Source organism: Mustela erminea, chromosome 10 (assembly GCF_009829155.1).
Source record: "Mustela erminea isolate mMusErm1 chromosome 10, mMusErm1.Pri, whole genome shotgun sequence".
Lineage (NCBI taxonomy): Eukaryota > Metazoa > Chordata > Mammalia > Carnivora > Mustelidae > Mustela > Mustela erminea.
Window position 1 is genome coordinate 32,363,725 of NC_045623.1, and position 72,089 is coordinate 32,435,813.

Here is a 72,089-nt window from a genome sequence, read left to right on the forward strand (position 1 = left end):
CAGCCACCCCATATTTTCACTTTCTTGAAATCAGCTTCTCAGAAAAAAATTTGAAATTCTATGTGTAGATCATATTACAGTTCTGTCAGTCAACACTGTTCTAGAGCAGTCTGCTCAAAGCGGTGTGGTGAGCAAAGGAACACAGCTGTGCCACATTCACGAGCCCCCCACTGCCGGATTCTGCTCCCCATGCCTCACATACTGGTCAGGCAGCCGGTCCCAGGCTCCACAGCTGTAATGGCCGACCTGGGCTTTGAATCCAAACAGCCATGCCCAGAGCCTGCTTTTGAGCTTCAGAAATGTGAGCTGTTGGTGACTTTGAATGCAAGGGGGCGGGGTGGGATTGTTACCGTGTGAGTGTGACTCTCTTGGGGGAGCAGGTACATGCATGTTTCTAGAAGGCCTCTGAGGATCGGGAGGAATGCTGGGAATTTCTGGCACCAGCCACAAGGTCTCCAGGAAATAGCTTCAGGTCTCTAGGAAACAGGCCTGACCCAGGCTTCTGGAAGAGCTGGACACCTGGTAAGACCTGGGTCTTACCTGGAGGGCAACCAGGCTTTGGCCAGTACTTGTGAGCCTCCGCCTGAGCTGAACAAGGATCCCAGCTCCACACCCAGGACCCTCACATCTCCATAGCCGTGGCCCTGCTCGGCCATCTCCCCACCTGGCAATGGCAGCATCCTACTTGTCCTGTCCGCCCCCCGCCCCCTCCCAGGGTCAAGGCAGTGTTGCACACATGCTCAGTGCCTTCTTGGAATGGAACAGAATCAAATCACGTTCAGCCAACAGAAGGAGACCGGTGACGACCTCCTCACAGTCCAACTCTCCTCTGCAGGTCCCCAGGGAGGCTGGTGGCTGCTGCTCTTGGCCTGTCTGTTAAAAGGCAGGACTACAAGAGGAAACAGGCAGCAGTTAACTGTTTAAACTCTGAAGTGATTGTTAAAGAAGCAAATCATGCAAGGAAAAAAAACAACAAAAACCTCAACAGCATGATTCAGTGACGGGGCACATTCCAAGGGACACACACACACACACACACACACACACATGGGTTTTACTCACAGGCTCTTAATCCCTGAAACTCAATCCCTCTCCCTCACAGGTGTCACAGGCTCTGATGTCCTGGGGTCAGAGGCCCCATTAGGGGACCGTTTCTGTGACACTGGGAGGCTTCTCTGCTTGATTTCTCCACCTGATTCATGTGTTTCTTACAGTAGCCTCCTAGAGTGAAGCAAGCGTGGGGATATTTTCACTGGTCCTCAAGTCTTGTCTCATGAACTAACCATGTGTGACAACTTTTCCCACTTCCGCGTGGTTTGATGTTTCCCTTCAGACCAACTACTGATGGTCAGTACTTTGGATTAGACCTTGTAGTCAGTTCTTGGGCCTCCCCTATGGCTGCCAGAAGCTGACAGCAATGACCCAGTTCCAGGGGACACTTTAAGATGCAGTAGGGCCTGCCCCGGCCCTGAAAAGGAGCCCTGAGTCAGGCCTGAGAGCCGGGTGTGCTGCTGCATCTGTGGAATTGTCCACCGCAATTGTTCTTGCAAGAGCCAAGTAGTATTGACCCTTATTCCAAAAAGGAAAAATTTGACCCTCAGGACCCCAAGCATCCTGTCCACCCCAGGAGCCTATCCCATCCATCACCTGAAAGATTGTTTTGCATTAGAATTTCAGTTCTTTTACTACAATGTCTGGCCAAGATTCAGCACCTTGAAGCCAGATAACTCAATGGGGTGAATCTCTCCATTTTCTTCCTGATTGTAAAGTTGTGCACTAAATTCTGGAGTATGTGCCATTTCAAGAAGGGAGTCTGTCTTCTGCTCAAGAAAAGCAGGGGATCTGCCCCTGCCGTCAGTGTGGAAGAGCTGTGTAGTGGAATGACTTGCTTCTCTGGTAGTGTTCTCTTTCCTCTCCTTCCTCCCCTCCTCTGGAGAAAACGTATCATAAGGTCTGGGAGGGTTCAGTGTCCTGCGGAGCTGCTGTGGGCTCCTTCCTTCTGAGGGCAATAAGGCCCCCTGGAGACCCTCACCATGACCAATCTAAGAGATGTTGGGTAGCCCTGGATGCTGGACATGAGGAATGCCGAGGACCTTTTGTGTTGCAAACGTGGGCAAGGAAAATTTGCTGGACCTACAGTGGCGTGGTCTCTGGGGATGGAACATTGACTGAAGTTTGGGGTCCGCAGGACTGGACAGACTGATACAATCTAACACAGCCCTTTATGTGACTGGATCTTTGAGGAAAGTTCCATAAAGGACTGAAGGTTGGCAGTAAGAGCTGCGATTCTGGGAACTTATGCTGAGTTGAGCACGAGACAGAGAATCATCTTCTCCACTCTCTTCAGTGGCCCTTGTAAAGCCCTAGCCCAGCTTCACCTGAAGGCTCTGAGTGGGCATCTCACACAGGCAGGTGGCAGTGACCAGGAACCATCCCCCACTGGGCTGGAGAAGTCCGGCGGACCCTTCTGTTGGGATTCTGTGAGCCTTTGTGATTTTGGACAAGTTATGGGGTGGGAGACAGCCCCAAGACAGAGATGCTAGACTTTCTGCTCATTTCACAGTCTGTTAAACCACGGGAATTTAAGTGTCTTGCTTTGTATGAAAAACTAACCATGACAGTATTTGCCCCCAGGTTTGTAAGCAGTCCTCTGGTCGTCGCACAGAGGATATGTGTACTCATGAACAGTGTGGAAGCAAAGAGGCTTTCAGCCCCAGCTCCAGATTGAAAGGTGGTGAACAGGCTGACCCCAAGCTTCTGTCTTGATGGTTCAGAGACTCACTGGGTCAAATGCAAAAGGCAGAAGCCACTTAATATATAGTTTGTGTTTATAATGAGAAGGGAAAATGATCAGTCTGGGGAAGATGGTGCTAAAACAAAACAAAATGAGAGCCCAAGTGCTGAGACAGGTTTGCCCATAGTCATTCTGCTTTTAGTAAAGATTGCCATAGTATCTATTCTTTGCCATGTCCTGTGCTAGGTACTAGAAAACAAAGTGATAAAGCAGCCATTGTCCTTGCCTTCTGGTGCAGAGGTGGAGAAATACAGTAATCCAATAATCAACTTAAATAAGTAGCAATAGTTAGCACTGGGGATGAATTATTGTCTATTTCCAGGCTGATTTATTTTCAGCTAAGAGATGGGATAGATGAGATTCCATATACACAACTGGAGACTGGAAAGAGTTAAGCCCTACATGGGGCCTTGCTGAAGCTCTCCCAGGAGAAAAGAGGGGCCCATTTATCAGTCCTTGGGCAATGGGTTGGTTCTTCCTCCACTGTCATTTAAGAGAATGTGTGTTCCCTCCAGCATCCTGGCTGGCCTGGAAGGTCACTGCAGCCTCAGGGTGCCACAAATGCAGGATTGTTCACTTTCTTTGGCTGGGGAACTGGGCTGGGGACCAAACTGGCCTGCAAACTCAGGTTTTCCCATTTCATTTCAAGAGTGGCCAACTTCAGGGCCTTAAAAACAGGTTTATGGTAATACTAGGAGTGATGGTGAAGGGAGCCAAAGTCAAAGCCATCACCAGGCCATGATGCCTTCAGAATAATTTCCCAATTTTGAAACAACTAGAGTGATTGCCAGAGTAATTCAGACGGGAGGAGAGATGGAATGATTTTGGCTTGCGAGGTTGTATGTTGAAATAATATGAAATAGTAAAAAGAATTTTCTAAGGTCCCCTAAAACTACTCTATTTTTGAATAGTGTGGTTTTGGTTTCTTGTTATAATTCTTGAGCATACTGTGAATTAATTTTCTATTAATTAGGTAATCGATTCAACAAATATTCATTGTAGTTCATTCTTTCACTAGCTATAAGACCTTAGGTTACAATCTATCCATCCCTTCTTTCATCCAACCAACAAATACTTATTTAGTGCCTGTTGCAAGTCAGACTTCATGCTACCCTCAAAGAGGGGAACCTAACCTAACCTACCTCTTGGGAGAGGAGCTGGGTACAGTAGGGGAGACTTCGCTATAGCAAAGGTAATGCTCACGGTTCACAAATCTCATGCCATTCACCTCTCCCCAAGCACACAGGAAAACTACATTTCCCAGACATCCTTAAGTAGTCCTTATTAGGTTAGGACCATGTGACTAGATTCTACCTATTAAGAAAGAGTAGAAATGATGTATGCTGCTCTTGGCACAGTTCCTTGTACAACTGTCTAGGGTCTCACATTCCCTTCTGTGGTAAATCTAGATGGCATCAGTGTAAGATGCAAGGGATGTGGAACCCTGAGTCACCACCTGGAGGAGAGCCACAAAGAACTGTAGTGTGGAATTTATTTGTTATAACCCAGCCTCACCCTCCTTTTTCCTTTTTTTTTTTTTTTAAGATTTTATTTTTATTTATGACCAAGATAGAGAGAGAGGGAGCACAAGCATGGGAGAGCTGGAGAGGAAGAAGCAGGCAGGGAGCTGGATATGGGGCTTGATCTCAGGACGCCGATATCATGACCTGAGCCAAGGCAGACGCTGAACCAACTGAGCCACCCAGGAGCCCCCAGCCTCACTTTTCTTAACTTATGCCTACTCTCTAAATGTAAGGATGTCAAGTTCAACACTGAAAGAAAAGGAGAAAATATCTTGGCTATGTCAGGTAACATGACCACTTTTAATCATCTTTTTCTAGCTAGAAAAAAAGAACATTTAAAAAAGCCAACTTACCACACAAAATATCTTGATCTTCATAGCAAAGTCTTGAATGAAGCCCAGGTTTCCTTTTTTTTTTTTAAATTTTTTTTTAATAAACATATTATATATTTTTATCCCCAGGGGTACAGGTCTGTGAATCGCCAGGTTTACACACTTCTCAGCACTCACCAAAGTACATACCCTCCCCAATGTCCATACCCCACCCCCCTTTTCCCAACGAAGCCCAGGTTTCTAATAATTGAAAAACTGGGTATAGTAGTTGCATTCATTAAGATTATAGAAATTTCCTGAAAAATTCTAATTCACTCTTAAAAGAGTTTTAATACAACTGAACAAGGTAGCATGTTAGCTTAAAGAATCACTTCCTCATCATAAAAATGGATCATCGAGGTCTTGGCCATTTGGAGTTTACAATTTAATGAGGTAGAATGGAGGAGAGCAGAGAGAGAATACCAAGTTCATTTAAGTGCTAGAGGCTGAACCTGGATTTCTTTCCCCGTCCAGAAAGCCTGTTCTTGTCACTTGCTTCCTCCTGACAGCTTGATAGAAAGCAGTCACCCAGCTGTTCTCTACTGAATCCCCCATTCTAATTCTCTCTGTAGAGCTCCTTACCATCTGACAGTTTTCTTGTTTATGAATTTTGTCTATTATCGGCTGTCTCGGCTCATTAGAATGGGGAAAAAATACGTTGTTCAATCTTATCTCCAGCATGGTAAACAATGGTTAGCACATAGTAGGAGCTCCATACACATTTAATGAATAAGTGAATGACATGTGGCCAAACAGGAATAAACAAGCAAATGTTTTGTTTTAAAACAGATTTGCAAATGGACTCGATGGCCAAGTTTGGAACATGTCCCCAGTGAGAACCGTGAGGTGGCCTAATTTATCATTTTGTAGCAAAGAAAAGCCAATGTCAAGTGACATCAATATCTTATCTCTTTTGAAATTAAATCTTCTTAGAAGATGCTCAGGAACAACTCCATTCCTGAGAATTCCTTATTGACAAAGTCTCAGAGATGTAAATAGCTTTGAATTTAATGTTATTTCTATACATTAAACCTCTTTTTTGCAACATGTCTTAGATAATTCAGTGCCTAAGACGCAATCTTCTTTGCCGTAGATGCTGAAAGAAGTAAGAACTCGCTTTCAAAAGAGGCATGCATTCTTGAATGTGGGTCTCCTCTATCTGACCTAACTGCTTGGGACCCTGAGGCATGGGCATTTCAGATTTGAGTTATCAGGAAATCATAAGAACACGTAACAGATCTGTTCTATGACCTAATATTGTCTTCTGACAATCAACTAAAATCTGTTTTGAAAGTCATGTCCAATGAGTGTAAAGACTAAAAGGATGTGGTTGCAATCTTGAAGCTAGAAGCTATAGTCAGAAAATGGGTCAAGAAAAACAATTGCCCAACCAAACCTGCATGGAACTGGGCCTCCAAGGACTAGCTTCGCTGGTTCACCAAACAAGGTAGACTCCTCAGGAAGCCGCATAGGTGGGCTCTCTCAAACCAAGCTAACCAACCAAGCAGTAAAGAGGAGTTTGCATAGTAACAGCTTTAGTAACAGTAAGAACAACTAACTTTTACTGAGTGCTTACTGTGTGGCAGGCACTCCACAAGTGCTTCACCTTCAGTATTCCATTTAATTCCTCATGATGTATGCCAGTGAGGGAGGGGTTAGTAATGTCTATTTATAGGCCCAGAAACAGATTAATTAACTTGTCCAAGTACAGACAGATTTTCCTGACTCTCAGATTCAAGGATTTACCAATAACCTCTCCAAATCTCCAACTTCAGCATTCATCGTAATTGTCATAAAAGATGGAACACTTCTATAGTGGAAGAAAACAAAAATGAAAACAAAAAGTAAGCAAGCAAACATGGGCTCTGAAAACATCTAGATATTTTCATTTCAGTCTTCTTGTAACAAAGTGGATCAAAATGTGCAACTCAGGAGACAGTTTGTGGTGTGGTAGAAAGAGAAAAGTAGGTCAAAGCCTCTGTGTCCTGCCTCATTCCCATGTGAGCCATTGGTATGACTCCAGATCCCCACTATTCTGCTCTCTGTCTCTGTTTCCTAGTCTGTAAAACAGGACTAATCTGTACCCTGCATTTCCCAGTCCTGAGAAGCTTTCTGAGAGGCCTAACAAAGGGAAGGATTCTCATTTAGGTTGTCTAAACAGTTTCGATCTATTTTAGTCTCCAGAATTTTTTTTTTTTTTTTCACTATCCACTAACTAGATGGGAAAAAGAAATGTCACAGTAGAATCACAATATGATCAAATCTCATCTTCACTACAGGGAACTTAATTCATTCTTTGTGGCCTATCCTATGCCTTTTCCCTTTAGAGGAATAGAAAAGGGAAGGTCTTTTGCTCTCCTCAGTAGGCAGCAGGAGATAGCTTGGAAGAGGAGGTGGACACTGGCTACTCACTTCAGAGCCATCTTGGGGAGGAAGCCAGCAGAGTGTGGCAGCCTGTGAAACACCAGCGGAGTGGGGATTGTGCCATATCCATTTACTTACATTCTTTCAACATTTTTATTATCTGCTGTGTAAATTAGGAAGCTTCAGGCAGATATTTCTTTGGCCTTTTCTCAGGCAGAAGTCTTGAACCAACTCCATATACACGATACTCAGACAAGATGGAAAGGACCTTGGTCTGGCTGTCCATCCTTAAGAGGCTGAGGTAAGGCCCGCTGAGGGGCTGGGGATGGGGAGAAGGATGTGTGAATGAGGGAGACTGCAATGCCCAGAGGTGCTGAGGGACCTCAGAGCTGAACCTGAGGGAGCTCTGTGGTTGAAGGGTAGAGCCCAACAGATGCTCAGAACAAGATTTTCCTTCCCTCCCTGAATGTTGACTGTGTGATCCATGCCCAAGCACTGTTCTGAGCCTGGGAGAAACAGGGATGAGAGGACAGTCTTTTTTAGTCCAGGTTAAGCAACCGGACCTCTGAAGCAATCAGACTTGGGCTTGAATCTTGCCTGTGCCACTGATTAGCCGAGACTGTGCGGGTTCCTTGACTCTGAGCTCAGCTTCTTCAGCTAGAAACTGGGGACAACCTCAAAGTTATGACTGTGAGAATTGTTAGATTATTGCAGTGAAGCATTTAGCCCAGTTCCTGACACACAGTAAGGGCATCCATGCAAGGCTGTGAGCCCCATGAGACAGGGATTGTGTCTGGGATTCACGCTGAATCCTCAGCACTTACCAAGGTTTTACAGAAGGTACTGAAAGAATTACCTGTTGAAGGTTTAAAGGTTAATGAGGGAGTCAGATTGGAGGCCAGGAAGCAAACTAAGGTTCTAGAACAGGATTAAAAAGTCAAGAACTAGAAAAAACAGAAACACGATGTAGGAAGTGAATATTCATAGTAACTGGTTCCTGGGGGAGGCCTCTGCAGGAGGTAGTGGGTACATGGGTCGGCATGGAATAAAGGCTTGTGGGAGATCCTGGGGTCCCCTCTCAGACCAGCCCCATAGGCTGTTAACAGTCTTCCTTGTTCCCTCAAACACACTCTGACTCTCTTCTAACAACCATAGACGTGCTTTGAAGTAATTAGCTCCCCTTCAGGAGTTCACACTTGCCTTTTCCACCAGACCCTTTCTTTGGGTTAAGGGGGTACAAAAAGAAAACCAACTGTCAACCTAACGAACATACCTTCGTCTCCATGCAGGGGGAAGCATGGGGAGACCTGACAGTTCTGAGATTTGGGTGGGGGAGGGCTTGGGAGGCCAGTAGCTCTACCATGTCTGAGGAATCACTGGAGTTTTCCTTCAGGTGTCCTGGGTTTGGTCGTGAAGACTATGTGAGGCCTTGGGGGGGTTGGTCAGCATTCTCTGGGCAGGAAGGGAATGGGACACTATGCAGGATGGAGAAAAACAATCTCTGACTCTGGATGAAGAGGTAAGATTTCAGATCCTTTTTAAAGCCCTGACACGCGAAAGAAATCAAACGTAGGGAAACTGCACTGGATGGCGTGAGAAGAGAGAGACTCGCAGGTAGAAGTGAAGTCCACACTGAGGTTTGCAGGAGTTAATCCAGAGGGATTCGTGGAAATGGATGAGGGAGGCTGCTGAGTTGACGGACTCAGAGGTGGGGGTACAGAGCAGGGAGGAACAAGCTCTAGGAATAATCCCTCCAAAAAGCCATCAAGTTGGAAAGAAATATGTCAATCTGTCAAGGACCCACAGGGCACTCTTCTCTGTTAGTTCCGAGGGCGAGCCCTGCGGCAGCAACAAGCCCACATCCTGCCTTCCGTAGTATGACGGTCCAAAGGCACACGGTGCCTGGGCTTTTGGAGACCTTCCCACGGGTGTCATTTTGATCACTCGTGCCCAGCAGTAAAATAACACCCGATTAATGAGCTGCCAACTGCAAACTGTTTCCACCAACTTCCTCCCTCCCTGTCCCAATTCCCACCTATCCCGGAGTGGCTCAGTGCCTTGATTTTCCACAAACTTCAGAGAGGGTCAAGTGAAAGGCACATCCAGGGCTTCTGGGGAGATAGGAAGGGCTGGGAAAGTGTTGCCTTGCAGCAAGACAAAGCTGGATGAACAACTGAGTCTTTGCCTCGTTGACAAAGGAGAATGAGGGACTAGTGCCAGACTAGCTTGAACTGACTGAAGAAAAGTAACTTTTGTAATTCACGGCCCTCTGCGTGCTATGAAAACGCTGGCAAGCCAGTGAGACAGGCATGTAGTTTGCAGGCAGAAAGAGCATGAACCATGAGACAATTCTGCATTCCAGGGTCAAGGCTGGGGTTGCCCAAGGGCATCAGGAGAGCCTCTGGGAGGCAGGGACTGCAGGGGGATGGGCTTGGCTACCCCTGCTGGCCTCAGGGTCAGTAGCTCCCAGCACCAACTGCTGGGCTGTAAAGGCGGCACAACCCACTGCTATGTTCATAGCATAGTGATCCAGGATGGCCATTGAAAGGTTCTGGGGGGAGTCAAGGAGAGCTGGAAGGTTGCTCTGGAGGGAGGGAAGGCACAAAGAACAAGTCAGGGGTAGTAGGAGGGGGAATCCTGTTAGTCTCTATTAGTCTCTCTATTGTTGGTCAATAAGGCATTACTGGACTTAGCATGACAATAGGATTTTGCTCCCCTGCTTAACTAACTGATGAGCTTTAAGGTATAGATGGTGAATAACTTAGCAGTGACGAAGTATATACTGAATACTTGCCCCCACAGCCACTCCAAGAACCTCAAAGAGGAAGTTGGTGGCCAAAATTGAATTTCTCATCAGTTTTGGTGGTTGGATCTAAGCTAGAGATCATGGTTTAGAACAAACAAATGTAAAGTTCCTTACATCAAAGTGGTCTGGGGAAAATCCATACTGATTACACAGCACAAACTTGCTGTGAATTGGGTGGGCAGTTGAGTACACCTGTGGAGAGGTTAAGAGCTCCCCAGGGGCCAGTGCCACCAGGACAACTTTTGTGGAAGAGGGAGAAAGAACTGGAGTTAAGTGCTGATGGAGAGGCAGGCTGTGGACAGACAGAGGAAAGTGGGAAGGCATTCCAGGAGGGAGGGGAGCAAAACCGAAGACCAGGAGATAAACATGGTGAGTTTATGGTGCTTTAGAGGGATTAGGCTGTTTGGATTTAGCAGGTGTTCTCAAGAGCATGAGAGAGAATAAAGTGCAGGCAGTTGGAGTTTAGAGAGCTCATTGCAGGACCTCACAGTGACTAGAATGGTCTCAGCTGTCAGGGCCTTCTCCTGAGGCTCATCCTTAGCTCCTTTTAGGGTTTTGGGGATCTTTCATCAGAATTCCAAGCACTTCAGTTGATTTTTAATTCCCTTTTGCTGAACCCCATGGAAGGGGGCCAAGAAAGCAGGTGCTACACAGAGGTACTAAAACTGGTGCTGAGAGGAAACTTTGAGAGAGAAATAGGAGTGTTTTGTGAGTTTCAAAAGTCTTTTAGGCATGGAGCCAATAAGGCAGGAGGAGATGCTGAGGGGACACCCTAAGAAAGCAGAAAAGCTTTGGGCACAGGACTGGTTGTGAGGCAGGAATCTGGACTTTAAGATAGGAGGGGCAGGGGTTGAGGAGAAGAGAAATGACAAGAGTCTCAGGCAACTACTAGAAAGTTGCTGTACTGAGATGCTGGGTATCTGCAGTACCTCCTCATTTTCTGGAAGAGCCATCGGGGAGTCCCTTCAAAAAGAAATCATCCAGGATCTGTAAAAAGGGCAGGACAGAAAAAGGCAAGAATGATTGTGGTCACTACTTCAAGTCAACTTTAAGCAGGAGATCCTAGTCAGTACAACCGAGCAAGAAAAAGACATTAAGAACTGTACATACAGATTGGAGAAGAAGAAGTAAAACTGTTCTTACTTGCAGGTGACATGCTTTTGTATGTAGAAAGGCTTAAAGAATCTACAAAGTCTACTAGAACTAATAAGCAAGTTTAATAGAATTGCAGGATACACTATTGACAAATGACCAAATGATGAAAATTTAAAAATTCCATTCACAATAGCATAAAGAGAAAAAAATATCTAGCAACAACTTTAATAAAAGCATAAGACCTATACACTAAGAACCTCAAAATATTGCAGAAAGTAAAGAAGACTGAGGCAAATGTAGAGATATACTATGTTCATGAATTGAAAGATTCAATGTTGTTCAGATATTGTCCCCAAAACTGTTCCAGACATGATGTATAGTTTCAACACAATCCCATATCAAAATCTTAGCAGCTTTTTTTCCCTGTAGATTTTGACAAGCTGATCCTAAAATTTATATGAAAATGCAGAGGATTTAGAGAAATCACAATAATGTTGAAAAAGAAGAGCAAAGTTGGAGGTTTATTTTAAAGTTATAGTAATCAAGACAGTGTAGTATTGACCTAAAGATAGGCGTATAGATCAATGGGACAGAATAGAGTCCAGAAGTAAACCCTTACATTTATGGTCAGGTGATTTTGATCTAAAGAAGTCAAGGCAATTCAACAGTCTTTTCAATAAGTGATGCTGAAACAATTAGATATCCATAACAAGAACTTAAATCTTTGCCCCACACCATATACAAAAATTAACTCAAAATAAATCATAAAGCTGAATGTAAAACTCTAAAATTTGTAGCAGAAAACGTAAGAGAAAGCCTTTGTGAACATGGATTAGGGGTTAGATGATCCTTAAAGGAAAAATATGGATGAATTAGACTTCATCAAAATTAAAAACTTCAGCTTTTCAGGAGATACCATTGAAAAAAATGAAAAGACAAGCCAGACAATAGGAGAAAACATTTGCAAAACATGTATCTGATAAAGGACTTTTGTGCAAAATACAGAAATAATGCTTACAATAAGAAGATAAATTGATTTTTTTTTAATGTGCAAAAGATTTGAACAGGCACTTCACCAAAGCAGATTTACAAATGGTCAATAAACATATGAAAACATGCTCAATGAAATAAGTCCATCAGAGAAAGACAATTATCATATGATTTCCCTGATATAAGGAAGTTGAGAGGCAAAGTGGGATGTGTGGGGGTTTGGGAAGGAAAAAATGAAGCAAGATGGGATCGGAGGGAGACAAACCATAAGAGACTCTTAATCTCTCAAAAAAGCAGGGTTTGGGGGGGGGTGACTAGGGAGAGGGTAGTTGGGTTATGGACATTGGGGAGGGTATGTGCTATGGTGAATGCTGTGAAGTGTGTAAACCTGGCAATTCACAGACCTGCACCCCTGGGGCTCATAATACATTATATGTTAATAAAAATTAAAAAAAAAAAACACCCATGCTCAACATCAGTCACAAAGAAATGCAAATTGAAAGTGCAATGAGGCTCCTACCTGCACTAGAATGGCTAAGGTATCAGATAGACAGTATCAGTTAAATTGACAAGGATGTGGAGAAACTGGAACTCTCATACATGGCTTTTGGAAGCATAAAAGAGTACAGCTAATTTGGATAACAGTTTCTAAAATGTTTCTATGTTTCTAAACATTTCTAAAATGTTTCTAAAATGTTAAATTTTCTAAATTGTTTCTAAGCTGTTTCTAAAACGTTAAATATGTTTCCCAGATGACCCAGCCATTCCACTCCTAAGTATCTACCCAAGAGAAATGAAGACATATATCCACACAAACACATGAAAAAATATCATAGCTACATCATAACAACCCCTGAAGGGTAGCAGAATATGCCACCCCAACATATACTTCTTTAGCATAAGGATTATTTTAAGAAACATCAGACACAGAAGAAGCTCTAAAAGCAGAAAATTTATCCTTTTGTAAGGGAAATTTACATTTTTGAAAGAAATCTCCATTTGTAAGGATGTCTCCTCTTCTTTACCAGGAAGGGAAGGATGATCATAAATCATAAGAGAACCTTATCAAAAGAGAAGGCACTGACCTAAAAATGCATAATAAACCTTACCCTGTTCCATCATGCTGTTTCTAATAACCTCCCCTAACTGGCCTCCACCCTCACACTCTTTCCCCACACACAATTTTCCTCTTACTTTAACCAAAAAAATGGTATTCCAGCTGGAGGTTTAGCCCACCTCAAGGAATTACCCATTATTCCCTGGGTGTCTCCCATGTATACTTGAGGTATACATGTTAATAAATTTCTGTTTGTTTTTTTCATTTTTAAAAAGATTTTATTTATTTATTTGACAGAGAGAGAGAGAGCATGAGTATGTAGAGCAGCAGGCAGAGGGAGAGGGAGAAGCAGACTCCCCCCTGAGCAGAGAGCCCCGAGGTGGACTCAATCCCAGGACCCTGGGGTCATGACCTGAGCCGAAGGCAGATGCTCAGCCAACTGAGCCAACCAGGTGCCCTCTTTGGCTTTTTTCTTGTTAATCTGTTTTTTATTACAGGGGTCTTGGCCAAGTAGTCAGAAAAGCAGAGGGGAAATGGTTTTTCCTTTCTTACAATCCAAACTGGAAATAATCAAATGTCCATCGACTAGTATGTGAATAAACAAAACCTGGTTTATCTGTATGAGGGGATAAATAAAAAAGAATGAACTATTGATGCATGTAAAACCTGGATGAACTATAAAGACATGCATAGTAGAAAAAGTCACTCAGAAGCCTACATTTTTGTATGATTTTGTTTAGGTGGAATTTTTAGGGAAAATGTGAGTCGAGTTAGAGATGACAGTGAACTGGTGGGATGGAAGCATTCTAAAACTGGATTATTATGGTAATTGTGATCACACAACTGTTTAAATTTACTTAAATAATCAAGCTGTACGCATGTGATGGGTGATTTTTAGAGTATGTAAATTATGCTTCATTAAAGCTGTTAAAACAGGGGCACGTGGGTGGCTCAGTTGATTAAGCCACTGACTCTTGATTTTGGCTTAGGTTGTGATTTCAGGGTCGTGAGATTGGGGGTCGTGGGCCCCACATTGGGCTCCACACTCAGTAGGGAGTCTGCTTGAGTTACTCTCTCCCTATGTGTGTGTGTGCATGCACGCACACACACACACACACACACATTTTCTCTCTCTCTCTCACACACACACTCAAAATAAATAAATCTTTTTTTAAAAATCCCACACTTAGGCAAGTTCTTCTGCACCTTGTTTTTGTACCTATTAAATTGAGTGGGGGGGAGGGAAAGTTGTTAAACCAAAGGACAGGGAGGCTCCTAGAGAGGTCTTTGGGAAGGGTGTGTGTGTGTGTGTGTGTGTGTGTGTGTGTGTGTGTTACAGGAAGAAAGCAAACACCTATGGGAGGTAGTTATGCAGTGAAGTGCAGTGGAAAACACAGGCTCTGGAACCTGACTGCTGGGTCTGAATCTGGCATCTACCACTCACTATCTGGACGGACTTGAGCCAAATTTCGTAACCTGTGAGCTTCCGTGAAGAGGCGCTAATAGTAAATACTAAGGTAGTTGTGAGCATTGAAGGCAATGGTTGTAAAGTGCTTAGGCCAGAGTCTGATAACATAGTAGGTACTCACTGAGAGAAATTTCTTTCTTTCTTTCTTTGTTTTTTTTCTGAGAGAAATTTCAAAACCAATTAGTTCTACAGAAAATTCAGGGCTTTGTTGGAACTGTGAAATTATGGGCTCTCCGGGCACATTATAGCAGAATTACAAGCCTCTCACTGACCTGATTTAGCAGCCTTATTAATGGAGAAGCCTGGGACCTGGGCCCAAAAGCCTTGGTTTCCAGTACTGTTTCAACCACAATCACACCATATAACTATAAGGGGGTTTCTTAAACTCTCTAAGTTCCCAAGACATGTTCACTTACCAAAGAGGGTTGCTAGGATGCTCCGAAGTCAGAGCTTACTGCCAGCATTGAAGGTGTTCTGTGTAAAGTAATGATAGCACAGAGCACAGAGTTGGGGCGGGGGCTGGAGATCGGTGCGAAAGGAACAGTCTGGCCAAGGTCGCTGTGCCTGTGCACTGGGATATGTGAACATCAGCCTAGCAGGAGGCCATGGAAATTTTCACAAACCAAAATTGGCATTTGGATCTGAACTGAAAAGCTGTGAACACAGGATGTTGCTGAAAATGGTGCTGGGCAGGGCCGCTACCTGAGGTTTTGGCAGGCTTCACCCCTGCCAGTTGATTGCAGAAGGATGTTGGACCATCAGGAAATAGGGCTTTGAAATGATCCCACAGGAAGTGTGAATAACAACAGAAGCAACAAACAAAGTCAGCTAGGCCAGGTCTGAGGGGGTGGGGGGTATTGGGTTGGGAGACAAGTGAGGTCTCACTTTCTTCAATACCGAGGAACTTTTAAGGAGGAGCCCATCTGGGATTCAAAGATGGCTTTGTGACCGATTCCTCCACTCCCTGTCCCCTCCTTCATTCACTCTAAGTGAATGTGACCCATTCCTCCACTCCCTCTCCCTTGCTCCATTCACTCTGCTGTGGAGGAGCAGAGGGAAATGTAGCCGCTTGAGGGGACAACTCATTTCTGGCTCAGGATCCTGGAGGTCCTCCATGTAACAGTTTGTAAAGGACACCTGCTGTATTTTTGGATGCCCAGCACTCACTCCTATTCTTTTTTGGTAAGATCATGTGGGTTCTTTTTTTGGGGAATTTCCTCTCCCCGTGATGTACAATCTTGGCGGAACTGTCAATACAGGTATGCTGCCCTCCTCTGGCCATTTAAAGTCTCCCTCGTGGATTCTAAATTAAGCTGAGTTAGGGTAGGAAGGGAATCAAGTCTGTTGGAGAGGATCTGACTTCGGGCTCTTACTCAACTTTTATTTATACCTTCCTCTGCCCCGGTTTGTTAACTTTTCTCCTATTTTGTGAGCCCCTGAGATCATCCCAATAAATTCTGTTTTGCTTAGCTGTGGTCTATTTCCATTTCCGAGAATAGATATAGAGCATTGTGGTGGCTCTTGCTTAGGGCATTCTTCATGGAGGACATGCCCAAGAGAAGAAAGAGCCCAGTCCTGGTCATCTGTTATCAGCCATCCCAATCCAACTCTAACCATGTGGCCACAGGCAAGCTACTAAATCCATCTGAACCTTAGCTTCTTCTGTAGAATGGAAGTACTATTACTTTGTAGAACTATTAGGATTAAATGTATTTATTCACTCATTCACTTAATATTTACTTATAGCCACCATTTTCCTTACTCTCTGTGAGTATCCAGAATAGAGAAGTGAACAAGACAGGCATAATACAGTCCTCGTCTTCAGGGAACACACACTTCTAATGGGAAGAGAGACAGTGAACTTGGGTTTACAAGTCTGATGATATTATATATGGTACAAGGCACTACTGGAGTGGTTGATAAGGGGATTCAAAGAATCCAGTAGAGGCCACATATGGAAGGGCCTTAGTAAATGTGACTTCCTTTCCCCTTTCTCTCTCCCGTTTTCTTCTTCATCACCATAACTTCACCACTGAGTGATCTTCACCATGTTCTCACAGTGGAATTAGGACACTCCAGAGAAGTCATGATTGGATTCTGCCTGTAGACACTTCCGTGTCTGTAGCAGAAGCTGGAAGCCACTCAACCCAAAAGATGGGCTTACCCAGGCAAAAAGGGAGGCTGAGGTTAGAAAAATGGGGGAGGTGGGCACCTGGGTGGCTCAGTGGGTTAAACCTCTGCCTTCAGCTCAGGTCATGATCTCAGGGTCCTGGGATGGAGTCCCGCATCAGGCTCTCTGCTCAGCAGTGAGCCTGCTTCCCTCTCTCTCTCTCTCTCTCTCTATGCCTGCCTCTCTGCCTACTTGTGATCTCTCTCTGTCAGAAAAATAAATTTAAAAATCCAAAAAAAAAAAAAAAGAAAAGAAAAGAAAAATGGGGGAGAGAATCGGAAGGCACTTACTTACACCATTAGGATTGACTGTTTCTGAGGCCAACAAGATCTGGTAGGAGTCAAGGTGGAAGAAACCTGTGCCTAATGGTGACACAGACAAGACAAGAGCAGGCAACTGCCCTGTTGTACTAGGTACCTACTTTCCAGAATCACAAAGTCTAAAATTCATACATTTGTTAGAAATGATTCATAAAATATTAACATGAGGAAAGACCTTAAGGAATATCTAGAAAACCCCTTCTTTGTCAAATGAGGAAGCCGGTGCTCACAGATATTTAATCTGTTATCTCTGTCCTGAGTGTGTAACCTTGTGACACCTTTGCTAAGCAGGGAAACATACTGGCTCCGTGTTCATGCAGACAAGTCTGGTGGATGTGACTTCTGACAAATAGTCTAGGTTAACCTCCCAAAGGGCAGGAGCCAAGGGAACGAGGTCCTGGGCTATGGGTTGGGGAAGCACAAAGACAATTAAGACACAAGTCCATGAAGGTTCTTCTGACAAAGCTGGGGAGTTGAGATACCCACAGTGTCAAATAATCACACAAAGCAACAATACATGGGAACTGCCTGCTGGCTATAGTCACACAGATGTTCTGGACCCATTCTCCTCTTGACGTCTGTGAAACCCTTCTCAACATTTCTCCCCACTTTTCTCCCACGTCTCCTTCTGAGAGTGCCTTCTCCTCGGACACCCGTATCTATTAATAGTGATACTATCCTCCAATCACAAAGGCTTGAAATACTGGAGTTAGCTTTTCCTCCTTCTTTCTCCTCCTCCCAACATCCGGTAAGTCACCAGGTTCGGTTGATCTGATCCTTAAATTCTACCTCGTCCTGCCCAAAGACATCAAAATAGTATTTCTAATAACTATGCCCCAACTCAAAGTCCTTTAGAGTGCTGCAGAAGAATTTGTAGAATGAAACCCAACCTCCTTCGCTTATAATGTCTGTGGTGCCTCATGATCGAGTCCTACCTCCCATTTTCTCTCTCAAATCTCCTATAGGGATGCCCCAGCCATGGCTTTTTGCTTTTGGGGTGTTTTTTGTATTGTGATTCTTTGACTTCTGGGCCTTGCTGACCCTGGAGGGACTGCCCCTCCCAGGGCTAGCCAATTCCTAGAGATAGGAAGCAACTAGCCCCAGAGGGCACCTTTCAAAGTCCAGTGAGGGACACCTGGCTGGCTCACTTGGTGGAGCGTGAGACTCTTGATGTTCGAATCCCAAGTGTGTTCTCCCCAGCGGTGGCCTGATCACTGGGGAGATAAAGCTGAAGGTGTGACTTGTTCTATAACACACAGCAAGTAGAAGACAGTGGCAGGCCTCAGAGCCCAGCAGGCTTTCTCTGTGCCCTTTTCCATCACTGCATTGGCTCAGGTCCTTTGAGTATGTGTCGCAGGAACTAACCGCAGCCTACATGTGCACAAAAGGGACTTCCTGGAAGGATGCTGGGGCAGCTTGTATAACAGAAGGAGCTGAAGGACCGGACTCCAGATGAAGTGTGGACACGAGTGGTCCTGGGGATGGAAGTCTGAATCTTCTCGCAAGATTCCAGTCCTCAGTAGGACTTAGCTCAATCCCTTACAGTTTCAAATATTTGGAAGTAAAAACTTGAGGGACCCTACATGGTCAGGTATAATCCCTGGATTAAATGTGGGGTGTGTTTGGGAGGGGGTGGGGTAACAACACTGATATGATCACTGGGGAACCACTCCTACATATTGGAGAGTTCTCCAAAGGAAAAGGGAGCTGTTGAGATCTGAGCATATACCCCAACCTGAGTCTCCTACAGCCATCTTTCTAGTATTTTAAACACGAAGTCTCTCAAATCAGAGTGGGTAATGGAAAACTTGGATGAAAACAGCTCCAAATCCAGTTCACAGTCCTCACCTGCTCAGTGTAAAGCACTATGTGAGACCCTGCTAGGCAGGGAAGGATGAGGTTGGCTGTGAAAATCAGTAAGATGTGGCTCAAGGATAAGATAGGCATATAAATCCGGACAATGCCAAGCAGGATAAAGCCGTGACAATACAAGGCTCTAAAAGAGGGAGAAAGTCCTGGAAGATTTTGCAATATGGAGAGATTCCCTAAAATTTATATCCAGAGGAAAGCCAGAAAACTCAAGTTCAGATTTTCCTTCCTATTGCAACTTTATCACCTGCTGGAGAAACTGTACATGACTCTACGTGGAAAGAAACAGTGTTCTTATTTCCCCCTACTTCAGTCCAGCCGCCAATCCAAACATCTGCCACCCCTGAGACGGGCACTTGGGGAAGGGTCAGGTTCAGGGGGCTCGTGTGCCCCTGCCAAGCCTCGCTCTGATGGCCTGGATAAACATGGTGTCTGGGAAGGAGAAGGGATTGCCAGAGGAGTCCTGCCTAGACTCCTAGGAGGATTTCAGATGTTTGTTCCATCAGGGAGACACCTCAGAAAACCTGTGGGCCCAGATAGGGAGAAAGCCCTCTAGCATTCTTACTGCTAAGGTTCAGGACAGAGTCCTCTGCTGGTAACATCTCTGTACAAGGAGACTTTGCCACAACACTTCATAACTCAAGACCCATGGGCCCAAGGCCACGCTGTTGCAACATATTTGGATCCCTCGCACATTGTGGTGGTGAGAGAGTGAGAAGAATGTAAACATCTTGGTCCCATCGGGTTCATCCAAACAACCTGGCTTTACTGAGAGCACCAGGTTCCCCTCATGACTCCCCGGGGTCAGGGGAAATCAGTTGAGGACCTGCTGCGGGGCGGGGAGCGCCCTGGCTTCCTGGCTCACTCCCAGGCCGTTGGCTTGTCTTCAGTCGGTGGCTGTAGGAGGAGGCCGGGCCGTGGGGACGCCCAGGAAGGGAAGGCCCGAGAAGCAGGTGAGTGGGGAGCCTGAGGCGGAAGAGGGGTGCTTCTTTGGGGGCAGGGGGCATTGTTTAGCGCACCTATCATGCTGATGCTGATGTGGGGGAGAGGAGGCGAAACAGAATGGGTAAGGTGAGCTGGAGAGTGTCTTGGGGTGTCTGCAGGCACCACTGCATTTTCTTCCACTTGGGGACTGACTTAGGGACAGAGAAGCCTCCAGCACTGGTCCTTGGGAGACTTACAGAAATATATCTGACATCTCCTCACCCTTAATCCACACATAAGCTTCATCTCTCCAACATGGCTTTCTTTCAGCCAGGTGTTCGGTCTCCCCCACCTCCCGAGGGGTCAGAGGGCTTAGAACACCCCTTTGTTCAGAGGCTGACAATAAACATACAGAGGCCCTCCTTGGGGGGTAAAAAAGTCTCATATAAATAGTAGCCCAGCTACCGTGTCTCCTCCGCTTCACGAAGTTCCTCAGAAAACAATTTGCTTCACTGTAGCATACTGGGTACATATGTATATATTGAAGTTATGTATGCTCATTTTCCAAAAAACACTGATTGAGGCCTCACTATATGTAGGCACTGAAGATACAGTGGTGCATAAAAACGGCAGTTCTTGTCATGAAGTTTATAATCTAGTAGATAATACAAGAGATTGATGATCTATGCTGTAAGTGCCACAAAGAAATGACCAGAGGCTACAGGGTGCTGTGGGAGAAGTCATTCCTTACCATAGGTGGGTTTTTTGTTTTTGTTTTTAGCGCTTTTGAAAACTTAATATATAGTATATTTTATATACTATACATAAATATACATAAAATATATATATATGTGTGTGTGTGTGTATATATATATATACACACACATATATATATATTTCGGAGGTAAAGGTCAGTGACTCATCAGTTGCATATAACACCCAGTGCTCGTAGCCATCACGCAGTTACCCCATCCCCCCACCACCCTCACCTCCAGCAACCCTGTTCGTTTCCTATAATTCAGAGTCTCTTAAGGTTTGTCTTCTGCTCTGGTTTCATCTTTTAGTTTTTCCTCTCTTCACCGATGACCCTCTGTTTTGTTTCTTAAATTCCACACGTGAGTGAGTACCATACCGTTGTGACAGTCTCCTTGTCCAAAGCACTGTTGTAGAGGAAGAAATGATAAGTAAATTGGGAGGCCTGTTCGAGGAGGCAATATTGGAACAGGATACAAACGATGAGGAGGGTCAGAGGATCAAGGAGGAAGGGTTGGAGGCACTGAACTCAAAAAGAAAGAGGTCAGGGCTTCCTAAAGGTAGTGATGTCTGAGCCGAGCCCTGAAGGATGAACAGGAGATACTCAGGTGACCAAGGCCAGGGTTTAGTGAAGTAGTCCAGAAAAAGGAAGGAGGATATGAAAAAGCCCAGGAGAGAAAGAGTACAACATATGAGAAATTTGTGCCTGGAAAAGGTGAGGGTATGGTAGGTGATCACGAGCCAACCATCCCCCATCCCCCCAACCTCATTCCCCTTTGCCTGGCAGAATTTTTTTTTTTTTTTTTTATATAAGGGCCATTATTTTTGTGTATGTTCTTTTCTGTTTTAATAGCCTTACTGATACACTAGTCCAAACATGTCTGGACAGCTGTTAGAACATGCCAAACAAACTCCTGCCATCTGGTGGATAGAAGAACATCAGTACATACAGAAAATAGGTTTTACTGGTGTCAGGCTTACAGCATTCCAGATTATGACAATTTTCCACTCAGTGGTTTAAAAGTCCTAACAGGAGCTTTAAAAAAAAATGGTTGAGGAAGAAATACTTAGGCCAGAGCCCCATGTGTTGTGGCAAATGTAAGAGGAAGGAGGAAAGGGAAACCACTGCGTCAACATTACACTTAGAGAGCATGCTCTCACTTACTCCATCAAATGATGAGGTAGGTATATAAACCCCATTTTATAGCTAAGCAAACCAAGGCTCAAAGTACAGGGAAGAGCCAGCCTTGGCTGACTCCTTTGTTATGCTGTCTCTAGACATGGTATTTTTTATTTTTTTTAATTTTTAACTGGTAACAGGTGAGTAAAGGGGCTTTGGTTCCCAGTTGTTACATCTATGCTTCTAACCTCAATGAAAATAGTTAAGGCCCTATTTGGTGTTTAAAAGACGTTGGAAGACTGTCCATTTTACTCAGTAATATATTCATCAGTTGGTTCACAAAGCAGAAGAGAGGCTCAAATGCCATGTTAATGCAGACATGTTTTTAAAGCTAAAAAACCAGAATGCATGTCTAACATTTTCACATTATTCTAGTTGAGAGACATTCTTAAAAATGCAATTTAGATGCAGAAATTTTGGAATTCACAGAACACATTCAAGGACTGATGTTTTTGGACCGGAAGTGGTCTTGGGAAAATCTGAGATGAACAGGGTCCTACAAGTATGAAAACGAATCACTTTAGCAAAGTATAATCAAGTGCATATATAATGCTTTTCCATAGTACTTGATGCATACTTACAAGTCCTTAAAACAAATTGATTTGATTGTTACGGCGCCTGGTACATTGTAGGAGTAAAAACACAACTGTAATAATTATGAAATTTTTGCTCACTTTCCTCTTATATAAGGATGTGAAAGGTTATTACAGACAGAATGTCCACCAGCTGTTCTGTCTCCACTGAGGTCAAAGCAATGGGAATGGAACATCAGCAAAGTGGAGTGGAGGGAAATTAGAATTGATACAGCTAGGACGGGGTGGGAAGTTAGGAAATCAGTACAATCTTGTAGATGTTTAAAAATAAAAGGGCTGGGGCACCTGGGTGGCTCATTGGGTTAAGTCTCTGCCTTCGGCTCAGGTCATGATCTCAGGGTCTTGGGATCAAGCCCCACATCCGGCGCTCTGCTCAGCAGGGAGCCTGCTTCTCCCTCTCCCACTACCTGCCTCTTGGCCTACTTGTGATCTGTCAAATAAATAAGGTCTTAAAAAAATAAAAAAATAATAAAGATAAAAAAAATAAATAAGAATAAAAATAAAAGGGCTGGGTGCCCATGTGGCTCAGTCAGTTAAGCATCTGACTCTTGATTTTGGCTCAGGTCATGATCTCGGGGTCCTGGGATTCCAGCCCTGTATGAGGCTCAGCGGGGTATCTCTTTCTCCCCTTTCTTCCCCTGCTAATGCTCTCTCTGTGTCTCCCTCAAATAAATAAGTAAAATCTTTTTTTTTTTTTTTTTAAGATTTTATTATTTATTTGACAGAGACACAGAGAGAGGGAACACAAGCAGGGGGAGTGGGAGAGGGAGAAGGAGGCTTCCCACTGAGCAGGGAGCCTGATGTGGGGCCCAATCCCAGGACCCAGGGATCATGACCTGAGCCAAAGGCAGACCCTTAATGGCTAAGCCACCCAGGTGCCCCTAAATAAGTAAAATCTTTTAAAAAGAACAAAAGGGGCTGTCCTTAGGCTGGGACTGGTGGGTTTGGAAATACCTCCTGGTGTCAGGTTCCTAGTCGACTCAAAGTTTTGACAGTGTACTTGATTCCTTAATGTGTTAAGAAATGTGGGAGAGGACATAAAGCAGTCTACCTTCCAGAAATTTGTCATCTGGGTATAGGAAGTCAAGGAAGTGATCATTTGGATTGCTCAGGAGAGGAATGTAACTTCAGACAGCCTACTAAGAATGCATTTGGGATACACAGAGAGGAGGGAGAGGCATTGCAGATTATGGCAACTAAAAGTTCAAAGACCCCTTTAGGGCCCTTTGGAACTTAAAACCTGATATCAAAATATTGCTTTCATTCAAATTACATATTTGTTGGGGGTGGGCACAGTCTACTGATAAGAGATTATGTAAAAAGGAATGAGGCATTTCATTTTTATATAATTCCCTATCAAATAAATTGTACCAAATTTAGGAAAATAGGCACCTGAGGTTTTTGGCTTCCTATCTTGCCAGAAAAGCAAATTAAATATAACTTGAATATATTCAATTAACAAATATTTATTGAACACTTGCTCAATAAATGCCAGGCCTGGTTGTCACACTGGATGGGGACAAGTAAGAAATACTTCCTGAAAACACACAACTTAGAGATGTAAGATGTTGGTGGTTACACATGAAAGTGATGAGTTTTGATTTCATATTGATTCAACATCACCTTATAAAAGCTATGTACACACATTTCATATGGCCATTTATCTGTGGAGTTTCAAAATAAGAAATTAAAATAAGAGGACACTCACAGAACACCATTCATTTCACAATTTTACCTTGGGGCAAAAGTGTAAAGGAGCATTGCTAATACTTGTCCAAAGATACTCGTGTGTACAGACACACACACACACACGCGCGCGCGCGCGCGCACAGGTTGGTTTTGTTTTTAATCAGAATAGGATGTAGGAAGACCAGCAACATGCCAGAAGAAATAAACTTCTACTGGGTAAAAAAGTAATAAAGCATCCAGAAAAACTTGGAGGTGGCTAGATTCCTCACCCCCCCTGCTCCTTTTGCTTATGGACAGAGCTAAAATAACAAAGTGAGGCTACACAGCCATACATCTGCTTCTGATTTACTGTCTTAATCTTGTCCGAGTTGGAGTCATTTCTAATCTTCAGAGATGTTACAAAAGGAATTTATACAAACGAAGAATACATAATAAGCACCTATAAAAACACATCATCAGTAGAATGTAGGTAAGGAATATATGCAAAAATTCTGATTAGAAAGAAATTACCAGGTGCTGGGTTGCCTGGGTGGCTCAGCCAGTTGAGCGACCAACTTCAATTTTGACTTAGGTCATGATCTAAGGGTAGTGAGATGGAGCCCCTCCTCCCCCCAATCTAGCTCTATGCTCAGCATGGAGTCCGCTTGGGTTTCTTGGTCTCTGCCCACCACCCCCCAGTCCCCGCTCATGCATGGTCTCTAAATCTTAAGTCAAGTAGCTCTTCCATTTTTTAATGTTTGCCACTTACTCCCAGCCAATAGGTTATTACTGATTTCAGGATCTCAAAAGCCCATCATCCCTTGGTTCATCTTGGTTTCCTAATAGAGGGAGTGACACTTGCCTTCTCTAAATCTAGAATTAGAGATGAATCTAGAAGTTATTCTCTATTTTCCTTCATAAGATAGTATTAAATTTCCTAGTGCCTAACCATTACTTCCCTTGAATTGCTTTGGTAAGGTCCAAGATGTAAGCCACTTAAGAGCTGGGATGGTGTGTTGAATTTAAAAGGGCATTTTGAACATGGTGCATGCTTTAATCAGAATTATAAACCATTTACAACTGTTTTCTAGTCATCTTCCTTGCCTTGTAAAAGCTATGTACACACACCAATAAGATTTTCACTTAGCCTTTTGAATTCTTTATCAAAACTTTTTTTTTTTAAGTTTTGTCAGACATTATTTTAACTTTTTAAAAGCCACTCAAAATTATGGTCAAGGGCAATTTATTCTTTTAATTCATTTTCTTCTATTGGGGAAAAAATTTAGCGGGTTGTATTAAGCTTGAACTATTTTGCCATCACTTTTCTGACTTCATTTTTATAATTTTCTCTCCCAATCTGCAATTGCTTTCCTAAGATCAGAGCTTTTTCATTTCAGGTATCTAAAATGCCATTATCTAGCACTGAACTTTGTGGTTACTTTGTTGAAAATCTTGCTGTAATTTGACACAGCATTAACTACTTCTGATTACTTATCTACTATATGGGTGATAATATCCACCTTTCAAGAAAGGAAGACAGCTCAAACAAAATGTGACAAGACTAGGAAATGGCAACCTCAGTTCTAAGAACAGAGGAAAAAATCTGAATGCGGAGTTGACATTTCTGCTTAGTGTTAGGTAGTGTTCTTTAAAGGCCACAGACAGCATGCACAACACAGGGCAGAAACAATACATCTGCAGACCCTGGCAGACAGCATTACCCGCCAAATTTGGCCAGTTTCTCAAGATAAATAACTTTTCAGTGACGTGCAGGGCTGAAATTACATAAACAGCAGAAATAACTAAGACCTAAGCCTACATGTCTTGTGGGTTTCAAGATTTTACGCAATCAATATTCTGACATCTGTAACACTATTTTATTCCTAAAATGCTGATGCCAGAAACATGAGATTAACATCACTTGATGACTTTTGTTCAGATTTTGAAACAAACTAAGTTTAATTCTTTGGAATAATCATTCTTGAACCACGTTTTTATTTAGGTCATTAAGACAACCATAATCATTTCCATATAAGGAAAAGTTTCATTAAAAACGCTACAGAGCTGCAGCCTGTTTCGAAAACCAATACTTGCAGCTTGTTATATTAATAGTCCTAAACGTCTAAGGCTTATTAAATGAAAACACCCTTAACAGTTTTATCTCAAGAGTCTGAGCAGTAAGAATTTTAAAAAGCTGACAATAAAAAGTAGCTGAATATTCTGGGAACTTCCATCATAATCGGAAATGGCATTAACTGGCTACCTTCTTAATTGTTCCCTAAAAATGACTATTTTGACTAATTAAAATCTTTTAGGCTGATATATGCCATTTTTAAATGCTGTTCAGAAGGCTGAAAAACTTGAAGAATATGCGTATGGAAACTCCTTTCTATCTATATAGCTCCCAACATTCTCTAGTGGGATTGAAATTGCCTGAGAACTAATTGACAACACTGGATGGCTTTTAAAACACTGGCTCCCTTTACCTCCCACTTGCCTTTGCATATCAGCCAAGTTCTCTTCTAACAGAATATTGGTATTAATAAAAAGTTGAAAGAACCACCCTGAATATTAAACTTTCTTAGAAAACAGCTCCTGCCCTGCACTTTTAACACTTAATTTTTCTTCCTGTTAATTTTCTTAGAATATATGTTAACTTGTTTGTGAAATCACACAAAGAAAAAAAACCTTTTTTTTTGGTTAAGACTTCATTATGATTACTCAGATGACTCACTGCTTTACAATGTTACAAATTTCCTACAAATGAATGAACACCTTTTCTGTAACAAAAATCTACTCCCATCTTTCACGTATTAGTTGAGCCAGGTCAATTTTTGTTAATCTACTACTGCCTATTTGCTGGAGAGAGCATTCATCAATCTCAGAAGGAAAATATTTCCTTTCCTAATTTTTTTTTTTAAAGGGTAGTCCTCGGGGCACCTGGGTGGCTCAGTGGGTTAAGCCGCTGCCTTCGGCTCAGGTCATGATCTCAGGGTCCTGGGATCGAGTCCCGCATCGGGCTCCCTGCTCGGCGGGGAGCCTGCTTCCCTCTCTCTCTCTGTCTGCTGTGATCTCTCTCTGTCAAATAAATAAATAAAATCTTTAAAATAAATGAATAAATAAAGGGTAGTCCTCCTTTTTTTTTTTAAAGAGGATTTTTCAAATGAGTCGTTAGACATAAAAAATATAAAATAATAACTTTATTAAACATACAAATTCAAGAATATTCAAATTTTGTTTTTAAAGATACAGTATGAGAAGACCGAGCACATCAGCAGTAATGGTTTATGTATATACTATACTTACCAAATAGGGTAGGTAGACATTACTGACTTGAATGCATAAAATAACAAAATGTTCTAGAACATTTCTATACTCTGTATCTCTACTAAATGGGAAACTTCTCAGCAGATCCATACCCCCAGACTTACTTCCCACAGAAAGAATTTGATATATTGTCAATGATATCTATCATTTTGGAATGTAGTAATACATAAGCCTCCATCTCTAGCCCTCTTCTATTACGCCCACTTAATTCTCTTCCCAACACACTCAAGATTCTAGTAACCAATGTTCTCTGAGCAGAACCAATTTAGTTGTATAGGATGCAGAGGAAAAAATCTCCAATGATATTCTCAAGGCTGTATTTACTTTTCCTTTTAACAGTTACCTAGTTACACCTAAGACGGTGAGAAAAAGAAAAGCATTTTGGACTATCAGTATTCACTTTGGCTCTGCAGCTTCCCTTTAAACAACCACTGTGCGCAGTGAGTTCCCAACTGTAAACATGTGCAATATTTAACAGAGCACCCAGAAACTTTGTGGAAAGCACCATGTTATTTCCAAGGAGAACGTGTTAGGTAAGAAAGAGAAGGTGGAAAAATCAAGAGAAACCATTAAGAAAAAACATGTCAATTCGCACACAAAAAAATGCTTTAACAAAGTACTTTGAAAAATGGATAAATTAAATTCAGTTTTAACTGATATTACCCCCAACATCTTTTCATTGTTTTAGTGTTCGTAAGTGTAACATATGCCTTTAGAAGAGGGAATGATCTCCTTTACCTACAGAATGGTTAGAGCACCAGCACCAGGTTGAGTTTTCTAAAAGTACACAAAGCTCACAGTTTAAAGAAACCAATAGTCTTTTGACTCCTTTAGTCCTGATCACATCCTTTAATTTTAAGACTTACACCTCAAACTACTATATACTAGGATAAAACAGCTTCTTTTTCTGTATATGGCAGTGACAGGTAATTAGGGAAGCTAAAGATCTGATTCTACTTGGGTAGATCTATGTCAAAGATCATATAGTTAGCCTGAAGAACTACCCCATGCATTTTAGGTAATCTTAATCCATATTTTAGAGTCTGCCAAAGAGCAAATACTAAGATTTTAAAATACTCATCCTGCCCTGGTCTCTAATCAAGAAGTTATAGCTGTTACAAAGAACTCTTTTTCACCCTGTCTCATAATACACAACAGCAAACATTATAAGAAGAATGAGAATCACAAACTCATATCTTTAAAAAAAGGGTGCAACAAAGCCTCTTCTGCTGTTATTCTTGAAGCTGGATTTAGATCGAGTAGTTTATCAAGCAGGTCATAAGCTTCATCAGGTACCTCATTCCAGCCTTGTAAATTGGTATCTGTATTCAGACTACCCCCACAGCCATTACTGTCCCCTTTATACAACAAATTTTCTGAGTGTTGTGCTTGAGGTGTTTGTGTAAGTTGAGAAGCTTTATGGTCAGTTGTCTCTGAAAAAGCTGGGTCACGAGACACAGGCTCTTGTATATCACTTGTTAATCTGGGAGTGTTAGAATCGATACCTCTGAGCTTCTCACAGAGTTTTCTCAAGTCTTGTGCTGGGACTTCCTTGCTACACAGTATTAATTTACCTAAAAAAGAAAAAAAAATAAGTATTTTATATTAGTTGAACATACCAGAAGTCTCTCTCATAAGAATCATGCAAGCTCCATAATGCACTTTGTGGATATATTCAAACTGTGTGTCAGAGCACCACATGCTAATATTTAAGCTGTGTTTTGTACAGCATAGTTGATGGTCAAATCATAAAGTGGGACATAGCAAGTAGAAAGCAGTGACTTACTAAGCTACGGAAGGACTCACCTGACTGCCTATCTCTTGAGCTTTACCACATCCTCCTCTCATTTGTCATCAGCTGTAGCTCCCATTCCCTCTCCTCCTTCCAAACTTCTAAATGCCTCTGGCTACATGGTTCCTATCTTTGCCTGGGATTCCCTGCACTCCCCCATGTGCCTAGGATACTCCAACTTTTTTTAATCATCATTCAGCTTAAGAATTACCTCTGTGAGGCCTGATACTCAGAGTTGAACATTCTAAACTTGTTATACCTGTGAAAATTTCTACTTTTACTTTCACCGGCCTGTATTATAACTGTAGGTGTGTTTCACCTACTAAACTATAAGTTCTCTGAAGATAGGGATTATTTAATTTACCTTTGAATCCCCAAAGCCTAGACAGTGTCTGGTACATAGGAAGATCTCAATTAATGTCTGCTGGACTAGACAAAAAAGCATTACTCAGCCTCTCATGTCATTGTTCAGATATCACAACCTTACAGATGCTGTCCTTGACCAATCTCTGAAATAGCTGAGCCCTCTTCTCTTCCTTTTTTATTTTTCTCAATACTGCTCATTTGACAGATTCGTCTCTCCCACTAGAATTTAAGCTCTAGATTCAATGACAGTACTTGGGCCACATAAAGTCCTGATCATGTTTTTGAAATAAGCAAACCAGATCTCAGTTTTTAAAAATGTGAATATTTTTCAAACAATTTCCTGACAGATTTATCAGACATGGGCAAAAACAAGCACACAAATAGGCAGTAGTGTATTATCTTGGCCTTCTATTTCCTTAGTAATGTGAGGGCGCCTGGTGGCTCAGTGGGTTAAGATCTGACTTCAGCTCAGGTCATGATCTTAGGGTCCTGGGATTAAGCCCTGTGTGGGGCTCCCTGTTCAACTGGAAGTCTGTTTGAAATTCTCTCCCTCTGCCCCCCCCCCCCACTCTCTCAAATCTTTAAGAAATATATTTTGTTATAGACTATGTGTCAGGCATTTATTTTAGCTCAAGGTTTTTCTTCTGAATTTCTTTCACAGAACTCAACAAGTCCTTGATGACAATCCACAATGGGGCCACCTCTTGGAGCTGAAGACAGTGAGGTAGTTTATGCATAATAGAAGCAAAAGTACTCCCACTGCTAATCCCAAGCAAGTCATTTCTTTGGGTGCTAAAGGCTAATTGTGACTACTGAAGTTTTGAGTCCTTCTGTATTCAGCCTAAAGCTATGGTAAGTTATGACTGAAAAGCTGCAGCAGTTCTACCAATAAAACTGAGACAAGTACTACATGGCATTATTATTTTTCTAACATGAGGACAAGCATTACAATGATAAATCTTTAAAAGCCCTTGCCTGCTATCCTGACACTTACCCTGGAATGTTTTTGTATCACACGTTGTGCTTCCGTTATTGATCCTCATTATAATCTTGACTACAGAGAGGGGAGATTTAAGCTCTTCAACAAAATGTTTTGGTGTTCACTCTGATAAACTTCATGTTTATAAAGTTCTCATGAATTTATTCAACAGTAGATGAAAATTTTTCTCAATAAGTTGACAATAAACATGTGTAAGAATGTGTAAGAATATAATTCCCATGGTCTCAATTTTGCCTTCCATTTATGGTCACTCTTCCTTTATATGTGTGTAGTATTTCACACTGTTACCTCAGATAAAATTTTCTTATAGTAGGTGCAAGAAAGCTACAGGTTGTAGATTGACTTTGCTGCAGAAACACTTTTTCATAAGCCTCTACCACGAAGCTTTCTTCACAACCACCACCAAGTTTTTCTGATGGGATCAGACCATAGCAATGGTGTCTAAGTAAGAGGCAATCATCTTAGAAGTTGTTCTTGGTCAAAATCGCTTGTTTTTTCAGACAAGCCTGGACCTTCCTATGTATCATATTTTCTGAATCTTATTTTCCAGGAAGGAGTGGGGTGAGATAGGCATATATTTTGTTTTAAGTTTCTCAGATAATTCTGATCTGGACCTTTGATGGAAGACCTGCTGATCCTGGGGCTGGGCACAAAGCAGCCCAGCTACTTTTGAAGTGAGCTGCCTAAAATTTTGTATATATAGAAGATATATCTTGTGGTAGCATGTTGACTCAATCACAGCCACCCACTTTGGAAAACATTAACTGTCCTTGTACATGGAGAATAAATATAAGGTGAGCATTTGAGTTCAAGTCACAGAACAAGGCTGAGATAATTCTCAGGTGCCCTATGAAGTACACTGCATATCCCTGTCTTTGGAAGTGTAAGAACTTGGATAGCTAAGGAGATGACTTCCCATTATCCAGTATAGGCTTACAATAATAACTCCATAATAACTGCTCATTTTTGTTCATTGTTACCCTAACCCTAATGAACCTAACAACTAACACATTTTATTATCTTCTCTACTATGGTTCTTATTAAATTTCCTTGTTAGTATAGACTAAGATCACTTAAGTCAGGCCCAAGAACACCCGATGCTTAATAAATATATAATAAACAAATTAAAACATACTACTAAAAATATGTATATAATAAAGTCAAACCATAACCACAGGGAGTTATTCCATACTGTTTTAAGATCATAAAGTTGAATTTTAAATATTTAAGTAGCACTTTGTGCTTGTAAGATTAAATGATTATATAGAAGAAAAGTGATGAATTATTTTTTTACACAACGCAATTAATTTTAAAGCAACATAAATTTTGTGCAAACACAGAATATGTTTATTTGTAAAGAGAATTTCATAATAATTTGATTTATAGGAGATAATAAAGGCATCTGTTTTGTTCTAGAATATAAAACTGCTTACCAAAAGTTTTAGCAGCTTGGATAGTTTCCCTGGATCCACGAATTGTCATAATTTGAGCCAAAGCAGTTAAATCATCACTTGCTTTATAAAATGGATATCGCCCACTAAGCAAAGAAAGGAATATGACACCTGCAGACCACATGTCAATTGCTGTAACAGAAAACAAACTTTAAAAAAAAATCCCAAATCTGTAATTTTATCACCAGTAGTCAGTTTATATCAATGTTACATCCTTAGTTCTCAACTTTTGCTGTGCAAATTATCTTGAGCCTTACAAAAATTCTGATTCCCTGGCCCACTCAGAAACTCTGATTTAATTGTTCTGGAGTAGGGCTCAGGCATCAGTATTTTTTAAGTGCTTCAGATGCTATAGTGTGCTACCAGGACTGAGAAACCCTGGTCCAATTTCCTTAATACAAAATATAACGTATTCTCTCTTGAGCAACATGTTAATAAGTTTAAAGGATATTTCATCATTAGAAAACAATAAGTAGATATGCATTTTATAAGATCAAAAGAAACCCAAAATAGCTATGTAGGAAAAATCTGTATGCTCCTCAAGAATTACATACTTTAATCTTTAGAATTCTGGCAGTTAATATTAAGACCAGCCCAGGCTCATGTTGGGAAACTGTTTCTTTTAGGGACATCTTCTCTCCTAATTGTTGACCTTCTAGTATCACCAGGTTATTTGTTCTCTATTCCCTTGGCTGCCTTGGCTGTTTGATCACCTGCCTTTCTTTGTTTCTTCTCCACCTCTGCCTCCTCCTCCAGCTTTTCTCTCCAGGCCTTAAGGCTGAGGTTCCCCAGAGTTCCAATCTCTTCTTCCCCTGTATTCTCTCCCTGACTGGCTCCATCTGCCTCATGGCTTTAACCGTCTTTTCTGTACTGATGACACTCAACTGTCCTAGAATTCCATGAGCTTGACTTTTATTCTGTTGGACATTTCTGAGTCTCACAAATATCTGAAGCCAATTATGCCCCAATCCACCTTATCTTTCCTTGTAAACCGTTACTTATTTATTTTCCACCTTTGTTATTGATACCCATTCAAGTCCCCTAAGCTACAAATCTGATAAACATCCTGGGTGCTTTTTCCTTCACCACCCCAAACCCAAATCCCACATCCAATTATCTACCAAGTTCTACCTTTCCAATCCTTAACCTTTCTTTTCATTCCTATTAATGATGCTCTCATTCAGGCTTTCAGTATCTCTTACTTGAACCACTGTTAAGCCACCACTCTCCAAAACCTATCCTCTCTGTACACCTGCCAGAATGACCCAGTTAGAATATAATTAATACCATGTCTTTCCCTTGAATAATTTCCCAACACTTATAGTCCAAGCTGTTTAACATGTGTGATTTGACTTGTCCCCCAATTATTAGGTTTATTTCTCACCATTCTTTCACTTCTATCTTACATTCTAGCAACACTAAACTTACTGTTTCCTATATGACTAGACCTGTTTCTTGAGATCCTCTGCTCATATATCATTGCTAACCACCCACTCCAATTTACATCTCTTCTCAGAGGTTCCCTCTTCTATAAGATTTCCTTCCATATTCCCTTCAGACAGGAATAGTTAGGTATCCCTCAAATACCTTGTATAATTTATAACTGTCCTCTACAAGTTATTATTGAGAGTAAGCAGCTATTTCAGTCCTTCTTTTTGTATCAGTAACAAGTGTAGAATACACACAATAGTTGAATGTATTTTTTTAAAGTCCATGAGCTAAGCCAGTGACAGCATTCATTTACTCAAGATTTTTCCTGGGTTTTGGCTCAATGGTAACTTTTGTAGATTATAAACCTTTTCCTTTTTCAAAACTTTAAGGCTACTGTACTACTTTTGCAATAACAAAAAAATAATTTTAATAATTAATAATTTTAATTAAGTAATACACATTCAAGTATATCACAGAAGACTTTTGTGGTATTGGGACAAACAGATAAAATGCAGCCAAGTCTCAAGTTAGCAAAGACTACTAAACACAATTTTTCTTCCAAAACAAAATTCCTGGCAAAAATCATCTTATAGAACCTAGATGTCCATCAAAAGATGAATGGATAAAAAAAATGTGGTACACACACACACACACAATAGAATACTATGCAGCCATCAAAAGAAATGAAATCTTGCCATTTGTGACGACATGGATGGAGCTAGAGGGTATTATGCTTAGCGAAATAAGTCAGTCGGAGAAAGACAATTATCACATGATCTCCCTGATAGGAGGAAGTGGAGATGCAACGTGGGGGGTTTGGGGGTAGGGAAAGAATAAATGAAACAAGATGGGATCAGGAGAGAGACAAACCAGAAGAGATTCTTAATCTCAAAAAACAAACTGAGGGTTGCTGGGGGGAGGGGGTAGGGAGAAGGTGGTGGGGTTATGGACATTGGGGAGGGTATGTGCTATGGTGAGTGCTGTGAAGTGTGTAAACCTGGCGATTCACAGACCTGTACCCCTGGGGCTAATAATACATAAAAAAATTTTTAAAAATTATTTAAAAAAATCATCTTGTAAACAGACAAGCAAGATGTAATCTATAGGAAAAAATGTTATCAAGAAAAAGAAAAAAACCACAACACTAAGAGTAGAAATTTTGATTAACAGCATGATCTCAAAAATGGGACTACCACACTGTTAGAACCACTTATATAATTTATTAAAAGCAGAAAAATATTAGTATTAGTAAAACAAAGATCATAAAATATACCTGGGATAACCAATTCTTAATGGGGTTCTTCATTTCTAGTGCAACATACCTGTAGTTTGGTTGGGGCACTTTGTCAAAACCTCTGGTGCTCTGAATCCTGGTGTTCCTGCCCTAGGGGCAACCTGTTGCCGCCTTATGATGATGAAATAAGATTTTTCTAGTTATATTACAGGTTTAATTATTTAAGACCAAAAAGTAACATTTATTTATGTTACAGTAAATTCTGCCTTGATATCTATGCAAATAAAAGTTACTTATAAAGCAAATAATAATTCAGTGTGATGAAAATCCTAGGTTTTATTTCTACCTCTCCCCTCTACCCCACAAATTATCAGGCCTTATTCCAAAAAAATTTTAAGGTAACTTCCAGGTATAAAAATAGGTAGTAGATGATAAGGACCATAACAGGAAAACATAATACAACAGAATTGAATATAACAAAATTCAGAGGTATAAAAATTCATTTGGAGTGATATCAGAAATCTAAGTTTCTGATATACTTACTCTCTTATATACTTGGGTTAGCAGAGGTTCATGACAGCTCATGAAAACTTTGAAAGGAAGGGAGGAATTTATGGGGTTAAGAGTAGGAAGTGGGAGTGAGAGAGACACTCTATTTAGTTCTGGTTATTTCTACATGGGAATAAGGAAAGAAAACAGAAGATTAAATCAGCAAGGTTCCAAAAGGTTCCCTTTTTTTTGGTCCCTAAGGTTCCAAAAAACTACCCCTGCTCCCACCAAAAATTATTGTGCCTATAAGAGCAAATGTGTTTTTCAAAGAGCATATAAATGTCAAATGAACAATATATGTAAATCGTTATCATTTGCTCTTCAAGGTACCTCTTCTGATCAGTGTCTGTGTTGTTCCTTTCCTCACACTAAATCAATTGCCCACCAAAATCAATGCGATTTCTACTCCTATCTGATAGCATGCTGATTTGATAGCACCATCGAAACACATTACCTTGAAAGGCAAATACTGCAAACTTTATCTGTTGCATAACAGTCACAGGTCAGGTTAGCTGGGCCAGAACTGGCAGTTTTCCTGATCACACCACTATTCGTAACTTTTGTAGAAACAGCCTTCTTTTTTGTTGCTAACTTTCTAGATAGTACATCCGCAGTCTTTGACTGCTTCATAAGCTGTAAAAGAAAAGTTGTATTTCCTATTTTCATGATACTTAACATGATACTTTCAAATGCCAGTATAATAAAACATAACAGTAGAAACATAACTTTCAGAACTGCCAAATGGGCTGTTGGATTTTAAGTTAACAGTTATCTATTAAAGTATTTAAGATCTTTTTAGGTTTTCCTGTTGAATAAACACATTAACATTTACTAAATAGTCCTCAATTGATAATTACTTGACTTATACTTTATCACAACTTTTCCTGATGTTATTACAAAAGTATAACACAGTTAGGTTCTAGTGTCTAACTCCATTTCAGAACTATAAACTGCACAATTACATTGGCTAAAATCAGAGTTTTAATTTGTTGCTCATGCTATCTATCTGTTACAGGATATCTTAAGTCAATTTAAAACCATTTAACATTGATTACAATTTAGTAAACTGTACAAACGTTTTTATGCTATTAACTGTGTGTCAGAAAAGTGTTATTTATTAGGAGCTCACGTTCTAGCCAATGAGAAAAAAGGCCTAATATTCTAAATTTTCCTTTAGAAAAGAATAACAACAGCCAGCTAACCAAAAATGATAAAAAATTTCACCAGAAAAGTTCAGGGAAAAAAATGGAGAAAATAAAAGTGTTGACAAGATGCTCAAAGCAGTAATACTGTCTGCCACAGCAAAGCTCTATTTTTTAAAAACTTAGTGATAATAAATACTAATCTACTAATCCCTAAATTCTCTTTAGTGTACGACTGACTGATGATTGCACTATTAAGCTATATTACTTACTTTCACTGCAGGGCTCTCATGTGAAATGGAGCTGTGTATATTGAAATTTCTTTCTCCAAAAACAGAGCGCTGGACAGAAAGGCCTACAGATCCCTCCTACAATACCAACAAAAACAAGGAAAATAAGGATTATATCTGTAACACTTTCTGCCAGCTGTACTCTGCCAGTTTTGAAAGAGTTAAGTGACATGAAACAAAAACAGCTGCATCCAAGTCATTCTCAGGCACCAAAACACTTCTGTGAAAGGAGAAAATAGTCTAGACAGAATTTTTAACACCCATACAATGTTATCATAATCCACAAATATAAGAACTAAAAAATTTAAAAACCACCTGCATGGATGTTACATTTTTGCTGTGCAGCTAAAATGGAGATAGACACTTCAGAATTTTTCCCCTATAACTAATGTTTTCTTTTAAAAAGGATAATTAATCTGAACTTTATAACATGCAGGGAGAATTTGTTATTTTCCATATTTGTTACATAACGTAATGACAGAGACATTATAAATCTACCAAGTAATTTCAGTTTTGAAATGGTAAAACAATCCATTATAAATCTGAGTGGAATCTAATCAATTTAATATGTAACAAATGTAAAAATAATTTTTTTGATTGAAAGTATTGTCTTGGTATTATATCTCCCTCTGTTGGATGAAGAAGTACATTTCTAAAACCTTATTAGTATTTGAGAAATAAAAGAGGCAGAACCTTTCCATCTTTTCCTTGTTTAATCTGACTTTGTGCATTTGTGTAGGGCCTTTTAACAGAAGTTTTCATGGTGGGCTGCTGATTCAATTCCTTAGGTGCTGCTGGGCCACTCAATGAAATCTTGTTTCCTGTGATTATATGGCATTTATTTTGTGAACAACTTTCCTGCTGAGCTTCAGACTGGACAAATTTAAGAAGCTCTATTTTCGTATCATGGGTTCCTTGAGCCAAACCAAAGTCTACCAACGCGTACCTAAGACAAAAGTAAGCATTTTTACTTTTTTGTAACAATCAAAGCTTAATAACATCATAATACACTCAATTCATATTTATACAAAAAGTTAATTCTTTACAGGATCAATTAAGAATTTATAACAATCTTGAAAAAAAAACCAAGAAAAATGAGTTTATCAACAAGCTAATGATTTAGCAGTTAACTAGGCTTGAAAATTAAGGAATGATATATCCCATACACACAAAAAAATCTTTCTCCTCTTTTTCCAATGGCCTATGCTAACAAGGCAGATAAGGACTACAGGACAAAAGCCCAATCCTTTGTTTCCTTACGATGACAGAGATGACATCACAGTAGATAATGTTTAATTAAATAAACTTTAAAAAATGAATTAAAATCTTGGATTTAAAATTTGATTTAATTAAAGAAAGTTAAAGAGAAAACTCAGAAGTATAAAATTCAAGAAAAGAAGTTCTATTTCTATACTTCCTACCATACTCAGTATGACCCATTGTATACTGAACAGTATTAAAGTTAGGTCTTCAGCTTATAATGCCTCTATCAGTGTAAAAACACAAACACACACACACACAAACAACTTTAGTATTGAAACAGGAAATTAGCTATCATTGGGCAATCTTTCTTTTTTTTTTTTTAAAGATTTTATTTATTCATTTGACACAGAGAGATCACAAGTAGGCAGAGAGGCAGGCAGAGAGAGAGAGAGGAGGAAGCAGGCTCCCCGCGGAGCAGAGAACCCGATGCGGGACTTGATCCCAGGACCCTGAGATCATGACCTGAGCCGAAGGCAGCGGCTTAACCCACTGAGCCACCCAGGCGCCCTGGGCAATCTTTCTAAGTTTCTTTTTGTTAAGTGCTATTTCTACTGAACCATGCTGTATCTAATATACACTGCTTTACCAATACAATTTTATCTTTTCTTTCACTGTATTTCCATTCCCCAACCACAATGAAAAATTGAAACAAACAAACAAAATCTGTGCATGCAGTATATTCTGTACCTCCAAGATGAACCGCATAGCACAAATTCATTCAAACGTAATTATTTTCTGGTAACTTTTCATACTTACTTTTTCAGGCGCCTATTATATAAAAAATTGCTGGGTTTAACATCACGGTGAACAATACCAAACTGATGAATCCGTTTCAAAGCTTTAAAGAGATTAAACATATATTCCCGTACTTCTTGAAAGGAAAGAGAATTCAAAATGTCCTAAGATAAAGTTATGGATAAGGTCATAAAATTGTTTTCAATTCAATACTCAGCCAATAAAAATTCAGTTAGTATTAAAACCTACCAAAAAGGACTCATGCTCCAGATATGGCATAGCAATAACCACATGATCATTTTTCCTAAAGCAGTATTTAACTCCCATGACATTGTCTTGCCCCCTAGTGGAAAGATGCATAATGAACTTTAGAGGAAAGGTCAAATGAATTGAAATTTTATGCTCAGTTTCCTTAAATATGAAGTTTTAGCAATGCATAAATAATGCTAGAAAACTACTTAAAACATGTTTAACTGACTAATACAAGCTAAAAAAAAAAAGCACTAGTAATGAAGTTATTATAATTCAGACATGAGATAAGTATAGTTTTAATTGGGGAAGTGATACAATGAGGACAACATGAATAATAAGAATACATTAACAAGCCTTAGTAGCCAATAAAATGATAATAGTAATGTTCATTAAAATATAGCTAGTATTTATTGAGCATTCACTATATGTCAAGCATTGATCTAAGTAAGTACTTCACATTTAACAACTAATTCACTTAATCCTCACAACAGCTCTATCACCTTTTGTACAGATAAGGAAATTGAGGGATAGGGAGGTTCAGGAACTTCCAAAGGACACTAAACTAGGAAGCCATAGAGACAGCATTTGAATCTGGACAGTCTGCTCTAGATCTATACTCTTAACTGCTATGCTATATTGTATCATAAAAGATGAGGAAAATAGGATAAAGTTGACTTCCATGGTTCTGAGCCCTAAGAGTGAGACAACATGGATACCAACAGAATATATGGAAAAATCAGGAAAAGAAGCATTGAAAAACAAGACATCATTTTGATAAAAATTTCTAGATACGAAATCACATCTTTTTTGAGAATTGCGAGGTCAGTGACAGTACTTGTGGAGAAGTGATACCTAAAGCTCTGAAAATAATCTGAGAGAAAAGAAAATTCGAGTCTTGGAAAAGTCTCAAGTTGGAGGGTAAACCAAGGAAGGGGCAGAAAGCCCACAAAGGAATGTCATCCAGATGAGGAGTTTTAAATGAAGTAGTAATCAGTATGAAGGTCATGAGAATAAGGACTGAGGGAAGTCTTTTAGTTTGGCAGAAGAGGAATTAACTGGTAATTTTTCAGAGAGCAATTTAAGTGGAAGGGAAGAGGCCAAACAGGACTTAAGAGAAAATAGGATACAATGGATGCAGAACATAAAATCTGCCTGAAATATGTGGCAAAGAAAAGAAGAAAAACCAGTGTGGGAGCTAGAAAGGAAGCAAGATCAGATAAAGACTTTTTTTTAGCATGCACTTTTTTGAAGTACATGGAAAGGAAAAATGGTAGAGAAAATATTTAAAATATGGAAAAAGGAACAATTTTATTCAAGTGACTAGAACGGATGTAATTATGCTTTAGAGAGACCATCTCATCCTCCTATTTTCTCTAATAAAGGGAGGGGTGAAACAAAGAAATTGGCTTGTCCATTCATCCAAAAAAATATTTAGTGGGCACAGTCATTTGGCAGACACTATGTCAGATATTAGGAATAGGAAGTTGAGTTAAAATGAACATTTCTGCCCTCATGGAGTTTATTATCTAATGAACAGTAACATAATAAAATAACATAAGACAGATTACAAGGTTTTTGAAAGAGATCAAAAGATGCTGTGACAATAACATATAAGTGAATCTGATTTAATTCAGAAGACATCTTTGTTTTTCTGTTTAAGTAGGCTGCAGGCCTAGAGTGGAGCTCAATGCAAGGCCTGAACTCAGGACCCTTGAGATCAAGACCTGAGGAGAAATCAAGAGTCAGACGCTTAATTGAGCCACTTGGGTGCCCCTCAGAAGACATCTTTGAAGTGGTGCCACTCTTGCTCAGATCAGAAAGAAGAGAGGTCAGAATGCAAAAACTGGGAGAGGTCTTACTGGGGGACAGTATGGACAGTGACACTAAAAGAAGAAGGCTTGAGACAAATTTGAGGAAGTCAAGAAACTAGAGCACAGAGAGGGAGGTGGGAAAGTGGCATGTGATAAGGCTGAATTTTTGTTTTTGGTTTTTGTTTTTTTTTTTTTTTTTTAAGGAAAACCACTGAAGGATTTTAAGTGATGGAACTAACAGTATATGGTTTATATACATAATATAAATTTTTATATTTAAAGATCACTCTGCTGTTTTCTAACAATGGGATTCAGAGGGAAAGAGAAGAAGCAGGCTATTTTAGCAATCTAGGCTTGGTCTGAGATAGTGGTTCAGAGGACAGGAAAATATGGATGGGTTTTTATAGATATATTTTGGAGGTAAAATGGCCAAGACCAAATGATGGATTCGGAGATGAGCTGATGAAAACAGACTGTTGCAACAGGGGTTTTGGGGTAGCCAAAGGAATATTAAAATTTAGTTTACAGAATATTAGGTTTGAGATATTTATTAGGTACTCAAGTGGATATGTCAAATCAGGGGGGTATATACAAAACTGCAGGTAAGAGGTCTGAGGCAAGATATATACTTATGGGAATCATTACCATACTCTTAAAGCCACATGGAAATACAAACTACCTAGAGAAGGGTCCAGAGCAAGAAAGCCCAAGAGCAGGCACTCCAACATTTAGATGTCAGGTAGAGAGGAAGAACTGGCAAAAGGATATTGAAAATGAAAAGCCAAATAAAGCAGGAAGAAAAACAAGGAGCATGTGGCAGTACAGAAGTCCAATAAAATAAAATATGTTAAACATTGCCTACATTCATGTCAATAGAAAAAGAAAACTGCCAAAAAGGAAGTCATGGTTGACTCTATCTAAAGTAACTTCAGGTTAACACAGAGGACAGCAGACACTGTGAGTAGTGAAGGTAGGGTGTGAAAGTGAAAACAGTGTATGTAGTCATTTTTGGGAAGTCTGGCTGAGGGGGGGAAGCAAAGACATGACGGAAGCAGCTGGAAGAGGGATGGCAGTACAGGGGCATAGGAGATACTAGATCATGTACTTTGTTGATAGGAATGACCTAGAAGAGAGAGATCAATGAGAAAGACATGCCAGATGTTTCTGTTCAAAATAAAAGTACGAAATGAGGCTTTAAATATAAAAATTTATATTATGTATATAAATCGTAAACAGAGGAGATATGAAATATGAATTCCCTATATTTTAAAAAATATCTAGACCATGGCTTATGATTTGGCAGGAAGATTAGAAAAAGTGGTAAGAGAATAGGAAATCAAGCTGAGCCTCAAGGGTAATCCACTCTAAAAATACAATTTAATTAACCATCCCAACCTTAGAGGAAAAATGCTACCAAACTGGAAACACTTGATTGAAAGATGTTCAACTCATGGGTAATCTCATCATCTCTGCTAGATATCCCTTTAAAAATCTGAAAAATTATATACAGCCAGTTCAATTAAAATATCTTTAAGTTACATACCCAGCCACTGTGAGGCACTGAAGTTCAGCTGCAATTCTTATAGGATGACTTGTTGGAATTAAGTGTTTTAGAGCAATTTTCTCTTCAGGTCCTATTTGTAACTGTGCTGTAGCCAAATAAACAGAGCTAAAAGTGCCTGTAAAACAATTTATTAAATTTTTCAATATTTGGTTTTGATGCTAAAATAGATTTTAAAAACTGTTTGGAACCCAGAAAACTATCCTAATCTATTCATTAATATATTTAATGATATTAAACATTTAGAGTAACAACATTTATAAATACAACTAACTTTCAATTTTTAATAAATTCTTAACTGTGCTCAGTTCTTTATAGGGTATATTAATTTACCAAAGATCTATAGTAAATCTGTTTGCCTGGGTTTTAAAAAAAATATTCTCATGGTCACAATCCAAGGTAACGAGTATTTTTCTATAATACTGTCACTTGAAATTATTTTCTTACAACAAGTCTGTTAGAAGCAGAAATGTTAATAGTCTTCGGGGGAAAAACCCTACAACACCTAGGCTTTTAAATTCAGCATTAAACTAAGCAGAAAACATGAAAGAGTTGGTGGCCAGTTAAATTTGAGAAATACTGAGTTAAAACAAACTCATGTATTTGTTTACTACAAAAATTTCCAGAGCTTTTTTTTTTTTAAAGATTTTATTTGTTTATTTGGCAGACAGAGATCACAAGTAGGCAAAGAAGCAGGCAGGGTGGGTTGGGAAGCAGGCTCCCTGCTGAGCAAAGAGCCAGATGCGGGGCTCGATCCCACAACCCCGAGATCATGACCAGAGCCGAAGGCAGAGGCTTTAACCCACTGAGCCACCCAGGCGCCCCCAGAGCTTTAAATGTGTTTTAAATACATCATGAATAACCAAAAGGGAGCTTATATATACATTTTCCAAACTTATTTAGCCTTGGAACACCCTCCTTCCCTTCCCCCTCCAAGAATAGCTATCAGTTTGTTAAGAGGACACCAGCGGATTCCAGAACAGAGTTTTTTGTTTTTGCTTTTAAAGATTCTACTTATTTGAGAAAGAAAAAGCATAAGCAGGGGAAGCAGCTGGCAGAGAGAGGGAGAAGAAGGTTCTCCACTGAGCTCAATGCGGGGCTCCATCTTGGGACTCTGGGATCATGACCTGAGCCGAAGGCAGATGCATAACCACCTGAGCCACCCAGGCAACGCTGGAACAGTTTTTTGAACACTAAGTCAGAACACACTGGGATTCAGTACCAGATCAGGCTCTCATTGGGGAGTCTGCTTCTCCCTCTTCCTCAGCCCCTCCCCTCTGCTCATGCTCTTTCTCTCTCAAATAAATAAAATATATTTTTTTTTAATTTCTAAAAAAAAAAAAAGAGTAAGGAAAAGATGTAAAGCTCTACTTCTTACATCACCAATCATCTCCTCTTCTAATTCTTCTGCCCCCAGTGACCCAGCCCTTTCTTGTCTGACACTTTGCATTGTGAAAAGCAAACAAGTAAACGGAAGGTTTTTTGTTTTTAACTATTTAAGTATTTCTCAATATAGCCACCAAAACCTTCTATTATCTTTTACTTTCTCATTCACTTCACATCTGATAAATTCACCCTTCATTCAGTCAACAGGACTACAAGTCTCTCAAGGACATTTATGTTAATACTGACCTTTTTTTTTTTTTCTTTATTTGGTGGGGGGAGGGGAGGAAAAGAGAGAATTTCAAGCAGACTCCCCACTGAACATGGAGCCCGATGCAGGGCTCAATCCCTCAACCCTGAGATCATCATGACCTGATCCAAAACCAAGAGTTGGACATTTAACAAACTAAGCCACTGAGGCACCCCATACTGATTATTGTATAAATATCATACTACTTTATTTTCATCTATTTTGCCACTTTAGGTTTCATACATGTTTCAATGTAGGGTTCAACCTAACTATAATGGAGAAAAGGAAAAAGAGCTGAATTCCCTTGATTGAATTCCTCCAAATGAATTTGTAATTTCTCATTTTTAGTAATTATTGATATATTAGTATATTGATACTTTTAATGGTATAACAGCATAAAGATTAAAATAGGTCTGTTCATTTTACTGTAAATACTTACTCTTTCACACTTTCTAGGGAAAAAGAAACCTGATATCATAATTAGTAATAAGACCATGGTCTTAAAAGTTTAAAAAGCATATATTTTTCAGGGGTGCCTGGGTGACTCAGTGGGTTAAGCCTCTGCCTTCAGCTCAGGTCATGATCTCAGGGTCCTGGGATTGAGGCCTGCGTCAGGCTCTCTGCTCAGGAGGGAGCCTGCTCCCCCCCACCCCGCCTACTTGTGATCTCTCTATCAAATAAATAAAATCTTTGGGGAAAAAAAAACATATACTTTCCTATAGGAAATACTAATGAAAAATCAAGATTATGCAAAGGAAAATGTAAGGAAAAGAAACTTATAAATAAAGTAGATCTCTATATTACCTTCTCCAATTTTGTCCTTAATCTTAAACAGATTACCAAGCTGTGGTACAGCTTCATAAAGCTTCTCAATATCTTTTTTAACACCTATCACGGAAGAAGAATTTGTAGTTATAATTAATGAGAGTATATTTTATACTTTTAAGTCAAAATAAACTCAATGAAATAAATTCTAAAACAAAATTAAATTACAAATTAAAAAACTACGATAAATCTCAAAATCATGATAAAAATATTTAAAACCCTGTTAGATTACTATCACACACACACCTCTTGAACAAATAGATAAAACTGATAAGTCCCAGAATCACACACACCAAATTTGTATTAGTCCTGAATTACATACTAGCAGATACATTGTCACTGCACAGAGTACAACACAATAAAGAAGCTAAATTAAAAAAATAAACAATCTGTCTTGCGATCACTAGATGGCATGACAAAGACACAATGCAATCTTCTTGAAAACTATTTCTCTCCCCCAAAGACACAAAATGTTACACACTTGGGAAAGTTTTATATATTGAATATTCACAGTGTATCTTCAGAGAGAAATATCCACTAAAGCTCTCAGGAAATGTTGGAAATATTTTTAAAGAACTATCCCAATATCAACAGTATCCTCTATCCTTGAGAGCAAATACAATACATGGCTACTTTTAAATAAAAGCTCTTTACAAAAACATACATGGTTAAAATAAGGACAGGCAGTAATACCAGTTGTGATAAACTATTGGATATAAAAGAAAACTACATACTTAAGAGTCATAGGATTTTATTACAATATCTAAGCCAACCATCAGCTACCTTTTCAGTTATAATAATAATCTGAATAGTGTACATAATGGTTTAAGACATTTTCAAACCATTTTCACATATATTATCTTTTTAGATCTTCAAAATAGCACTGAGAACAGGAATTATCCTGATTTTCAGATAAGAAAACCCTACTCAGGGAAGTGAAATCATCTGGCCATATAACAAACACTATAAAAATGCTCAGCGATGTGTAAAAAAAATTTGGTGCCACCCTCTTCACTAGGAGCTCAGTCTACTGGAAAGAACAGATTTTAAAAGCTCACTCTGAATATAAGACAGTAATTGTAATAACAGAGGAATGCAATATATTACTAGTTAGAAAGAAGGGGGAGGGGAACGAACGCATCTGAAGGTACCAGGAAGCTCCATGTGACAGTTAAGCTATGTTTTGAAGCACTCACCAAGTGAAAAAAGTGGATGAGGCATTTTAGGACCATGTATGCAAGGAACTATGTATATAAAGATATGGATTATTTTGAGGGGAGAGGTGGATAAGGCAAGTAATGACATTCAGTGTGGCTACAGCAGGGAAAAACAGAGAATGCAAGTGAAGCCATGGAAAATTTTTAAGCAGGAAGATGGTAAGTAGAGGACAAATTTGAGGGGGAGGAAGAACAACAAGAAGAGCTTTTAGAAACTAGGGGTACCTGGATGGCTCAGTTAAGTGGCTGCATTTGGCTTAGGTCATGATCCAGGTTCCTGGGATCAAGTCCCAGCTGGGCTCCCTGCTCAGTGGGGATTCTGCTTCTCCCTTTCTCAGCGCCACTCTCTTGTGTGAGTACGTGTATGACATGCACAAACTCACTCTCTCTCTCAAAAGAATTTTTAAAAAATACAGCTGGAACTATTTAACAGGCCAAGAAGATTTAGTCTAGTATTCTTTCCACTATATCAATCCATATAAGAATTATTTCCCATCTACTTCATAGGTGAAGTGGAGAAGCTTCATGGGTTTCCAATATAAGAGGCAAGAATGTACCCACAATTACATGTATCCGTTTTGGAGATGGGAGGCCTAAATTAAAATCCTGGCTCCAATATTTAACAGGCAATATGACCTTCCTTGAGCATACAGCTGACCACTTTGAGCCTTAGTCTCCTTATCTACAGAAAAGGGGTAGTAACTGTACCCATGCTAATGAGATACTGTGAGGATCAGATGAAATAATATACATAAGAGAAACTTTTAACACGATGCCTGGCACATAGTAAATATTAAATAAAAGACAGTGGTAATCTTATTGTTGTAATTATGGTTTTTTTTTTTTTTTAAGATTTTTATTTACTTATTTGACAGACAGAGATCACAAGTAGGCAGAGAGGCAGGCAGAGAGAGGAGGAAGCAGGCTCCCTGCTGAGCAGAGAGCCCTATGCCGGACTCGATCCCAGGACCCTGGGATCATGACCTGAGCTGAAGGCAGAGGCTTTAACCCACTGAGCCACCCAGGCGTCCCTGTAATTATTGTTATTAACATTATTTCTTTAGCACTTTTTAAAAAAAGATTTTATTTATTTGATGGATCACAAGTAGGCAGAGATCTTTAGCACTTTTGCTTTTATTATTCCCTCTACTTGAAATCTTCTGCCCATATAATTTCATGTGACTGGCTCAATGGTCAGTCTTCTCTGATATCCTATTTAAAATAACATTCCTCTTATTACTCACATTACCCGGCTTATTGTCTTTAGAGTACTTATCCAGTATAAAATCATCCTGCTTGCTAGAATATAACAAGAATATAAGCTCCATCAGTAGCTCCCTATTTGTGTAATTTACCATAGTACATTCAGCTCCTAGTTAGAAGTGCCTGGCATGTTTGTTCAATGAATGAATTATTACTATCATTATGGGCATTTAGAGATAACTGTAGGGGGGAAAAAAAACAGTACCGAAAGTTGGGAAGTTACAAAAGAGTGAAGCCAAAGACAGTAGCAGCTACTTCACTATCAGCTACAACACTACTTCACTCTAAAAACCAAAACCAAGGCCTGAGGGGAAAAGACAGCTTTCTAGCAGTCATAGTTGCCACAGTCAATTACAATCTTTCCTAATGAGTGTCAATTCCAACCAGCTTCAAATTCCAGTGTTAGAGGAAAGGTACCATGAAAGATACTAATATGATATGTTCAATTTTATACATTTCCTTGATTTCGAAACACAATTTTTAAAACTGAAAAAATCAGGATGCAACCTACAGTTGTCAGCCAGCATCAACAGAACAGGTATCAATACCTTAAAGAAAATCCAAGAAATCACAAAGGAGCATTCACATTTAACCCTTAAGCACGAATGGTCATGGGGAGAAGTGGTAAAGGTGGTGAAGTAGAAAGCAAACGTAGGCCAACTCCACATAAGTGGGCTCTTAAGAGTCCATTAACAATGGCTTTTTAAAAAAATAAACTCTTCAAAGAAATTCTGCAACACTAATGTACAGAGGACAATATTGTGAGGGGGAAAAATAGGATGTTAGTGAGTCTGAGTACTAAAATTGATTCAGAAGAGAAAGATATGAAATGTTTCCTTTTTAATTATGTACCAGAGATACACAGTTATTTGTCTCATTAGATCTAAAAGAACTCTTTCAAAAAGTATAAAATAAAAAATTCTAGGTGATAAGAAAAGCATTGAATCAGTATAACCGGCAGCATTTCTGAGCAGTATATTAAAAGGTATATCTGACAATCAATGATATTTATATATTATGAAATATGTTAAGAAGCCTATTTGTAGGGGTGCCTGGGTGACTCAGTCAGTTGGGCATCTGCCTTTGGCTTGGGTCATGATCCCAGGCTACTAATGGACTCCCTGCTCATTTTGGGGTTTGCTTCTCCCTCTCCTTCTCTCTCTGCCCCTCCCCCTGCACGCTCTCTCTCTCTCTCAAATAAATAAACTCTTAAAAAAAAAAGAGGCCTGTTTCTAATCTTATTACTAAGCATATTAAAGTGTGTGCATGTTTTGTTGTTTGTGTATATATGATTGGTAACACCAAAACCTTTGAAGTAGTATGATACAGAGTTGTGCTGTCTACTAGTTTCATGTGACTTTAAATTTAAGCTAAAATTTTAAAAATTAAAAATTTCCTCACTCTAGCCACAGGTGACAACAGGCATTTCCATTATCACAAAAGATACTACTGGCGTGCTGATATAGAAGAAGCCTAAATTCAACTCTTATTACTAAACCACATTAATGTCCAGTTTCTGAACCTGCAAATCAAAGAGGTCAGATTAGACAAACTTTACTTCCAAGTCTATGAGTTCCATATTTTGGAACTTCCTTCTGTTGCAGCTTGAGCTGGCACTCAGTAGTAGAGATGCTGGTTCACTATTAGAAATCAACAGAGAGGGAAGCCTGAGTGGCTCAGTTGTTAAGCACCTGCCTTCAGCTCAGGTCATGATCCTAGAGTCATGGGCATGATGGGCATGACCCCAGGGTACTGAGAATGAGCACAACATTGGGCTCCCTGCTTGGTGGGAAGCCTGCGTCTCCCTCTCCCACCCTCCCTGCTTGTGTTCTCTTTCTCTCTCTCTCTCTGTGTCAAATATATAAATTTAAAAAATCTTAAAAAAAATAATCAGAGAGGGGCACCTGGGTGGCTCAGTGGGTTAAAGCCTCTGCCTTCAGCTCAGGTCATGATCCCAGGGTCCTGGGATCGAGCCCCACGTCGGGCTCTCTGCTCAGTGGGGAGCCTGCTTCCTCCTCTCTTTCTCTGCCTGCCTCTCTGTCTACTTGTAATCTCTGCCTGTCAAATAAATACATAAAATCTTAAAAAAAAAAATCATCAGAGAAAAATATAAGGAACTACTGTAATGCACAAGCCACTCACTTGCATACCTCTTCCATACCACTCACTACTAATTAGCTGTGTACTCACCTATCGTTACAAAATTCAAAATATACTTAGTTTCCTGTCACCACGCAACAGTAAAACTTTCTGACAACCAAACCGAATGCAAAATTCTCAATTCTAAAGTGGACTTGAGGGTAAACAGCAGAAGAGAGCATTAGTGTTAAACAGTGGAAAATACTACTAAAGGCAGAGATGAATGAATATATACCTTGAGGATTACCGTAAGACTGTGAAAAGTCTACAAGCCAAAAAATTAAATGCCTATATTTTAAACATAAAGGTCTAGCCTCTGTTTTGAATTTTTTTTTTTTTTTTTAGATTTTATTTACTTATTTGACAGACAGAGATCACAAGTAGGCAGAGAGAGAGGAGGAAGCAGGCTCCCCGCTTAGCAGAGAGCCCGATGTGGGGCTCGATGCCATGACCCTGAGATCATGACCTGAGCCGAAGGCAGAGGCTTTAACCCACTGAGCCACCCAGGCGCCCGAATTTCTTTTTTTTTAAGATTTTATTTATTTGACACAGAGAGATCACAAGTAGGCAGAGCAATAGGCAGAGGGGGGAAGCAGGCTCCCTCCTGAGCAGAGCGCCCGATGCAGGGCTTGAACCCAGGATTCTGAGATCATGACCTGAGCTGAAGGCAGAGGCCCAACCCACTGAGCCACCCAGGTGCCCCCTGTTTTAGAATTTTTAGTAAAATTTTTTTTCCTGCTACTTAATATATCCAAGTGGCTTTAATACAGCCACTATACTCACTGTTTTCATCATTGCTGGCCTGTATTATCTATTTGTAACACAGAGTGATCCTGTGAGAGCTAAGTCACCATGTCACTACTTTGCTCAAACTCACTAATAGCTTCATAACTTGCTTCATATAAAAGCCAAGGAATATCTCCTCTCCTCATACCTCTCTGCCATCACTTCCACTATCCTCCAGCTTCCAGTCACAAGGACCTCCTTGCTCCTCCTAAATGCTAGACACACTCCCATCTCAGGGCCTTCTCTCTTGCTGTCTCCTCTGCCAGGAATGCTCTCCCCCAGATATATACATAGCTCACTTTTTTTTTTTTTTTTTTTACCACCTTTAAGTCTTAGTTCAAATGTCTTCTCTGACAAATTACACTTATTAAAATCACAATCTCCAACATTCCCTATCTCCACTTCCCTTATTTTCTTTAAAATGTTAACCACTTTTGAATATTTCTTTTATTGTCTATCTTTCTTCTAGACTGAGGGCATTGATTTTTGTTATGCATTGATTTATCCCAGCACCTTAGAAAGTAATTGCATGTAATAAACATTTAATATTCCTCATATAAATGAAATGTTTTAAATTACTTACCAAGGAGTAAAACTGACACACTATGAATCTATGTGATGCCTATTCTGGAGCTTCAGGTAATCCCTGACTTAGATCTCTTAAACTAGGAAGATCATTTTAGGAACTAGGAAGATCAATTTAATCCAAACTGAGGCAGTCTTGAGAGTGAAAAGGGCCACTAATAATAGGGACAGTGTGACAGCAGGCATAAACTGGATCTGTCCCAGGCAAATCATATGGCAACTACAACCTAATTTAGTAGTATGAGCTAAGAGCATCCACATAACACACCAAATGCTTGCCTTATGGTACAGCTCCACAATACAGAGGAAAATAAACATTTGATACAATATTATGCCCAGTACTTTGTTCATTGCAGCATTTTTCTTAATAGGTAAAAATGGAAAACAATCCAAAACTTCAACTAAAAAGGTAATTAAATCATAGCATACTACACAATGAAACATCAGGCAGTCAATTTAAATCAAGCTATAGATTTAATAATGTAAGAAATGTTCAAGTTATATATTCCTAAGTAAAAAATAAAGATTAGAAATAAGTTGGTTACAGTCCTAATTTATTTTTTTCTTAAATATACCTCCGTATGCACAGAAAGACTAAAGGATTGTAATAAAATGTCTACAGTGGCAATATCTGTACAGTGGGATATGATTTCCTTATTTTGGCCTTCTCTACTTTCTAAATTTTCTTCAATAAGCTATAAAATCTTTTATCAAAAAAAAAAAGCTATAAAAAGCTGACAAAATCCCAAAACAAGGGATAATGTTAATTCATCCATTACACTATGTATTTTACTTTATATCCTTGCATTAAGCCATTCACTGGGGGCACATGGGTGGCTCTGGGGCACCTGGGCACCTTTCTTCGGCTCAGGTCAGGATCTAGGGTCCTGGGATAGAACCACGAGTCTGGCTCCCTGCTCAGTGGGGAGTCTGCTTCTCACTCTGTCCCTCCCCTGCTTGTGCCCTCTCTTTCAGATGAATAAATAACATCTTTAAAAGAAAATAAACCACTTATTCAAGTATTTTCAAACACCTACTATGTGCTAGACACTATCAGGTTCTGGGACTACAAAGATACATAAAAAGTTCCCACTTTTTCAAAAGTTATTCCATCAAGGGAAAGTAAATCATATTAGATCAGGAGCAGTTATGGGCCTGGATCTCATCAGCTTTACTCCTGACTGAAGTTGTTTTTGATATAACCTTAGCTTTTACTGAGTCATTAGAAAAAAGGTACGACTAAAATTTCAGCATGTCTTATGAATTATCAAAGGTACTGCTTATAAGGTTCAATGTTCTGATACATAAAAGCCACAAAACTTTAGAAATTTAGAAGAAAATTCATCTTTCTTTATTTCCCAGATTTTCAGAGTATTAGAACAGTAGCTTTCAGTTGAACATAATACTAGAACCAAGTCGGATTCATCTGTTCACACACTCTCTCTAATGTACAACATATACCAGGAGCTGCTTAAGATACTGCCTTCGAGGAGCTTACAGTATAACTAAAAAGAAAAAACACAGAATGCTAAAAAAATACAAAAATTATAATACAATGACTCCATATTGCATTATATGTCCAATGACAAGAGAGGAAAGCTGAATTGTGAAGAACAGGAAAAATGGAAGAGAGACAGCATTCACGAAAGTGGATGAAGTGGCATTTTTTTTTAATATTTTATTTTTATTTATTTGACAGAGAGAGACCACAAGTAGACAGAGAGGCAGGCAAAGAGGGGAAGGGAAACAGGCTCCCTGCCGAGCAAAGAGCCCGATGCGGGGCTCGATCCCAAGACCCTGAGATCATGACCCGAGCCGAAGGCAGAGGCTTTAACCCACTGAGCCACTCAAGCGCCCGTGAAGTGGCATTTTAAGATTATTCTAGTAGCAGTGTACCAGATGAACTGGAGAATGGAAAAGAAGTGAAAGCAGGCAATTTAGATAAGAAACCTCACTGCAATTCAGGAGCAAAGTATAAGGGAACGAATCACTGTGGTGGATGTGGGAATGGAAAGAAGCAATGCCATATATATTAAAAGAAGATAAAGCTGGGTAACGGGATATGGGGAGCAAATACAAATCACACAGGTAACTGGAGTAATAGTGGCTTTCATCACCAAAAATAGGGACATCAGAAAAGGTACTCATTTTGACACCAAAGAAGAGTTTAGTTTCAGTCAAAAAGCAAAAGCAACTGATGTCATTTCTTCTAGGGTATTGTTAAGGTCTATTTTGTAGTGGGTAAGTATATATCATGAATAGAAAGTCAAAGCTAGTATCTTTGGGACAAGCATTAAATATGCTTAAAACAAAGATGGAAAAGAAGATTTCACTATCTTTAAGGAAAAAGAAAAATGGTCACCTGGAACTCCCCTATTTAACAAGTATTTATTAAATGCCCATTATGTCCCAGGCACTACTAAAGCAGGAATGAAGGTGTGTATTTTAGTGTACAAAATCAAGTATTGTTTGTTCCCCTCCTCCTCACTTCAGGGTTTGGATCAGGGTCAGACAACACTTCATAATGTACACAGAGAAACAGTGCTTTACTATTGCTAAACCATTTATTTTTGTCAGTGAATTCTCCTTTTCAATCCTTTAACTGAAAAATCCCTCCAATGTTGACTTCTAAATCCAAGTTTAATGCAATATGGTGAGTAGAGATAAGAACACATGCCTAGGAGAAAAAAATTCTAGTCTGGGGATCAACAAACTGTGTTCTTGGATGATCACCAATATTCAGACCGTAGCAACTTCATCTGTAAAATGACAAAGATGGTCTATAATCCTAAACAGCAATCCAGTCCTAAATCTAGATCTTAGGATGTTTTACTGATTTATAAAATGCTCCCCTATAAATATACAACTCACTTTACCATTCAGGAAGTTCTCTTTCAAAAAATAATCGAAATCACAGAACTGTTGCCTGCACATCCTTGGAATTAAACACATACCTGGTAGTTTAAAATTCTGCTCAGGTTTTTTTAACGAGCCATCAGCCTGAACCCGGTCACGCTGGAGAGAAAAAGCCATTGGTTCATCCATCTCAATCCCCAAAGACGCCTCCATCACAAAACAACTGGGATGCAAAATGCCAGCTAAGGGGTCATGTCCACAGAGGGAACAAAGCAGCTGTGAAAATTAGAATACTGGAGAAGATGAGAAGTTTAAATCACACACTGAACCGAGCACTAAAAAATGCCACTGTCCCCAAGGGGCAAACATTTAAAAGTGCACCATATGTTTAAATACCCAAAGGTGGGAAACCTGTGGGCCACTTCTCAGGATTCCATTTGCTTCACTTTCACCTTCCATTAACACGAGCAGAGGGAACAAGGGGAAAGCGTCCGAGTCAGGGGAGCCGCCTCGGCGGCCGGCGGTGGAGGAAAGGGTGCTGGTGGGAAATGGGGCGGCTGCCAGTCCCGGCACAAGCCAGACGGAGAATGGGGGAGCAGGGACGGGTTGGGCTAGGCCTTGTGGGGAGAGCGGTTTGACCTGAGGGAGGAAATCGTTGGACAACTCAAAGGGAGCGCCAGGCGGCTCGTCCAAGGCCCCACGCAAGCTGATGGAGAACTGGTCCGATACAGGCCACGAGCGCCGGGCAAAGAAAAAGAAAAGGGAATGAATGGGATCCTTGTAGGAGCACCGGCCGCGAGCTCAGCGGGGAAGGACCTTCCTCCCTCAGACTCGAGAGCGAACGGGATGCTTAGTGCGCAGGCGCAGGACTTTCCCGCCGTGGGTCAGCGGGATCCGAAAGGGGTGGGGGCTTTACTGCGCTGCTACAAGACCGAAGTCACAACCCAGAATTCGTTTCTAATCCCTCACAATCCCGCGCCATGGAACAAACCGTCGGAAACTCACAGTTTAAGGGAATACGACTTCTGTGGCTCCCCAGGTGCCTGGGTCGCCTCCTCCAAGAGCTCCCCACCTAGAGAGTCTGCCAACCGCGCCTGCGCAACACTTCCCGCCTGGCCGCTTCTGGTTGCTCATGCGCACTGTAAAATCCTCGGAGTCGCGGAATCTGCTCCTGGGCGCTTGCGCAAGAGGGCTAGGTATCTTCCCCTAGGCGGTGGTTGGCTAAAAGAGCGGTTACAGAAATAAAGCCCGGGAATAATTCTTGGCTTAAAAAAAAAATAGTGAACCGTAAGGTTAAGGATCCAGCACTATCTTCAGGAAAGATAATTCAGAGACAGAAGGGTCTCAGGTTCTAGAAGTTCTAGCGTATCCTGACGTACCGTGGCATCTCAAGACACTGGGCACTCTATGGATAAAAGATGGTCACTTTCCTGACCCCCTGCTTTCCCCTTCTTTTTGCTGAGTGCCCCACTAAATTAAAACAAACAAAAAAATGCAACTGATTTATGATTTTGTTGCTGAAATGAGCCCAGCGACATTCAAACATTCATTCATATTGAGCCCATGGCTGTGAGGCAGGTTTCTAGAGGCTGGGGTTACACCTGTGAACACCACAGAAAAACATCAACCCTGTATGAAGCAAAATTCCAGTAAGGAGAGGACAATAAAGAAACGAACAAATGAACACATTTCTTCCAGATATTGATTAGTGCTTTGAAGGAACTAAAGTGGAAGGATGTGTTAGTGACTAGAAAAGAAAGACCATGATGGGAGCCAATAGCGAAAGAGACTGCCAGGTAAGGGATAGAGCTAGTGCAGGGATAGGAATGAACTTAGTATGTTGGGGGAGGTGGTAAGGGAGGGGGGTGTAAATTCACAGAAAATCAACATCTGACAAAGCCACTCTATGACCATGATAAATCAAGACAAAAATTAGTTATTTTTGTAATTATATCTGTAACTATATCTGAACGTAGGCAAAATATGAACATTGTCTGAGCCACAAAAATGAGCAAACATTTTCCTATCCTGGGTAATATGAATGAATGCTCCTGCTTTACCAATTATACTTACAGCCTCAGCCCAGTAGATAATACTCAATCCTTCTAGATAATACTTATTAAAATATCCAATTATAAAATTAGTCTTGCCTCCTACAGCTTCCAATCCAGAGCAAAGTCCTTCTTCCTTAAACCCTTCCCTAAATCACCTAAGAAGTCCAAATTTATAACACCCGCTTACTAAGATGTCCAAGGTTCTCCATGGTGTGTATTCTCACCTACTTAAAACAATAAACCCAGCTTGTTCAATTACAGTTTTATTCCCAATTGTCTTTGGTCAGTAGACATGGACAATAATCAAGTTTGAGAGGTGTATTAGATATACAAATGATAGCATCAAGTAAACAGATGGATATGTTGGTCTGAGTCTAGGCTAGAGACATATAATTGGTAGTTAAGAGTTTATACATGAAACCAAAAACCTTGGGACTACTTGAGATTATCTAGGCAGACTATAGACAGGGAAGAGAGCTACGAGAACCTCCAACATTTCAAAGTTGGGGAGAGGAAGAAGCTAGCTAGAGACTGAGAAGGAACAACCTGGGAGGTAAGAAGTTGATGTCATAGAAGTCAAGAGAAGGAAGTTTTACAGTTGAAAGGAAGTGGTCAACTATAGCAAATGCTTTATAGAAGTCATGTAGTGAGGACACAAAAATGACCGATGAATATGGCAACATAGCAATCATTAGAGTCTCTGGCAAGAATAGTTTCAGGGTGGAAGGCAGAAAGACTGAAGTATACTGAAGAACAAAAGATAAACAAGTATGGACAAGTCTTAAGGTTTTGTTTCTTTGACTGGTTTCTTGGAGTTTTGTTTTTTGTTTTTTGTTTTTTGTTTTTTGTTTTTTTGGTGGGGCAGAGGTGGAGGATTAAAGATCAGAGAAATAGGATGGTGGCTACAGTGGGTTAAATAGAACAAGGGAAGTTTTTTGTTAATGTTGTGTTGGCAGATAAATGCTTATATTATGGTACGTATATTATGGTAGTACAGAGAGAAATTGTTGATGTTGGAGAAAAAGGGAATACTTAAAGGAATGAAATTATAGGGGAGAATGAAAGAATGGATCCAAAGCATAAGTGTGCCTTTGAAAAGAATGTAGATAGAAAAAAGAAAAAAGAAAAAGAACCTAGATTCCCATCCTTTTAACAGGAGGGAAAAACAGAAGATGAATTCAGATGCAGATGGTTTGTGTATGGGTGAGAAGATAGTGTAGTTCCTACCAGATCACATGCATTTTCTTAATAAAATAAGATGAAGTCTTCAGCTGAGGGTGAGGCAAAAAGGGAATAAGAGGATGGAGGGTTAAGAAGACCAGAGATTATTTTGAGAGGGAGAAGGTGAACTGTGTAAAGACTGTGATATTGCCAGCTGGACTGAATGGCTATTTTCAATTTTAACTGAGTCCAGATGGCATAGTAGTATGATTTTCCCAATTAATCTTCAGTCAAGACATGGAAAAGAATGGTTAGATTTAGCTGAGGATGAATATCACACAAGTGAGAGTATTTGTAAGGAAGTGATTGTAATGATAAATCGTGGAATCTTTGGGAGGCAAGAAGGAAGGAAAGGTTACAGGAAGGTGATAGATACTGTTATGTAGATTGACAGATTGATATATAGATAAAAAGTACTGGGAACCATGGGTTGGCACTCTCTCTGTAATCTAAGAATTGGTGTAATTGAAGTATAAGCTTGAACTAAGGGATAGAGCTAGTAGATGGTGCACAGAATAGTGAAATAACAGCATTGGAGAGAACAGAGATAATAGCATTGGAGAGGGTAGTTAATTTTGCTGGAGAAAAATATCTATTTTGGTGGAAAAAGATTGTATTATCCTGAGTTCAAAACCCATGCTCAGGCCAGGGATATATCAGTTATTCTGCCTAATCCACTTTCTCCCCAAGCAGTAAGTAATATCCCCTCCTCTGGGTTCCATTAGTATCTTATGCATGTTGCCATTTCAGCACACAGACATAGGAAAGACATGAAGAATCTGGGCCCTACAACAGATCTAAAGAATCAGAATCTTCATTAAAACAGGCTCCCCAGGTTATTTGTATGATCTCTAAAGCCTCAGAAGCGCTGTTCTAGAACACTGGTTCCCAACAATGCGAGCACATTAGAATCACGGGAGAAGCTGTTAAAATTCTGAAGCCCAGACTATACCTCAGATCAATTACATCAGAATTTCTGGGGGTGGGATCCAAATATCAAATTTCTTTAAAGTTCTCCCATTTGACTCCAATGTGCAACAGGGTGAAAACCTCTGATTTATATTGGTCACCTTAATCTGTAACGCTTGTTATTATAATCCCTGCCAAAGTTATTTCCCCTCATTTTATTTTTAAAAAAATTTTTAAAATTTTATTTATTTATTTGACAGACAGAGATCACAAGTAGGCAGAGAGGCAGGCAGAGAGAGGGAGAGAGGGAGAGAGGGAAGCAGGCTCCCCGCTGAGTGGAGAGCCCGACGCGGGGCTCGATCCCAGTACCCTAAGATCATGACCTGAGCTGAAGGCAGAGGCCTAACCCACTGAGCCGCCCAGGCGCCCCTCCCCTCATTTTAATCATACAGTTATCTCTGTGGTCTTTAACGTCTCCTTTGTATCTTTTACACCGTACACAGGAATTACTTATTTGCAAGATGGTTATCTTGTGTCTCAAATTGTTTACAAGCTTTATGTTAGGTGTGTAGTCTGCATGAGTTCGTCAGTATCTGAGTGAGAGACACTCAATCTCTATTTCGAAAATGTAAGAAGGACAACATGCTTGCTTGATTTTCTGGAGGGAATAAGTTAGAGTGAGATAAGACATGTAAAGCATCTAGCCAAGTAAACCCATGTTAGCTCATTTAATATATATTTGATATTTTTTCCTCTTCCTCTATGTCCTATCCCCAGTGCTGTCCAAAAAGTAGAGACACAATAAATAGCTATGGAATTAATGAACAATTAGAGTTTAGGTTTATTTTTTAATTTTTTGCTTTTTTTAGAGAGGGAGAGAGAAAGAGAGTGGAGAGGGAGGGGCAGAGGCAGAGGGAGAGAGGGAATCTTAAGCAGGCTCCATACTCAGCACAGAGCCCAATGCAGGGCTTGATCTCACAACTCTGGGATCATGACCTGAGCCAAAATCAAGAACTAGACACTTGACTGAGATACCCAGGTGCCCCTAGTGTTTAGATTTTAAATGGCTGGTTGCATTTTTATCTCCAGGAGAAAACAGAATGATTTGATGATTTAATGATTGTTGAATTTTAGTTATAAAATTCAGTTTAATAATACAAATGGGCAGGCATATAATTGACAATTAATTATTAAGTAAAAATTTAATAATTGTTGACCTGTGGTTTGAATTAATACTTGTTACTTAGGGATGTAGATAGCTATGTAACACAAAGTTTTCTTTTGGGTCAGACCAATACCTTCACTATTTTTCCTTCACAGCGTGTTTATTCAGGCTGCATAGGTGTGTGTGTGCGTGTGTCTGTCTCATTTTTATCTTTTGTGTGTATCTCTGCATCCTCTAAAGTTTGAAGATTCCATTTCTTCAGATATCCCAGCTCAGGATCTGTCCCTTGCCTAATTTATGGTTAACTCCTTATGGACCACCTACAAGTAAACTATTGCTGTTTGGTTTTCTAATTAACTGTTGAACAATTTAGTTCCTTATTAAATATACTTTCATGTTCTCTGAAGTACACTGCTCTTCTGTGCATTTCATGTTCCAACTTGACTGCAGTCTTGTGGAGAAGGACCTTGTCTTCTAAGGATCTCCTTTATTCTTCACAGCACTTAATTCCATACTCGCCACATGGTAAGTGTTTTTACTAATGTTTTCTGCAGTCATCATATGTGTACTGAGTTTTTAAAGTTTTTGTTTTAATTCCAGTTAACATACAGTGTTATATTAGTTTACGGTGTATAATATATGTACTGAGTTTTTGATCCTTTGTAAAAGAGCTCCTATTCTGAGGAAGGGAGTTTGTTTATCCAGTAGTAATGAAGGATAGTCAGAAGAAAGGCAGGGACTAGCCCCTCTCTGCAACCTCCTCCGCCCCCACCCTTCTGTAAGAAGAAACCACCCTTAAAGGGATTTTATACCCCCCTAGCTGGAAAGCACCCCACACACCCTTTCCCACAGGATAGGTAAATGATAACAACTTGGTTGAGTGGTAGGCACATGGAGCATTAGTTCATCAGATTAAAACAGCCCATCAATAAGCCCATAAAAACCCCTAGAAACTATGGGACAACCCTCTTGGGTCCCCTCCCTCTTCAGGAGCTTTGTACTGTCGCCTGATACTATTGCTCATTAAACTCTGCTTTGCTGCCCACCACTCTTCATCTGGTTTACCTCTTCATTCTTTGAGGCAGCGTGATCAAGAATTGTGAGCACTGTTGGGAGAAGGGGGGTGGGGTTATGGACTTTGGGGAAGGTATGTGCTATGGTGAGTGCTGTAAAGTGTGTAAACCTGGAGATTCACAGACCTGTACCCCTGGGGATAAAAATATATTATATGTTTATAAAAAATAAAAATTTTTTTAAAAAAGTATCGTGAGCACTAAAGGAAAAGAAATCCTGTAACAGTAGATTGTTCTCTTTCCTCCACTTCCACAGGAGACAGTTAAGAATTACCAAGAAGGGGAAACGGGGTTGGTGACTGAGACTGAATAGAAGAAGCAGAAAACATTGGAATAGGAATCTGAAAATAGTTTTATTTCAAAGGCATGAGAAAGCTCTGCAACGATTTTAGACAACTGATAACAGAAGAGGATTTTTTTTTTTAAGACCTTTTTGATAGGGGGGTGGGGTGGGGGTGGGGAAAACAAGCGGGGGAGTGGGAGAGGGAGAAGCAGACTTCCCACCAAGCAGGGAGCCCGATGCTGGGCCAGATCCCACCCTGGGACCAGGACCTGAGCTGAAGGCAGACACGCAACGACTGAGCCACCTAGGCCCCCCAACAACAGGGTTTTTTACATAGATCCTTCTATGGTTCTAAACTGTATCACAGAAAAGACAATGACTATGTAAAATAACTTCTGAATTCTTCATCTTCAAAGATAAGAGCTAGGGAATGCAAATGGGAAGTAAGAAAGAATGTGGACAGAAAAGGGAATTAACCTATGGAACTACAGACTACTGTGCTGGATTTAATCTTATTATTCTAGATGTCCTGTAAAAAAGGTTGAAAAAGTAAATGGGGAAGGGGTCCTTCAGAGGGTCCTTCAGAGAGGAACAACCATGTTGGTAGGTTCTATCCACTGGAAGGGGAGGTGGAAGACTTGAGTGGAGATATGTCTGAGCACTGTTTGTAGGAAGACAGCTTCCCAGGCCTGGCAAGATGCCCATCCCTGTTAACAGGAGCAGGGAGGGACCAGGTGGGCTGTACAATGGGACAATGGGTACCTCATCACTAAGAGGTGGTCTCCCTAGTGCTTTGGTGCTCTATAAGATACCCCCCTGGGATCTTTGCATAATTCCTACCAGGGTTAGAGGGGGGTGCAAAGAATGAATTTCCTACCATCTCAGCAGAATGATGTCTCAGAGGCAAATTAAATTGGATTCAGATAAATAAATGCAAGTTTTTTGAATGGCTGAGTTGGAAGTCGAACTTGCTTCATAAGTTCACACAATAGCAGGTAAGCCAGGACTTAGAATTCTGCTCTTCATGTCCCAGAGCTTGTGCATTTCTTATTGGAGGAGTGAGCAAGTTAGAGGGACAATTAAGCCATTGTCTACCTGGGCAGTAGCATGGGGTAACATATGGCCCCAAGTCCTGTTATGTTTATCCAGTTGTGTTAAAAAATCTTTCCCTGTCAGCAGACCTCTTCTCATCCTCCACCCCTTAACACAGCTCCCTCTCAAAACCTTTTATTCCCGAGTGCTAAGTAAAGCAGAAGTTTTTATTTGACAAATAAGGAATCATTCAGAGCTGTCCTCCAAGGTGGCTAAGAGTGAATTCTATGGTGCCAGAGTTACACAGTCTGAAAAAAGGAATAAACTTATTGGGAAAAGTTATTAGCTAATGATGAGCAAGAGAAGCTACAGGCCTCTTGCTAATAGTGAGATTGTGGGTCTGTGCCGCTGCAAAGGTTATCCTGACTTCTTATTGTTTACATTTCTCATAGGGAACACATGGGGACAAACTTAGTGGGATTCAGACTAATTGGGCATCAGGCAATCTGTGTGTACACAGATGCTAAGTGATGACAGACAACTTATCTGGGAAAACCTGGTACCCAGCAGGTGGACATCTTGAGGCTGGTGACAATTTGAGTTGGGTGCAACCTCTCCCTCTAGGAAAAGTAGGGAGTCCCTCTCAGTTGTGTGGTCAAGTCAGAGTAAGTTCCCAGCACAACATACAACATTCATAGAACTCTGTTCATCTTTCTTTCTCCTCTTTCTACTGACAGGAAAAGTTATTGGAAGTGTTATCCTCTTCCCATTTTATTTATTTGTTTGCTTGCTTGTTTGTTTGTTTGTTTGTTTATTTTTTTTACCTCTACTATTAAGCGGAGGCACTCAGGACGTCCTCAAAGATAGATAACCTAGGATAAAGATAAAACAAATACACAGCTTTTGAATATGAACAGAAATTTTCTTTCAGTGTGATAGCTATAGATTTAATGTTTCTGGAAGACCCCCTTTCACATGTTGATTTTGAAACCTAATCCCTATTGTGATGGTATAAAGAGGTGGTGCCTTTGAGAGGTGATTAGATCCTGAGAGTGAGAGCTACAGTTGGAATTATTGTTCTTATATATAAGACCCCACAGAGCTCCCTCCTCCCTTCTGCCAGGTGAGGGCACAACAAAACCAGGAAAATATTTTCATCTGTCTGGTCCTTGATCTTGGACTTGACAGCCTCTAGAAATGTGAGAAATAAATGTCTGTTGTTCAAGCCACCAATCCGCAGTAGCTTTGTTATAGCAGCCTCAATGGACTAAGACAAATAGGTACATAAAATAAACCTCCATATTATAAAATTCTACACATTCACTGTAAAATATACGTTGGATAAAACACTTAGCATTTCATGGGGAAATACTATTTCAAAAATAAAACTATAGGGCCCCTGGGTGGCTCAGTCAGTTGAGTATCTGCCTTCGGCTCAGGTCACGATCCTAGGGTTCCGGGACCAACCCTTGCATGGGGCTCCCTCCTTAGTGGGGAGTCTGCTTCTGCCTGTGTGTCTCCCCTCTGCTTATGTTCTCTCTCTGGCTCTCTCTCAATCAATAAATAAAATCTTTTAAAAAATAAAACTATAAATGATTTAAAAGTTAAAGAACTGTCTGTGAGTTAAGCCTGAAACTGCAGTGGAACAGCAAGGATTTTTGAAATATTTAAATGAATGAACTGAATTTCAGTTTCTCTAGTAATGAAAGAGGGGACAATGACTGCCTTGCAGGAATTAACACCACAGATTAAATAATGCATTTAAAGCTCTTGGTAGAGCTCATAGAAGACACCTAACCTTTTAGCTAATTTATTAATTCAGTAAATACCTTCCCATACTTGTTGTACTTAGCCAATAGAATAGGTCCTGCCATATAGAGAGACTAAGAAGAGGACTCCTCCTATAAGGGGCTTGAAGTCTATCTAGGGGCTGAAGGGGGCAGTTTTCATATTCATCCTTTATGGCCTGACTTTGAGCTCCTCTTTCTCAAGGAAACCTCACCAGATGAACAGGTCAGTTCTCTAGGTGTATGTTTCCATAGCATCCTATGCTCTTTTTTTTTATGAATTTGTTACAGTTACTTGTTAATGTTGCTCTTCCTCATTGGACTTGTTATCTCTCATAATAGGGATGAGGCCTGTTTTGAACATGTGCTCTGAAGCTGGGCTGTCAGGGAGACCATGGGCAACTGAACTTCTCTGGGATTCAGTTGCTTCATTTATACAATGGTGGTAGTACGAGTACCTGCTTCACAAAGTTGTTGCTCAGGTAAATAAATGAACAAATGTATGTTGTTTAGAACAGTGTCTGGCAGATGGTAAACTGTATGTGGGTATTAGCCAGGGAGACAGAGGTGATAATGAGATTCCCTAGCGTAGTACTTGACATGTATTAAGTAGGTCAGTAAATATCTGCCAAATGTTATTGAATTTTGTCAAATGAATGAATGAGCAAAATGGAGTAAGTGCACAGAAGAATGAGTTATTAACTCTGATTCGGAGAACTTTTTCTGGGAAAATTGAAGCCCAAGCTGAGTTTTGAAAAATTAATGAGTTTACCACCAGGTGAATAGGGAGAAGGAAGAGGCATTTTCTTAGCCATTGAAAGAGAACAGAAACAGACAAATGTGTTCAGGGAACTATAAGTTGTTTAGTGTTATTTCAGCACAAATAGAAAAAGATTAGAGGGAGATGAGCTAGAGAGTAGAAATGGACCTCATCACTAACCTTCTTGGGTGTTATTCTCAAAATGGGTAATAGCAAGATAATAAAGGTGTTAAACAAGGCTAAGAAAAATATAAACCGAGTTTTATTAAGATCACTTTGGGGAGTGTAGAAAATAAACTATAGGAGAAAGAGACTGTAATTGGGAGACCTATTCAATAAATGTTTAGAGTCAGCAGGAGCAAGAACTTGAAATAGATCTGAAATGGTCTCTTTTTGGAAAAGCTTCATTTTTTGTGTGTCTCCTCCTTCATGAGGCTTTATGCTGCATTCAAGTCACTTCTATTTTGTTTGTGTTTATATCTCCTTGAGGGATGTTGAAAGGAGAACAAGCCTCTAGTTTGTTTATGAACTAAAATGTGTACAAGAAAGCAAAAGTAGCAACCCTGTTCCCATCATTGCTGACTTGACAGCAAGAAGGTTGTTTCTAGTGTTGCCAATGTCTCCTTTGCAGGAGAAAACGGTTGAAGCAATATTAACTAAGTCAACTATTCTAATGAGTGAATATAGGAACAAATTAGCCAATGAAAAATACTTCCCTTCTTTCTGTGTAGCCATTTTTGGAGGAGATAGAACAGTGAGTGCTGGGTCCTTTTGGGAGTAGGGGTAGGGAAGGGGACAGCCTGAGCCTGGATACAGAAGATGCTTCCTGTGTGTGTCCTGCTTTGTCTGGGTGATGGATTGAGCCTTGATTCTGCCTTTTGGGTTGCCCCACTGAAGATGAGAGTTAGTAGCCGTCAAAGTCATTGATCCAAGAAGTCACTGACAAGGCACTTGCCTCCAGACATACCTCTCCTTTGAGAAAATAGCCCAAACAGGAGAATATGCTGCTCTGGAGTCAATGGTTATGAGAATTTGGGGCAGATATGCCCTGTATATACAAGGGCATAAGGGTCCCATGAGTCTGACAGCTGGAAGCACTACTTCCTTTATGGCCTGCTTCTCCTCTAATTAGTAGGCCTATTTGTTTTGTTTTGTTTTTTTAATGGAGGAGGAAGAAATTCACTGTTAAAGAAACATTTATTTATTTATTTATTTTAGAGAGAAAGTGAGAAAGAGCCTGGGCAGGGCACAGGGAGGGACAGAAGGAGAGGAAGAGAAAATCTTACAGAGACTGTGTGCTGAGTGTGGAGGTGGCATCCCATGCGGGGCTCGATCTCATAACCCTGACATCAAGACTTGAGCTGAAACCAACAGTCAGAGGTTTAAAACCCACTGTGCCCCCCAGGGACCCCTAGGCCCATTTGTTTTTAAGAACCTGGTGCTGGATCAGGGAAATACAAATCAAAACCACAATGAGATACCACCTCATACCAGTCAGAATGGCTAAAATTAACAAGTCAGGAAACAACAGGTGTTGGCAAGGATGCATAGAAAGGGGACCCCTCCTACACTATTGGTGGGAATGCAAGCTGGTGCAACCACTCTGGAAAACAGCATGGAGGATCCTCAAAAAGTTGAAAATAGAGCTATCCTATAATCCAGCAATTGCACTACTGAGTATTTACCCCAAATATACAAATGTAGTGATCCAAAGGGGCACGTGTACCCCAATGTTGACAGCAGAAATGTCCACAATAGCCAAACTATGGAAAGAGCCTAGAGATCCATCAACAGATGAATGGATAAAGAAATCGTGGTGTAGATATACAATATTATGCAGCCATCAAAAAACACTGAAATCTTGCCATTTGCAATTACATGGATGGGACTAAAGGGAATTATGCTAAGCGAAATAAGTCAGTCAGAGAAAGATAATTATCATATGATCTCACTGATATGAGAAATTTGAGAAAAAAGACAGAGGATCATAGGGGAAAGGAGGGGAAAATGAAGCAAAATGAAAGCAGAGAGGGAGACAAACCATAAGAGAATCTTAATCTCAGGAAACAAACTGAGGGTTGCTGGAGGGAAGGTGGGTGGGAGGGATGGGGTGGCTGGGCGATGGACATTGGGGGAGTATGTGCTATGGTGAGTGCTGTGAATTGTGTAAGACTGATGAATCACAGACCTATACCTCTGAAAAAAATAATGCATTATATGTTAAAAAAAAAAAAAAAAGGAAAAAGAGCCTGGTGCCAAGGAGTTGCTGGGTGGTATAGTTGGAAAGTGTCTGATTTTTAATTTGTTCAAGTCATGATTTCAGGGACATAAGACCAAGTCCTGTGTTTGGCTCAGTGCTCAGCATGGAGTCTACTTGAGATTCTCTGTCCCTCTCCCTCTTCCTCTGCCCCTCCCACTACATGCATGCACATGCTCTCTTGTTCTCTCCCTCTCCTTACTCTAAAATAAATTAAAAAAAAAAAAAAGAACCTGGTGCCAGGTGCTTTTGTGGCTCAGTTTGGGCATCTGACTCTTTTTTTTTTTTTCCCTATAAGATGAGGAAATTTTATTTGCTTTTTTAGATTTTTTACTTTTTTTTTTTTTTTAATAAACATGTAATGTATTATTAGCCCCAAGGGTACAGGTCTGTGAATTGCCAGGTTTACACACTTCACAGCACTCACCATAGCACATACCTTCCCCAATGTCCATAACCCCACCATCCTCTCCCGACCCCCCTCCCCCCAGCAACACTCAGTGTGTTTTGTGAGATTAAGAGTCTCTTATGGTTTGTCTCCCTCCCGATCCCATCTTGTTTCATTTACTCTTTTCCTACCCTCGAAACCCCCCACGTTGCATCTCCACTTCCTTATATCAGGGAGATCATATGATAGTTGTCTTTCTCCAATTGACTTATTTCGCTAAGCATAATACCCTCTAGTTCCATCCATGTCGTCGTAAATGGCAAGATTTCATTTCTTTGGATGGCTGCATAGTATTCCATTGTGTATATATACCACCTCTTCTTTATCCATTCATCTGTTGATGGACATCTAGGTTCTTTCCATAGTTTGGCTATTGTGGACATTGCTGCTATAAATATTCAGTACACATGCCCCTTCGGATTACTACGTTTGTATCTTTACAGTAAATACCCAGTAGTGCAATTGCTCTATTTTCAACTTTTTGAGGAACCTCCATGCTGTTTTCTAGAGTGGCTGGCTGCAACAGCTTGCATTCCCACCAACAGTGTAGGAGGGTTCCCCTTTCTCCATCCTCGCCAGCATCTCTCATTTCTTGACTTGTTAATTTTAGCCATTCTGACTGGTGTGAGGTGGTATCTTATTGTGTTTTTTTTTTAAAGATTTTATTTATTTATTTGACAGAGATCACAAGTAGGCAGAGAGGCAGGCAGAGAGAGAGGAGGAAGCAGGCTCCCCGCTGAGCAGAGAGCCCGATGCGGGACTCGATCCCAGGACCCTGAGATCATGACCTGAGCCGAAGGCAGCGGCTTAACCCATTGAGCCACCCAGGCACCCCACTTATTGTGGTTTTGGTTTGTATTTCCTTGATGCTGAGTGGTGTGGAGCATTTTCTCATGTGTCTGTTGGCCATCTGGATGTCTTCTTTGTAGAAATGTCTGTTCCTGTCTTCTTGGACATCTGACTCTTGATCTCAGCTCAGGTCTTGATCTCAGGGTCCTGAATTCAAGCCCAGTGTTGGACTTCACACTGGGCATGGAGCCAAAGAAAAGAAAAGAAGCTGGTGAATAGTGGAGAGAGAATTGGGATAAATGATTCCAAACTGTACCCCTTTCTTCAGGGCGTGGTTGTAGTTGAGGTGGGTAGATAGTAACTAAGCTTAGTCTTGCATTAAAATAGTGAGGAAAATGGGCCTTTGTTTTCTCCTAAGAGACTTAGTTTTAGCTCTTATGTTTAGGATTTTGGTCCATTTGAATTAATTTTTGTATACAGTTTTAGATAAAAGCTCAACTTCATTCTTTCAAATGTGGTTATTCAGTCTTTCCAGTAGATGCCAACTATATAAATATAAAAATATAAATGTAAATATATATATATGTATTTAAAGATTTTATTTATTTATTATTTTTTGAGAGAGAGAGAGAAAAAGAACAGGCTCATGAGCCGGGAAGGATCAGAGGGAGACATGGGGCTCAACCTCACCACCCTGAGATGATGACCCAAGCCGCATTCAAGAATCAAAGTCTCAACCAACTGAGCCACCCAGGCACCGAGACCTCAACTATATTTTTAAAAAAGTATTGTTCAGGGCATCTGGGTGGCTCAGCTGGAAAACATCAGGCTCGATTTCCGCTCAGGTCATGAGAGCAAGCCTGGTGCTGGGCTGCTCCAAGGGTGTGGAGCCTGCTTAAGATTTTCTCTCTCCCTCTGCTCTCTCCCACCCTCCTCTCTCCACACTTAAAAAAAAAAAAGTTTTGTTCAACATAGCTAGCACATAAATGGCTCAGGTTAAGTTGATTTTAAGTTCAACTTGAAAGTACAAATAATTCCATACTTCATATTGGAAAGAATATACTGATTTTTGTCTTATTATTTTGTAGCATAATTTAAAGAGATGTAATTCTCTTAGGATTAGGTTTTTGTTTTTTAAAGGAAGCAAAGCTGTTTAGTATAATATCTATCTTGTTGTCTTGTCTGTCTGTTCATCTGTCCATCTTTGTGGTTAGTTGTAACCTGTGGGTAGTTGTAACCCAGTTTCAAAATTAAAAATATTTAGAGGTAGTGGCTGCCTCAGAGGAATGTGTGACTCTTGAGCTTGAGGTCGTGAGTTTGAACCCCATGTTGGAGGTAGAGATTGCTTAAAAAAATAAAATCTTAAAAAATAAATAAATAAAAATAAAAATATGAAGAATGTGAAGCTCTGTAAGAAATATCTGGAAATCTAACAAGGAAGAAAAAATATTTATAGGATAAAATAAACATGCTGTACTTGAAGGTGACTGCGGCATACAAAGAAAAAACCATATTCTTCCTCTTAGAACATAGATTTCAACCACTCTGGAATAAATCTTGTCGCGATTACTAAATTTGGAGAATCATAGGACCAAATTCCTATTTTAAAAATTCAAATGTAAACTTATGAAAGTTGAGTTTCATTTTGTTTTGTTTCTATTTTGGCCTCCACTGTAACGTAAAATACTAGTAGGGCTGGGAGGTCAAGGAACAAATTCTGTGATGTGTCAAGTTTCATCTCCAGACACTGAAACCCTAGCATCTGGTACCACTCTAAAAGTAGGCTGACAATTTCAGTTTAGCCATTAATGGGAAGAATATTCACTCCAGTGAAGTCATAATGATTTGACTTCCAAATTGCTTGTTATCTTTAAAGAAGATGATTTACGTTTTGAAAAATCCCTAGAAAATCCAAGTTCAGGGCCTTTGCCTTGGTGTCCTTTTGCTGGAAAAGAAATACACTAGAGAGTAATTCTTAAAATGATATATCAATACTGTGCAGAACTTATAATATCCCTGTATGTTTTAAAATTCCAGAATAAGATTGTAATTAGTCAAGTTTTATCTAAAAAAAACTCAAATGGGTAAACACCTATTCATTTTAAAATAGTTTTTCAAGATATAGTTGAATACAGTAATGTCAACTGGGGTTCAGTGTTAGTGATTTTTCAGAGGTAGAATAATTTTTTTCTTTGCTTTAGGTTTTAAAAACCAAATTTTATCCCAAAAAAGAATTTTACAGTTAGGTTGTAAATCCCTGCCCCTCCCCCAAAGTGCTAAAATGTAATCTAAAATGGAGCCACAAGCAGAATTCACTCTTAAGCTTTAAACACAATGATAAACTTTAATAAGTCTGATATCAGAGCAACAGTGTTCTATGAATTATATACTTTGTGCCAAATCTAGTTTGCCGCCCGTTTTAGTACACATAGCAAGAATGTGTGCCTGGATGGCTCAGTGGGTTAAAGCCTCTGCCTTCAGCTCAGGTCATGATCTCAGGGTCCTGGGATTGAACCCCACATCGGGCTCTCTGCTTGGCAGGGAGCCTGCTTCCCCCCTCTCTCTCTGGCTGCCTCTCTGCCTACTTGTGATCTCTGTCTGTCAAATAAATAAATAAATAATCTTAAAAAAAAAAAAATTTTCAGTGTCCGTAAATAAAGTTTTATTGTTACACAGCCACACTCATTTGTTTATGTATTGTCTGTGGCTACTTTTGCCTTACTGTGGCAGGGTTGAGTAGTTGCCACAGAGCTGAGTGGCTCACAAAATCTAAAATATTTACTATGTGGCTTTTTATGAAAAAAGTTTGTCAATTCCTGGATTATCAGAAAAGCAGCTTGTTTTGTAGCACAGATATATAAATTAAACAACTGTCACTAAGGAGTGCAGGACAAATTTTTACCATACATTAAATCAACTAATGTAGGGGAAAAAAGGACACAAATATTTACTTTAGTGTTGTTAATTACAACAGTTAAGATTTATGCCTAGTATTTTCCAAAGGTAGCTTCTTTTTCTTGACAGGAGAGCCTCAATGTACCCTTTCCATGTGAGAAAAATACAAAAGGCAGAGATAGAGGATATATAGTGGGAATCCATGCATTGAATGTTCACAGCATAACTATGGATGGACAGTGACTTGGGTGTTGAATGTTGACAGGGGGGTGGAGAAGCCAGCAAATAAATGCTCAGTGCCTTTTTGAAGTGAAGGTAAAAGATTCCACTGAGTCTTTTCTTCCTGTGTTTGCATTGCTGGCAATTGTGGTAAAGCCAGTAAAATGACTTCAACATCCTTCAATAGCAGTGATTATAATCTTTCTTAACAGTTTCAAGTCTTACTACGTCATTGCTCATATGTTCTAATACATTTTATCCCCTTAACCACATGAAAAGGATAGAGTACCACATGTGTCTTAAAATTTGGAGTGATTTAAAATAAGTTACTTCTGGGTGGCTCAGTCAGTTCAGCGTCTGCCTTCAGCTCTGATCCTGATCTCAGGGTCCTGGGACTGAGCCTTGTGTTGGGCTCCCTGCTCCCTCTCCCTCTGCTCCCCTCCCCACTTCCTGCTCACTTGCACATGCGCACTCTCTTTCTCTCTCAAAGATATAAAGTCTTAAAATAAGTTACATGATGAACTTTTAAAAAATTATTTTTATGGCACCTCTTTGGAAACATAGTAGTTCTTCAAAAAGGGTAAGAGTGATCTCAGAATATGCTATAGGGAGCTGAAGAGGATCCCTTGCCTACTAGCCATTGCTGAAGATAGTGAGCGACATGCTGAGAAAGTGGCTGAGCATGGCAACCAGAAAATAAAAGAAAAGGAAAAACAAAGGCTCAGGAATTAAAATAATCAGTGCCTTTTTACATGTGAGTATAAAGCATAATATCCCAAATAAACAGCAGTCTTACCAAAAAAAGATTAAAATAAAAACCCTATTCTGTTTTTAGATGCTACGAGTAGATAACTGCTTATATAATCACTCATCTTCTATATAGCAAGAGGTCACATCTCCATGATCTATGCTAGGCTCCAGCATCTCAATAACTCTGATAAGAGGCAGCACATCTGGAACTTGTCAAAGCAAGTTAACTTTACAAGATAGTTCCTTGTAGCAAGACCCCTGGCCAATTCTTTCTTTCCACCACATTTCCACTGCAGTTTATCCATGGATAGTCACTATGACTATGAAAAATGTAGGACAAGTTCCCTTAAACTTTACATTTTGCTGGAGCAAAGGGAGCACTTTATTATAAAATTGGTTTAACCACCAGTATTCTAATTTTCCTGCCTTTCTAATTTAATTTAATTTTTTTTAGTGAAACTTGAGTAGCCGGTTCTAAAAACTAATGTGTTCATGGGATATACCCGTTCTCTCTTCCATGCCATTTTGTGGTTATCATTTTACATGTACTCTTTTTCAATATGAGATTAGGAAGTCCTGTAATAGCAATTAACAGAGGGACTAAACATTTTTCTTAATGCTCCTGAAAAGCATCGGTATTCAGTTAGAACCCAGGATCTTACACTCTTTACACTAAATAGCTTAGTCCCGTCACTGATGCAACAATAACTCTTCAAATATTCTGGACGTTAACTTACAGAAAAATATCATTACTAAAGCCAAGACATGAAGATAGTATCTTTTGGTTCTCCTTAAGACCAATAGCATTTATTAAACAGTGGGTTTCCAGGGAGCAGGCAAACAAGGCAGGAAAGAGGATATGAAACAAGGCAAGGCAAGGATATGATGAGGGGTTGGTTACCCCTATAGGTGACTGGTATATGAGCCTGTAATGATCCTCCTAGAGGGCTTTTATTGTAGAAATGTACTGCAGAACTTTCTACTTGGGGTTAAA

At 40.0% G+C, this 72,089-nt stretch overlaps 1 protein-coding gene across 2 annotated transcripts; it reads right to left on the bottom strand.

Annotated features, from left to right (window-relative positions):
• Positions 1-27,129: 27,129 nt before the first annotated feature.
• CDC7 (cell division cycle 7) lies at positions 27,130-54,574 on the bottom strand. 2 transcript variants are annotated; one of them, XM_032302253.1, is made up of 12 exons: positions 54,459-54,574; positions 53,552-53,729; positions 44,587-44,670; positions 42,132-42,267; positions 38,775-38,868; positions 38,547-38,689; positions 37,221-37,473; positions 36,510-36,605; positions 35,550-35,728; positions 34,635-34,717; positions 31,864-32,013; positions 27,130-28,846 (listed from the first exon to the last, which is right to left on the bottom strand). In XM_032302253.1, exons 2-12 carry the CDS (start codon positions 53,664-53,666, stop codon positions 28,455-28,457), a joined length of 1,725 nt encoding a protein of 574 aa, XP_032158144.1. In that variant the 5' UTR covers positions 53,667-53,729; positions 54,459-54,574; the 3' UTR covers positions 27,130-28,454. The 2 variants fall into 2 exon arrangements, with proteins under 2 accessions (XP_032158144.1, XP_032158143.1); XM_032302252.1 differs by having other exon boundaries at positions 53,552-53,746.
• Between the last annotated feature and the right edge of the window lie 17,515 nt (positions 54,575-72,089).

Excerpts from the sequence above, each read along its gene's own strand:
- CDC7 (XM_032302253.1), bottom strand. The coding sequence starts at position 53,666 with ATGGAGGCGTCTTTGGGGATTGAGATGGATGAACCAATGGCTTTTTCT. Across the intron at positions 42,268-44,586 it reads TAAGGACAAAATTGGAGAAG|GCACTTTTAGCTCTGTTTAT; the intron begins GTAATATAGAGA and ends ATTGTTTTACAG. Across the intron at positions 38,869-42,131 it reads CAGTGCCTCACAGTGGCTGG|GGGGCAAGACAATGTCATGG; the intron begins GTATGTAACTTA and ends TCTTTCCACTAG.